This window comes from Pinus tabuliformis, chromosome J, assembly GCF_031772625.1.
Source record: "Pinus tabuliformis cultivar Carrire ecotype Pingquan chromosome J, CPIR1, whole genome shotgun sequence".
In the NCBI taxonomy this organism is placed as follows: domain Eukaryota; kingdom Viridiplantae; phylum Streptophyta; class Pinopsida; order Pinales; family Pinaceae; genus Pinus; species Pinus tabuliformis.
The window spans coordinates 1,465,621,524-1,465,693,612 of NC_142295.1; the positions used below are offsets into that span (position 1 = coordinate 1,465,621,524).

The 72,089-nt window shown below is 34.7% G+C and overlaps 2 pseudogenes; both read left to right on the top strand.

Moving 5' to 3' along the window:
• The first annotated feature begins 13,329 nt into the window (after positions 1-13,329).
• On the top strand, positions 13,330-15,398 carry LOC149232890 (UDP-glucuronate 4-epimerase 2 pseudogene; annotated as a pseudogene).
• A 15,837-nt stretch (positions 15,399-31,235) lies between these two features.
• On the top strand, positions 31,236-43,065 carry LOC149232891 (uncharacterized; annotated as a pseudogene).
• Positions 43,066-72,089: the final 29,024 nt, after the last annotated feature.

The following is a 72,089-nucleotide window of genomic DNA, read 5'->3' on the forward strand; positions in this document are numbered from 1 at the left end:
AGTAATGCACAAATGATTAAGTTAGTTTATAAGAATTATTAAATATTAAGTTTTAATAATTATTTGTAATCCTGCAACATTTTAAATGTTTTGAAATTTGTAAAAAAATTAAATAAATAAAAATTAATTAGTAATAATAATATTAGGTTAGTTTATGATCATTATTTAATATTAAGTTTTAATTATTAATTAATTATTAACTAATTTTTAATCATGCAAGATTTGTGCCACTACAAAATTTAATTAATTATGCGAAAAAAGAATTAGTTAGTTCATAAGCATTAATAATATTAGGTTATAATCAATATTTAGTTTTAATCATTCAATAAAAAACTAATAATATAATTTTCAAATATTTTAAATATTGTAAGAAATCTAAAGCTGAAAATCATTAACAAAATTATTAATTAAAACTAAATCTCCATCGTATTATTATTAAACTTGTTGGATCCTTTCATTCCCTCCCCAACCCTTTCCTCTATTTATTAATCCCGTTAGGTTCTGACTTATTCACTCATCTGATCCTGATGATGAACCATAGTGGTTGGTTTGAAACGTCAAATCCAAAAAAAGTAAATGCGATGACTCCCGAAGATATCACCAGACAAAATATAGATCGCAGAAGCCTCAAGTCTATAAAAGTGCCATAATATTAAGATAAACATGGGGTAATATGTATTCTATATCCTAATGCTTTCCAATCCAATGGATGGTGTTGATGTTGTATTAGTAGTGCAATGGTTAAATTCTTAGGGGATGATAGCCTTTAATTTTCAAAGATTTTTTCTTGAAATTTTTCTAGGAAGGGAAGGAAATTTAATTAAGGAGTATAATAGGGAGACCAGTGAAGATAATCAACTCTAATGGCATGAAAAATCTTTTGAATAAAGAACAATGAGGCGTAATTGCACAATTATGATCGCTAGAGGTTCAAAGATAAAAATTGTCCCTTTCTCCTTATCTCCAAAGAGTCTTGGACAATCATTCCAAAGTATTTGAGACTCCCAAAGGTCTCCCACCTATTTGTAATCATGATCATGATATTCACTTGATTCCACGAAGTGTTCCTCCAAACATTATACCTTATAAATATCCTTATGCCCAAAAGAGTGAAATTCAACGTATGGTTTCAAAAATGCAGCTAAAGGTAGGTATAATTCAACCTAGCCAAATTTCAATATCTTCTCTAATATTTTTGGTGCATAAGAAGGATGGATCATGGTGTATGTGTCTAGATTATAGAGAGCTCAATAAGATCACTATTAAAGATAGATTTCCCATTCATGTCATTGATGAATTGTTGGATGAATTACATGGAGCAATTTACTTCATCAAATGATCTGAAAATGAGATCTTATATTAATATTAAGGTATTACAGACTCATGTACATAGATTTTCCTATATTACTTAATGTAACGGATCGATAAGATTGTGAATAATATAGACAATGAACAGTTAGAGGAACATAATAGACAAACACACATAATACAACAATTTTAATATGAATTTCACGCAAAACTCTTGGGCTACATCTCCTGGGCTAGCCTTCAGTGGTGACCTCTCTATTATGTCTTCAAGAGCAGATTTTTACAAAATGTGAGCTCAAATTGAGTCTCAACACAACAGATACAAAAAAACAAGAGTTTTACTTGAATCCCTCAAGCCCCTTTGAGTACACAGACTCGTTCTCTCACTCTCTGTCACTATCTTCTCTATCTTAGCACTGCTTGTCCCTGTCTCTATCATTTAGTGGCTTTTAAGCCAATCGGCATTATCTCTTCGTTTCCTCTTCTAGGCTCTCTGGCCCCCAGCCTCTGTCGACTCAAATTTCCTTTGAGCATTAAACAATCACTGTTAAACATATTTGGGCATGGTTGCCACCTATTTTGTAACGAAATGGACCATTGGCGCCTTTGAAATCCCCAGAATAGTTGTTCTCTATTTACAAAGAGAAATACACATAAAACTGTGAAAATCTGCCGAAACGCCTCTTTCTAGACTTGAAACATTATTAACTCTGCCCTAGATTCTTATCGAGTCCGCCTTTAAATCGCTATCGCAAGTCGCTAGACATGGTTTCCATTGTATTTGTAGAATACATTAAAACAATGGAAATCCCGACGATTGTCTTTGTGGCAGACTTCAAATATTATAATATTGACTTCCTAAACCCTTGCGTGTCTGGTTTCATCGCATTGACGCTTTTTTCTTTGCATTTCGTTTATTTAACGAAAACGAGAAATACAAAGGAAAACCCTGTTTTCCAAAACGCAAATATATATATTTTCATCTATAAACCCCATTGGGTCTGGCTATACCGCATATCGCAGATTAGATTGGCTTCCGATCACCGATTGCATCGATCGACCTTATCAGCTATTGGCACATCGCATGGTCGCTGGCCTTATCGGCATCACCCCTTATACAATTGTGATGCGATATTGTGATATCGCAATTACATATCACTAATCCTGTGGTTTATTCCCTTTGTGTATTGGCGATGCAATATTGTGATGTAATGTGGGCCGTTGATCTGTGCACTTGATCAATGGTCCTAATAACTCGCACTGATCATTGTCGCAATTACCATAAGGCTGCCTCCAATAGTCTCCGGTTGCCATTGCCGATTACAATATGCCGATCAGATCTAGATCATTGATTGGCCAGATCCGATGGCTCCTATGCATCACTATATAAGCCTCTGATAACTCTGTTTTTGGCCATTTCTTCATGTATTTAAGGCCTGATAGTGTAATTCTGATTTTTCTAATGTTTTCCTTATGCGATAGTTTTTTTATTTTGAAGACTTAGAGGGTGTTTTGGATACATTTTGGATCACACCTTCCCACTAAAAAAGCTTTTGGACCACAAAAAGTTGGTTTTTAAGCATCGATCAAGGGAGGATACAACATCCTCACTTGTCCAATCTCTATTCATCATGCATTTCTTGGTTTTGAACCTTTGAGTCCGACTTTGATGTACTCAACATCGCCTCTGCGCGTAGTTCTCACCTTCCTATCCAAAACGGTATCTTCCTGCAACTCATTGAGATATTCAGGCAACAGATCATCAATAGAAGGAAACTGACTTTGTTGTTCGGGATCTTCAATCAATGAAGGTTCAAACAGTCTCAAGTTCTCTACATTAACTATTGAATAGATGTGCATGTAAGCTAGAAAATCAAGGCGAAAAGCGTTCTCACCAATTTTCTGATGTATCTTAAAAGTCCCATACTTTATTGGCTTCAGCTTCTTACCTTCACCTTGCATTTTGTCTTTGCTGATGTACAACGAGACTTGATCACTAGCTTGGAAGCTATGCTCAATTTGATGCTTATCATGCCTTGCCTTGTACTTGGCCTGGCTTCCTTCCAGCTATTCCTGTATTGCCTGGTGAGTTTCTTGGATCTGTTCAATGAACTTGTTGCTTTGTCCACATCACTATGTCCATCAACTACTTTGTCTTTACTAAAGACAAAATCCAAGGGAGACTTTGGTGTAAAACCAAAACAAGTCTCAAAAGGAGATCGCTGAGTAGAAGAGTGCTTGGAATGGTTGTAAGCATGTTGCACATAAGACAAATGTTCATCCCAAAGCTTGGGATGCTTGCTGCAATAGCCTCTGAGCAACTAGATCGCTATCATGTTGACCAATTCCTTTTGGCCATCTATTTGTGGATGAAATGTTGTGCTCTTCTTCAATCTGGTGTCCACCAGTTCCCACAGACTTGACCAAAAATTCCTGACAAATCGGGAATCTTGATCAAATACAATGGAAGTGGGTAACCCAAAATGAACCCATACATGATGAAAGAACAACTTTGCTATTTGTTCAACTGTACCTTGCTTGTTACAAGGTATTAGAATACACATTTTGCTGAACATGTCCACAATAACATATAAATAGTCATGACCTTTTCTAGATTTTTGCAATCCCCCAACAAAGTCCATGGAAACACTTTCCCAAGGATGAGAAGGAACTAGAAGTGGAGTGTACAAGCCTAATTTTCTATTACTGGTCTTACTTTTAGCACACATGATACACACTTTTATATATCTAGAAACTGTTTCATGCATTCTTGGCTAATAACAGAACCTTTGCAGCTGTGCAATTGTTTTACTTACCCCAAAATGACCTAATATTAAAGAAGTATGTGCTTGTTTGATTATGTTAACTCTTTTAGTTTCAGGAATGCATAACTTTCCCAAATGATATAAGAGTTTGTCCTTAACATGATAATCCAATTCTTCTAGTTGTTTTCCATGACTTAAAGTTGCATATACATCTTTAAAATATACATCTTGAGCATATTGTTCAATGTAGCTTTCATGCATTACTGAATTATGCTTAAGTATAGTAGATGCATTTATTATTGGTCTTGATAACATATCTGCAACCTTATTGTGTATGCCTTTCTTTCATATGAAACTGTTGTAAAAAACTTATCCACCTATATTATCTTGATTGCTGCAATTTAGTTTTTGAGTGCAAATATTGAAGTGGTTAATGATCTGTATGTATAATTATTTCTTTGCCTAATAGGTAATGTTTCCACTTTTTCACACTCTGCACTAATGCATACAATTCTTTATCATATGTGGGATAATTAACTACTGCAGAATTAAATGTCTCAGAATGATAGCATATGGGTTTAGCATGTTGCATCAACACTGCTCCCATGGCATAATCACTGGCACCTATTTCAATCTCAAATGGTCAATGAAGATTTGTCAGTGCTATTACTAGTGCTCTACTAATTTTTTATTTTAAGGTGTCGAAGGCTTTCTTTTGTTTTCCTCCCAACTGAAACACCTTGTTCAATCCTGTTAAAGCATGTAAGGGAGCTGCAATCAAGGAAAAGTTAGCAACAAACTTTCTCCAATATTGTGTTGTTCCTAGGAAGCTCCTAACTTCTGTAGCAGATTTGGGTTTATGCTAGTTCACAATGACTTTGACCTTATAGGGATCTATCTTCAATTCACCACCCCCTACAATATGACCCAAATAATTTAAAGATATTTTTCCGAATTCACATTTTGATAACTTTACATAGAGATTTTCTCCTTTAAAAAGATTTAAAGTTTGCTTTACATGCTTCAAATGTTCTTCTGATGTTTTACTGAAAACAAGAATGTCATATAAATGTAAAATTACAAAATCATCAATAAAAGGTCTGAGTAAATCATTCATAACTCTCATGAAAGTGGTAGGAGCATTAGTTAAGCCAAAAGGCATAACCAGCCACTCATACAACCCTTGCTTTGTTTTGAAAGTAGCCTTCCATGCATCTTGTTCTGCTACTCTAACCTGATGATAGCCACTACGCAAGTCTAACTTGGAAAAGTAAATTGCTTCTTTCAACTGATCTAATATATCGTCAATGTGAGGAAGAGGATAATGATTCTTGATTGTTATTTTATTTAGTGCTCTGTAATCAATGCACATCCTCCACGAACCATATTTCTTTCACACCAACACAATGGGAGATACACAGGGTCATGTGCTTGGTCTTATGAACCCTTCATCGAGCAGCTCCTATACCTGCTTCTTGACCTCTGCATTCTCTAAAGAAGATAACCTATACATTCTGATGTTAGGCAATGGAGCATATTTCTGCAAATGAATATCATGTACTATTTCCCTTTTGGGTGGCAGACCTTTAGGTTCTTGAAATAGTATATCATATTCTGAAACAACTTTATCTAAATCAACTTTCTGTTTAGCATCACAACCTTCAAACACATTGGTTTTATCAGGGGTCTTTTCCTTTACAACCATTAGTAAAAATTGCTTGCATGAATTTACAATCCTTTTCATCCACCCTAATTTTATGAGAGAGTAGTTATTTTTGAGTTTATGAGCCATTACAATATATTCTATTCCATATTTAGTGAGTTGATACTTATTTTCAGCTCTGTAGAAAATGGCTTTTCTATCATACAAGTAAGGACTTCTAAAACAATACCACATATATCCAAGGGAACTATATCTAACTCAACCTCATCTACAAATGTTGACCCAACAACAAACCTAAGTTTACATTGTCTAGTCACTTGTAGCTTTGCCTTATCATATTCTCAACCTAATGGATATGGCTTCTTGTGAGGTGCTGTTAGTAAGCCCAACTTCTTTAGAATTGTTTCAGAAATCAAGTTTACTTGTGATCCACTATCAAATAAAGTATCAATATTTTGGTGCTTGGAAATAACTCTAATATGAAAAATATCATGTCTTTTCCTCTCATTATCTTCATTTCCAATAGATTGTGCAGAATTACATGTAGATTTCTTATAATTTTTACCCTTTATACCTATGGTTGTGACTGTTGTTTCATCACCTAAGTCTGACCCCGAATCTTTCTGAATAGTAGCAACAGTCTTCTTCTTCTTACCACCGAACTTCTTGGGTCTTAGCTCTGGATGCAAAGACGAGCAGTTTTCATCATTGTGTCCATCCTTCTTGCAGTGAGTGCATGAAGTTTTATCTTTCTGTATAGCGTTTGCCTTCCTCTCCTTCCATTTCTGCTTCTTCTTTTCCTTGTTCTTTCTTGCGGAGGGTTTCGATGATCCCCCAATCTTTGGGTTCACATTCTTGCCTCTATCCTCTAGATGTGTAGCCTAAACTGATACATCATCTAGGCTAATGGGATTAAACATGAGAATGGTGTGCCTCAAATAACTATGCAGACCACCTATATACTTTAGCAAACTTTCAGGTGAGTTTAGAGAAATACCTAAAGTTAAAGCTCTTTTTCTAAATTCCTGGGTATAGCTTTGTAAACTTTAGCCCTTTAATTGGTGAAGAATTTGCCAACTCATCATTGCTTGCTACATATAAGGTAGTGGATAGAATTATTTTTTAATGGCATAAACGAATTCATTCCAGGTAGAAAGAATTTTACCATGTCTCTTTAGATCATCTTGTGTCTTGCCTTCCCACCACACTAGTGTAGTTCCTCCAAGGCGAAGGCTAGCCGGCTGAATCTTTCTCCTCTCTGAGTCAATATTCTACACCATGCAATATACATCAATGTGTCTAATCTAGTTATCCAGCTTTTTTGCATTTAATTCTCCATCATAGATTGGCAAATAAAATTTCACATCTAATTTAATCACAAATGTTTTCTTCTTTTTCTTTTCAGGGTTAGGAGATGAGGATGATGTAGGTGATGGTGGGGGAGTTGATGGAGGAAGCTTTTCCTTTTCCCTTTGCCCTCTGGGACATCTAGAGAAGGTTCCTTTGCTCCTTTGTCTTGTTTGGAGGTTGAGTTACTTTCACCTCGACCTTTCTTAAATTCTCGATACATCTCTTCCACCATGGCTGTCATGGTCATGAAACTTTCCATGAACTGAAATTCTGATTCCAATGGGGTTTGTTCTACCATCCTCCTCCTCTGATAGACTCTTCGAATTCCTGGATTAGCCTCAACAAGTTCTCCTTCTCCTAGTTTGAGCTTTGAACTAGTTAGCATTCAACAATCTAGCACAAGCTTGTCTAACCTTAGCAAACCTAATGCTCTTATACCACTTGATTTGGAAATGAGATATTATACTAAGACTAAGGTATTACATACTCATGTGCATATATTTTCCTATATTACTTAGTGCAACGGATCGATAAGATTGTGAATAATATAGACAATGAGAAGTTAGAGGAACATAGTAGACAAACACACATAACACAACACGTTTAATATGGAATTCACCGAAAGTCTTGGGCTATGTCTCCTGGTGGAGCCTTTAGTGGTGACCCCTCTATTATGTCTTCAAGAGCAGAGTTTTACAAAATGTGAGCTCAAATTGAGTCTCAACACAATAGATACAAAACAACAGGAGTTTTGCTTGAATCCCTCAAGCCTCTCTGAGTACACAGACTCGTTCTCTCACTCTCTGTCTCTGTCTTCTCTCCGTCTTAGCACTGCTTGTCCCTATCTCTGTCATTCAATGGCTTTTAAGCCAATCGATGCTATCTGATTGTTTCCTCTTCTGGGCTCTCTGGCTCCCGACCTTTATCCGCTCAAATTCCCTCTAAGCGTTAAACAATCACTGTTAAATGTCTTTGGGTATGGTGGCCACCTTTTTCCTAACAGAATGGACCATCGGTGCCTTTGAAATCCCTAGAATAGTCATTCTCTATTTACACAGATAAATACACATAAAATTGTGAAAATTTGCCAAAACGCCTCTTTCCAGACTTGAAACATTATTAACTCCACCCTAGATTCTTATCGGGTCCACCTTTAAATCGCTATCACAAGTCACTAGACATGGTTTCCATTGTATCTACAGAATACATTAAAACAATAAAAATTCTGATGATTGGCTTTGTGGTGGACTTCAAATATTATAATATAGACTTCCTAAACCCTTGCGGCTCCGGTTTGATCGCATCGACACTTTTTTTCTTTGCATCTCATTTATTTAACGAAAAGACGAAATACAAAGGAAATCCTTGTCTTCCGGAACTCAAAATATATATATTTTCATCTATAAACCCCATCGAGTCTGGCTATATCACATATCACATATTGGATTGGCTTCTGACTGCCGATTGCACCGATCTGCCTTATCGGCTATCGATGCATTGCATGGTCGCTGGCCTTATTGGTATCACCCCTTTATACAGTTGTGATGCAATATTGCGATATTGCAATCGCATACCGCTAATCCCACGCTTAAATCCCTTTGTGTATTGGCCATGCAATATTGCGATGTAATCTGGTCGCGCTAATATTTGTCACAATTACCATAAGGCCACCTCCGATAGCCTCCGCTTTCCACCACCGATTGCAATATTCCGATCGAGTCTCGACCGTTGATTGACCAGATGGACGGATCCTATGCATCACTCTCCAAGCCTTCGATAACTCTATTTTTGGCCATTTCTTCATGTTTTTCAGGCCTCATAGTGTAATTTTGCTTTTTGTAAGGTTTTTCCTTATGCAATAGTTTTTTTATTTTGAAGACTTAGAAGGTGTTTTAGATCCATTTTGGATCATCAAACTAGATCTTTGTTCTAGATATCATCAAACTAGAATGAAGATAAAAGACATTCCAAAAAAAAACATTCAAAACTCATGAAGGTCATTATGAATTTTTGGTCATGCCTTTTGGCATTACCAATGCACCTTCCACCTTACAGATTGAAGGCTAGCCCCTTCAATCGAGAGAGGGATCTCTCTAATAGTCTAATCACTAAATTTAGAAATTGATAGTACATTCATAGAGTGGTTGGATCTTCAATTGAGTTGTATTGGAGTAGGGTTTGGTTGGGCATGAGGGATATATTCCATTGGGGAATGTAGTCAACACACTGGGGTTTAAGGTGACTTACCAAGATATTGGTTGTATGATCAAGATTGACAAAGGCTAGTTAGATGACATATCCTAGACACTTCAAGTCATTGTTTTATATGAAAGAGGAAAGTAGAAAAACAATCCACTAGAGTAGGGCATATGAAATTAATCCTAAAGTAGCTTTAAAAGATAAGCGTGTAAATATTTTAATCTATGAGACATAGCATAAAAAATCAAGGTGAATTTCATAACATTTATTCTCATTCAAAGATCATAATATATTACATTCGAATGGTATTACAGAGAGCAAAACACTAAGACATGCAAAAAATACAAACTAAGATATACCATCACATGAATCATTGTGTCATTGATCAAAATATTTTGATCTTCGCAAACTTTAAATTAATGAAGCTTCCAAAACACGCATTCTATAAACTATATTTTCAACAAGGTCCAACCTTTTTTCCTCCTTTCTAATGTATAATATTGGGAAAATACATAAAAGGTAAGACCCACAAAGTATGGTATCCATAATGGAAAAATATGTACAATACATAAGAGTTTAATTAATAAAACATAATCAAAATCCCATCATTTAAACTATTTGGATCTCTATTTGGCACACAACATTGGTCAAGGAATCTTGTGAAAATATGGGGGCTCTCAATGAACCTCTGGCATCACGTGCGGTCCTGGCATGCTAAAAAATACCCCTAATTTTACTAGATAATGGAAAATACCTCTAAAAATTACATTATTTAACCCCCCACCAATACAAACCCAATACACCTTCCAAATTAAAAAAATCCTCATTTCCACTATATCTTATAGGTATCCTTTTTTTCATTTACATTTTTTATACCCCTTTATACTTTTTCATTAACTTTGGGCTCCATTTTTTATACCTCGCAATATAAAAACCCTTTACCCTCAAATATATGCTCAATATATTATGTTCTCTTTTCCTCATTATATATCTCCCAATACAAATGCACGTGGTATGGTATTGCTCCCACAAGGAAGACCCCATGGTGAAATTGTTGCATGTATCTCCTGTTATTCTTCTGGAATAAGGATGATTCATACATGTATTGTAGGATCTGGACTTGTTCACTCCCTTGTATGCTTGATATTTGGAACTGCAACTTGTATTCCCTATTATACAAAAACTGGCACATGAACCTGTAAACTCTGTTGAAACTATGCAACTGTGGTGTGTAATTGTTTGCTTATTTTAAGGCTCTTTATCCTCATGTTGACTCTTATCCTTTGCACTTCCTCTGCCACAAAAACCCTTTGACATATTACCATAACATATGAAAAATAAAATGAATATCAAAAAGATTAAAATGGATCAGGTCAAAATGTTGACGTATAATTAGGTTTTGTTCAACAAAATTAGGGTTTTCTATATTTCTCTGTCAACTCACTAGTAGAAAATGAGAAATTAGTGACTAGGCGACTAAAAAAGTTAGTCACCACAACTTTTCCAGCTGAAATACTACTAAAAATGAGCAATCGTAAGTGACCCAACTAAAAACAACTAGCATAAATGACTAATTTAGTTTGAGGTTAAAATATATGACTAGCTCATAAGTTAATACATCTAAAAATGACTAACGTGCGAATGACTAATTTAGTCTAGGAACAAAAATACAACTACCTAATAAGCGCTACAATAATACAAATCAATTCTTTATGTTAGTTATTTTAATTGTGTCACTTCAGCAATCTAAACATTCAAGTGATAGGGGATTCAAAGGTTATTATAGATTGGCTGAAAGGTTAGACTTCTTTAAACACTTCTTCATTCTCACATTATGTATAGGTGAACCAACTTTGCATTATTTATCTCTAATATTTTGTAATTTTAAAAATATTTTTTTAATTATTATTATTATTATTATTATTTAATGTATTTTCTTAAAATCTATTCATTGATTCTAATTCAATCTAGTTCCAATATGAAACATCATTTGAAGACTAGTTCTTAATTTATATTTTTTATTTTTCCTATCATAAATATTCCTTTACATTTTCATTTCAATTTGATTTCTTCATTCAAATCGAATATTCACATCATCACATTTGGAGTGTTGCATCTTGCTCTTCCCTAATAATACTTTCATGGAAATGCTAGAAGAAAAACTTGTGATTTATTTTGACTGAGTCAAAATGTTAAACATTACAACATATTACAACATCTCTACCAAACTGTGCTTGAGAGTGTCTCTCAAGTCAATAAGATGGACCCACAAGATTTTGAACTAATAACCTTTACTTAAGAAATATATTAACAATACACTCTACTAGTTACGATTCTATACCTCATAATCTAATATTAACATATTACAATAATCTCACCTTATTTTTTTTTTTTATATTTAATTTAGTCATGTTATATTAGTATTATATATCTTTAACACAAAATTATTTCAAATATGACTTTTCATCTTTCTTTTTCTTTTAAAAGATAGTAATTTTTTATGACCAATTATATTATATAGGTACAATCTATACATTCTCATTTTCCAACTAATATGAGGCAAAATTATATCTTTTCAATTATATCAATATGCAATTCTTTAATTTATTGCTTTCTCCAAATTTTAACTATATATTTATTTAATATGTATTAAATTTTCACATTCTTATTACATAATAAGTTGAAAAATATGGGCATAATTCAAAATTAAAATAATTAAAATAATATTTTAATTAAAAGTAAATTAATATTTTCGATTATTTTAAAATATAAATAATAACAAAATAATATTATAGTAAAAATACAAATGTTAATCAAAATCTAAATTTTAATAATCAAATACATTTCAAAATTTTACACCTAATTCATTTCCACATACTTTTATATCATCAATAATGACCCACATTCTTAGCACCATGTGAAAAACCTATATTAACCAAAACATAACATCCATTGCGACAATGTCCATGTCAAGTTACGAAATACTTATACCTAACTAATTAAAGTGATAATATCCAATTGACTAACATTCAAATACTATTTTCCCTCTTCTTTGCTATGTTATGTTGCTGCTAGTGACTTTGTCATGTTCTGTTGCCGCTAGTGATGTAGAGGATGGTGCGATCTAGCAGAAATCATCAACCGAGAAGAAGAAAGATGGTTTTGTCAATTTTCTATCATGGATTTCACTACATGTATCAACACCACTTTCAATTTCTCCTGTGATTATCATTATTAATACCCAATGAAGGGCCCTTGAAGGGCATCGACAATGTCTTGCAAATTTCTAAAAGGATATATACGATGGAGAGTCAAATTGATCAACCACTTCAAGTTGAAGGAGAAGAAAACAAACTGAATTAGTGTGCATCCCCTGCTTCTTCTTCTTCTTATTCTCAAGGACAACTAGGTCTCAGAGACAACTAGTCGAGGCCCTTGAGATGTTGGTATTCTCTGGTAAGCCTGAAGCACCTCAAAACCTTAATTTAGTCATTCTATATCCATCATTGTTTTTAAAGATTGAATTCAATCATAAATTTGAGCTTTTGTTTCATGGGTTTGAGCATGAAATGCACTTGAATTTGTCTATTTTGCATTTCTCGAGGTCTTGAATGGATTTTGTACAACTCGGTTGTGTTTCATGGGCATTTTTTGGGGGGACTTGAATGATATTTTCCAAGATGAAATACAATGTACCTCAGAAAATGATGTTTCCACAACCTAGATGAGAAAAATGGTGTTTCCTCAAGCTAGATTAGAAAAATTACATGTGGTCTGGACCACTTGCACTCGTGAATTGGCCCTTCAAGGGGATTGGAACCCTGATGATCAACTTGGTAAGCCATTTCCCTCAACACTGAATCACAACTTTATTGGCTAGATTTGAGACTTTAATAGGTATAGGGAGTGACAATACTTACAACTATAATGTGTTTCCTTAAATTTTCCTATGTATTTCAGATTTGAGTATCATAACCAATTGATATGCAACCCAAGTGACCCTTGTTGGGGACATTCTTCTAAATATACATGGCTCCAGTCACAATGGGGGACATTGATGATGAAACCCAGATTGACTTGCATACAATTTTTATGATGCTATGGGTAATCCTTCTATATGCCATTACCCCTAGGCCATCTAATTTCTCTACCAATTGTGTGGTCTGGCCATTCTCCTGGTTATGAAACATTTGAGTTATAGAACAATGTCAAAAAATTAAGATTAGAAGCCAAACCCTGTAGGGTTCCAAGTTATCCTAAATATATTGAATACTTAGAAAATACAGAATAATACTAAAGCACTGCTTCAAAGTGTTATATGGGTTGCATAACAACCTTAATCCATCAAGATATCGAGTAAACATCTCTCGGTAATATACATAATTTATTTTATACCTCCTTATTACATGTCTCACAGGGTCTAATGATCTCTCTTTATATTGTAATTTTTCCAACATTTCCAATTTAGATCCTATTTTGGTTGACCAAATAACAAAAGACATAATTGCAATAATGTTTTCACATGTTGGCTTAGTTCTTAGATGTAAGGTAGTATGTGTTTTTGTTGTTCTTTCTATTAGAAAATAGAGAGGTTCTAAATCAATGTTCCACCAAGACTCCGAGATAGGGGATGTGGGTGTGGGGAGATGCATATGGGGGTGTGTGGGAATACCCTCAAATTTTAAGGAAATTTAGGGGGGTGGAGGATTTCAGGGTATATAATTATTTGTAACACATATGCATACATAAAATTCAAGTTGATATTCAATAGTGAAGCATAGATATATTGATCCATACATAATTGAATTAAATAATGAAATACACTGATCCATATTGATCATTCATACTGGTACATACATTACCCATACTCATCATTCATCCATACACCACAAGATTCAATAATGAAATACATTGATCCATATTCATTATTCATCATTCTATAATTTACATTGATTTGAAAATTATATTTATCATTCATCATTTTAGAATGTAAATTGATTTAAAATTTAAATTCATCATTCATGAGTATGGAATGTAATTAGTACTAAGAAAAATAAACTATAGTACATACCAATTTTTTTGGAACCAAGTTAGTGATTACACTGGAAAACCATCTGAACCCAAAATCGGCCTGAATTGGACCAGAACAGGTTAAAAAATTTGAACAATATATATTCATGTGCATCCATATGAATCCAAACCATTTATACACAAAAAAACTAAAGTTCTCATTTATATAGCATGTAAGGATGCACACAACCAAAATATCACTGAGTGAAATCCATCTATGAACCGAAAATATATCAACAGATAGGACCTATATGGCCTTTAGGATCCAAAAGAAACATACCACAAAAAATACCTACATAGAATCAAAATCATTACCTATATTGGGATAATGATAGGTATTTGTTAAAGAAGTTTTTTGATGTGGTGCCCTTCTCTCATGTAATTCACTTGGTTGCACAGGCTAGGGTTATGTATGCCATGGAGAATCCCAACTCATATTACCACAACAAGATTATGTGAGTGGTTAATATGTTTGAGATCTGCAAGTCTGCAAACCCACAACTTGCTATTGTCTGGGCTCTTCAAGCTTGGTATATGGTTTGAATAATGAGAGCCCTTTTTCTAAACAATATGGAACAGATCAGCTTGCTAGTCTCTATGCAACTTCAAAGAAGGTAGGGGAAGTGATTTCTCACATTTATCATCATACCTATGGGATTTCCATCACATGTCTCTGGCTCTTAATTGTTTATAGACATTGGAGAAGGCCTGGTAGAATTCTTATTTTTCAAAAAGGATATACTTGAAGGAAAGACTATTGAAATATTCCAAGGTACAAACCAAGTTGATGTGGAAAGGAACTTCACATAAATTGATGAAATTTTCAATGGTTGTGTTGGTGATATTAGCACTATGGACAAGAGTACATGAAGTGGAGTAAAGAAGAAAGGCCCTTCCCAACTGAAGATTTACAACTCAGGTAAATGTCACCTATCTTAGTCCTATATCTTGTGAGTATGATGGAGGAATTGTTGAACGTGAATGATTTTGACTCATATGTATTGTTTCTCCCTAGTCTTAGTTCACAAGAGAAGGTGATGTAATGGCTCTTTGACATGTATAAAAACCCCTTGGCATCACACAAGACTCAATTCTACACCATCAAAGAAGCACCATGGATGCCTTTTGTCAATATGCATATTAGATTTTGAAAAAATACGTAAAGGAATTTTTTCTCACATCATCAAATATCATTACATTTCTAGACAACCAAATGCCCAATGCACAATTAATTGTAATGCTTCATTTCAAAATCCTGTTATCTTCCCACTATGTCTTTAGGGCTCCCTAGCAGTTGTTAACCCATTGACCAACCCTTCTAGTTAAATTTTTAGATGTTTCTCACACCTCTAATTTGAATCAACATCCCACCAAAATATGGTACATGGATTCTAAAGCACACCTTCACATGGGACACATAGTTGAGCCCTCAAAGGATCACTTAAACATGGCATCCTCTATTGGAACTTTGTTGTTCAAAGCCATTCACAAGAAGAGCCTAAACGAGCATTGTTTTAAGTGGGAATTTCTTTCACTATAGCTTGATACACCACCATTTTTATATCTTGGATTTGACCATCAATGAACATTTCACCATATCATGGTGTTGCAATGTAAAAGTAACTAGTAGGGTTTCTTGACTAAACCAAAATATCTTCTACGTCCTTGAGATGAATAAAGTTGGAGGCCAAACCATGGATGCATGCTTCCCATTTCTTATCAAGGGCTCCCACTATACCAGTGTCCATGATGGTGTAGACACTGGTATACTGATGTTTCTAATAACCCTTCTAAAACGAGTCAATTACTCCTTCAAGTTCTCCTTGAGAAATATCAACCATAAGGTCCAAATTTTACTCATTGTTTATGAAATTAAGGAAGAAGGAAACAATCTTCACAATTTAAATTACATTATCTCTTCATGGTTCCTTAAGTAACTTATGAAAGTGATATGTGCTGACCTCCAGTATGTCCCAAATCTTGTTTATCTTTTCACCATCTTCGTTTGATGTGCTCCATATTTTGTTGATATTCTTTCTCATTCTAGCATACTTGTGACAAAACTGAGTGTTCTCATCACATTGGGTTAACAACATAGATCAACTCTTGTTGTGTCATCTAGTTTCTTCTTACTCGTAGAGCTATTTCTTTATGGATTCCATGTTCTTAATATTTCCCAATTCTTCTTCCATGAATATTTTTCTCTTATTAGATTTGTAGATGTCTGAAATCTTCTCTTTAATGTTCCAAAATTTCTCTTGAGAATCATTATACTTCACTTTTTCTAACTTTATTATTTTCTTCTTAATCCTTCTCAGGTTGTTATTGAAATGGAATATTACATAATCATATAAGTGAACATTGAAGTGTTTCCATTCATTTTGAACCAAATCTATAAATTTGGAATCCTTAAGCCAATATGAATTGAACTTAAAGGGACCCAAGGGCTTTTCCTTTGCCCTCCCTATCCTAAGAAAAATTGGGACATGGTTAGATAATCCTCCTCCACTGACCCATGAACTGGATCTTACTACTTTAGCTAAATTGTTCTAAGCCAAAAGGAATCTATCAAGTGTTTTTGAGATGTCCCCAACTCCCATATGATTATTCCTCCAAGTAGGATTTATGATAAGTGGTTCTAAATCACAATGACTTGACTCCTCAATATTATATAATAAGTAATAATCTATGGGATCCATTCTCTTAGATTTCATGAACAATTCACCTTGTTTTAGAATTAAATTCATATCCCCTTCCATAATGACATTATCTCTCCTTGCAACAGGTTCATAAAACCATTTCTCCCAAAACTGTTTCTTCATCAAGAAAGGACTGTGAATATTGATCACATTAAAGTTTTTTCCTAGCTTGGATGAATATGGCTCAACACATATTGCTAAGGGTAGGAAGGAGATGCTTATGGACTGAAAAGTCTTACACCATCCCAACACCAAATCTTTGAATCTCCCCTTTGCACTGATTAACTCAAAATTCCATCTAGGAAACACTGCCATCATTGATCCCTTTTCCTTACTTGACTTAATTGTGGACTCTTGTATCAACAATATATCTGTATTACGTACATTAACTAATATCTTTAGGGATTTTCACTTATTGGTGCCCCCAAAGAGCCTAATATGTAGGAAACAAAAATCATTTTAGACACTTGGAAGGAGCTCTTTCTGCCCTAAGGGCCCCTTGAATGATCATCTACTTACATAAATGTACTTCCCTATCTGCTTGTATCTTGGCTTGATTGATGATCCATAAACAAGGGAATTATAGCCCACTCACTTCACCAACACAATAACTTCTGGAATTGACTTTTTGTTTTCTATCCTCAATTTTGTACAATGATCTCTTCCTCTTTGATTGCTATAAAGTCTCGTTTCTCTGTGCAATTCTAAATTTTGTTATTGGGAAAACTAGTGTCCATTCAGAGCTGCTAGTCCCACTAAGATGGGTAGCTATCTTAGAAACAAACAAACCAAAGTTACTTATCTTTTCCTTTATGAGAGATAGATGAGATAGAAGCAAACGGTAACAACCTCAGTCTTTCGCTAGTCTCCTTGCTTGTTTCCCCTCTCCTTTGATTGTGCTTTTGCCACTGCTTTCTCACTTGTCCCGCTTCAAAGAACACCTGTAGAGTCAAAGCAGCAAAATACCATGAAAACATAGAGATATATAACCATAAACAATATTGGATCAGATGTATATTAACCATATCAATGCATATACAAATACAAGATTTAGAGATATACAAACATATGGAGGAAAACTCAAATATCTTTATTGCTAGAAGTAGTAGAGGATAGGATTAGAACCAATCTGTCTGATCTAGCATCGTCCTCCCAGCATGAAAGCCCTCTTCACCTCATACAAAGCAATATCACCCAACAATACAATGTCTCAAAGAGAAACCGACAACATTTCCTTACAAAATACAAAATTCCAGCCTCTGGATCTCTAGGATGAGGGATCCATATATAGATGTTTGTAGGAGAGTGAGTCAGCTTCTGGTATTTTGATTAGTGTTATTTAACTGATAGTTCTTGGTTCCACTTAGATATTTCATGATCTCTTACTCATCCCTACGCGAATTCAGAGAGGCAAGTGTCATATGAGCAGTTTCTAGAAGATTCTTTGAGTTTCCACCTAGCAAACTGCCTTTGCCATTTGTCTTCTCTCACTCATCACACCCTACAGAAGCTATTTTAAGTATGCACCACACCCCCTGTGTGTAACAGGTGAGATGCATAGCACCCTCATCATGGAGCAGTCTGTATGGTCTAGTTTTAACCAGTTTTGAGCAGTTTTTCAGGGAGAACTTGTGGGAAATGATGTAATTAGCTGACCTTATTCCTCTAGGGTATGAAACAACACTTTTAGGGGTTTAGAAGCCCTTGGTTTATGGACATATGCGATTGGGGTTGCAGCGCCAAAATATGTCTATAACAGTTGCCCCCTAAAGCATGAGGTCATAAATCTTCTGATGTCGGGTGAAATGCTTTATCATGAGGATCCAAGGATTTTTGAACTGGAAGGTGACCTGTAATAAGATACAATATAATACATTATCTTCATAGTATTTTCATGATCTAGTTGAGGCGGGCATTCCAATGCTTAGCTTTATAAATTCATTTTCATGTACATAGGATAGACAATCGTCTGTGTGGTAGACTGATGATTCTGGTAGAGCCATCATCCCTTAGCTTGGATGATTATCTGTGCAGCAATGATGTACATTTGATGTTTTTATTTTCCTGAATATATCACAACCCGAATGGATGAAACTAGATCTGGGGTCTTGAAACTCATTCAATCTTCGCCCGAAGTACAAGTCGATCCATGCGAAAAGATGTGTCAATGTCGAACATCGAAAGACATCGCTTGATTACCAGCCAATGATGTAAGCTGTTAACAGGCACGAGAGGAATCACCGATAATGATAATGACCCTCAAGGTATTGCAGTACAATTCACATGGTGCGAATACATGAGTTGATGTCGAACACCACGCAAAATATTTCAGTAGAAGGCCATTGATGTAAACCTGTCGCCAGAAGTGAGGATCTTTCCATTGAGGCATGCAAGCTTCAAAGAACTGAAAGGGTTGTTCCTAAGTCAACTTTTTGGATAAGAGCTGATGTCGGCAAGAAGTGACCTGTCGTAGTAGGGCCTTAATGAATCCCACATCTATGACACGGAATGGAGAAAATTATTTTGTGGAGGCGAAAACGATCTGATGATATAAGGTTCAAGGTGGCGGTCATGAAAAATGGAGAGTGAAGGTATTGTAGCAGATGAGGCGTTAGCTGGGTTGGTGAATTCTCTGAGCGACTTCTCTTGAACATATCCGTGACACTGAAATGGATTGGTATCATTAACCCCAAAATGGATGGTACGACAGACCAATGGTGATATGACTGGTGAACAGAATAACCCAACCCGACTCAATCATGTTGATGGAGTCAAAGCATCATGTTCAATAGCGACCTGCTACCAATGAAGTTATTCAAGTTTTCTTCCCTTTTTCCGCAGTCATTGCTAACCAGTACCTCTTTATTTTTGTCAAGCTTAAGGAGGATAACATATGCTTGTTCTATAATTTTCCCTTCGGGCAAACCTGTTGGTATGTTTTAACGAGCCTAGCGACAGTAAAACTTTTCTTGTCTTCATGGACAAGTTTGTCGCTATTGTTTTAATGAGTTTAACAACAAAGATAACTCGGTCCTTTTCAATTTTAGAGAATCTAAAAGGAGGCGGAAAGGCAACTCCAGTAGTCATTTTTCGTAATATAATCCCTTAAGTCCGAAAAAGTACAAAATAATACACAAGGGATGAATTTTTTATTGTTTTAATGAGCTGAACAAGACAAGCGCTCGATATTTTTGTGTAATGATCCCTCAGGTCCAAAAAGATGAAAATATAGAGGAGGGATGGCACTTCCAATGACTTTAATGAGCTGGAGAGGCCAATTGCTCGGCAATCTTTTCATATTTTATGAGTCAGCTGAAAAGAGCTTTAAGGAGACTCATTTTTTGAGGAACGAGTGATGTTTTCAGATAGCCACTAGTTCCATGTAAGGTTTGGAACTTTTCAATGATGGCAGTGTAAAGAAGGTGGCTAATAGAATCACTCATTGTAGTTATTCCTCAAAAGGGTAAAAAATCAAATGGAGGCATATGATTGGCTAAAAAAGAGTGGAGGTGATGGTAAGAACACGACCAAGGCTCAAAAGCTGATAATTATGTGATCACAATGGTTATTTACCGAAGGTGGGTTCATTTTTTAATGAGCTTGAATTATGGGGGAACTTTTTCTCATTGCTAGGTTTATTTTTTAATGAGCTTTAACTTCCTGTAAAACTGCTCGTGATAATAGTCAGAGATGTTGATTTCACCATTAACACTATGTTCTTTTGATGGTCACATTGCCTGTTCAATTACTCCATCAAACTGATTAGAAATGTGAATACATGCTTGAAAAATGAGTTAATGTTGGGTCCCTATAATACTAGTGATTACCCCATTAATATTGTAGTTATGCCCCTTATTAATATTATTGTGCCCCTATTGCCCTCATATTGTTATTACTATGCCCCATAGAATCCCTCTATTGTTATTTTTGTGGCTTTATATTATTATTGTTAGGTCGACTGGGTTATAATGTGACTCCTTAGACTCCTATATATAGAAAGGAGGTTTTGTCATTTGAATCATCCAAGAATTGTTCATTTTTGTAAAGTAAAGGAGGTTTCCCCGTCGAAGAGGCTGAATTCTAAGGCATTGTTCTATCTTTTCTATCTTTTCTTGAGCTGGTTTCATAACATTTGGTATCAGAGCTTTGGATTCTAGGTTTCGCTGCTCCAAACAGGTCATCGTGGCATTGTTGCTATAGCCTTTTTTCTGCTATGTTTCAGAAGCTAAAAAACAAACCCATTTGAGAAGACATCGCGCTAAATCTCGGGTCTGAATTTCAGAGCTTTTTTCGCTATATTTGTAGAGATATGATTTAAGGAAGTTGGTCTTTTTGCAGACCCCAGAATTACATTCCAAACAGGTGACCTGGGGAAAATCATCATAACATTTTCCCTAAGCATTGGATTGAAATTTCGTAAGAAGGTGCAGAAAGAGGACAGACTGTAGTTTCTTGTATATATTTTTTAGCACTAAAGGACGAAACAGTGACTCGTGGCACTTCATACAATTTCGCTCTACTGAACTAGTCTATAATCAGGTCACTGTGGGAGATTTCGTATAACTCTTCCTTGGAGAATCCAAATTGGATCAGACTAGTGGCATTGGAAAGAGGACACAGAGAGCTACCATAGGTTGCAATTTCATAGGCAATATCGAGCTCCTACAAAGTGAAAAAAAAGTCTGTAGATTCTTTTAAATTTTTTGGTTACGAGTGGTTTGAAAATTTATTTTGAAGGAATTCAAAGGGATAGTAGAGCATTATTATTGGTAACTGATGCCCGAGGAAAGAAAATGAAAACACTTAGTAAGGAACCTGAAATCTCTAGCATGACTCATGTAGAAGAAGAAGAAATGTTGTATGTATATCAAAATTGCAAGAACAAGTGCAACAAGTGTCACTTGCACAAAAAGCAACAAAATCTAAGATGGATGGTTTTAGGAAAGATGTAGAAGCTAATATGGATGGTTTAAAGAAAGGTGTAGAAGCTAATATGGACTATTTAAGGAAAGGCGTAGAAGCTACGATGGATGGCATGGAAGCTAAGGTGAAAGGCACGGACGCTAAAATTGATGGCGTGGATGATAAGATGGAAGAATTGAAGATAAATATGAATAAGTTGCTACAAGAAATGGTCACTAATGGTGAAAGGGTACTAAAGGAAACTCATGATGAGAACAACAGAAATTTTAATCATAATTCCATATACTCTAATGTTAGATCAAAGACTCACCATATTCCAAAAATCGATATGAGGAAGTTTGATAGCAAGGATCCCACCACATGGATATTACAGATGGAGCAATTCTTCGATCTCAACAATGTGCAAAACACACAAAAGGTACGTATGGAAACTTTATATTTGGAACCAAATCAGTTTGTATGGTATAAATGGCTTTGCTCTCGTAAACAATTTATCACTTGGGCAATTTTTACGGAAGAATTGATAGCACATTATGAGGATACAAAAAGCAACACTTGTTTTAGCCAATTGATATGTCTCAAACAAAAGGGTTCAATAATGGAGCACATTGAGGAGTTCCAAAAATTGAACATAAGGGTAAAAGATATTCTAGAGGAGCATAGGATTGATGTGTTCATAGGGTCTTTAAAGGATAATATCCAACATGATGTTCGCCTTTGGGAACCTGATTCATTAGAGAAGGCATTCAGGTTAGAAAGAAAAATGGAAAGCAAAATTATGGCAACCAGGAAGCATACCACTCACAACTATAAAGATGGAAGTTTTGTTGCCCCTAGTCTTCCACAACCTATAAGGTTGACTCCACAACAATTGGAAGAAAAAAGAGCAAAAGGGCTTTTTTACAATTGTGATAGCAAATACACTAAAGGTCATAAGTGTGCTGAGAAGAAATTATTCTACATAGATTGTGAAGAGGAAGAAGAAAAGGAGAAAGAAAGGTCAAAAGAAGAGGATATATTCCAGGAACAAAGCCTAGATGAAGAACAAATAAATCTAACCATATCCTGTAATGCATTGGCGGGAATTACCACTCCTCAAACCATCAAGATAGAAGGACAAATCAAGAAGAAAAAGGTAATAGTGTTGATTTATTCAGGAAGCACCCACAATTTTATTCATTGTAAGGTAGCAAAAGAATTGAATTTCTTCCTATATCGAGCACCAGAGTGTCAAGTGATGATTGCAAATGGAGGAACAATAAATTGCTCTGGAAAGTGCCATAAAATCAAGCTATCCATGGGAGAATATGTTATTAACTAGCCCAATACTTTCCATTCCAATGGGAGGTGATGATGTTGTACTAGGAGTCCAATGGCTACAATCCTTGGGTACAATAGCTTTTAATTTTCAAGAACTTTTCCTCAAATTTTCTATGGAAGGAAAGGTAGTTGAATTAAGGGGTATTGCAGGGAAACCAGGAAAGATAATAAGCTCTAATGGTATGACAAAGCTTCTAAAAAAGGAGCAAAGAGGTGTAATTGCACAATTATGTTCGCTAGATGTTTCCACATCGAAATCATCTATTTCTCCAGATCTCCAAAAATACTTGGACAATCACTCCAAGATATTTGAGACTCCCAAATGTCTCTCATCTATGCGTGATCATGATCATGCTATTCATCTAATTCCAGGAAGTGTTCCTCCAAACATCAGGCCATACAGATATCCCTATGTCCAAAAGAGTGAAATTGAACGTATGGTTGTAGAAATTCTAGAGGCTGGTATAATTCAACCTAGTCAAAGTTCTTTCTCTGCTCTAGTAGCATTGGTGCACAAGAAGGATGGATCATGGCGGATGTGTTCGGATTATAGGGAGCTCAACAAGCTCACTATTAAAGATAAGTTCCCCAGTCCTATCATTGATGAATTACTAGATGAATTACATGGATCAATTTACTTCACCAAGTTGGATCTTCGTTCAGGATATCATCAAATCAGAATGAAGACTCAAGACATTCTGAAAATAGCATTTAGAACTCATGAGGGTCATTATGAATTTTTGGTCATGCCTTTTGGCCTTACCAATGCACCTTTAACATTTCAAGGTTTGATGAATTCAATTTTCAAACCATTCCTTAGAAAATTTTTGTTAGTATTTTTTGATGATATACTAATCTACAGCAAGTCTTGGAAGGATCATGTTGAACATGTTGACAGGGTGGTACAACTATTGGAGGAGAAACAATTATATGCAAAAGATCCAAATGTTTCTTTGGAGTCCAGGAGGTAGAATATCTGGGTCATATTGTATCTCATGAAGGAGTTAAGGTAGACCCTAGAAAAATTAAAGCCATCGAGGAATGGAAAATCCCCACATCCATAAAGAATCTACGAGGATTTCTCAGGTTGACAGGGTATTATTGCAAGTTTGTTAAGAATTATGGGAGAATAGCAGCACCTCTAACAACATTATTGAAGAAAGATGCATTTTCATGGACTCTGGAAGCAACAAAGGCCTTTGAACATCTTAAAGAGGCAATGTGCCAAGCACCGGTCTTAGCTACACCGGACTTCACAAAAACCTTTATTGTGGAATGTGATGCTTCAGGAAATATAATTGGTGCTGTTCTAATGCAAGATGAAAGACCCATTGCTTTTGAAAGTCATCCATTCAAGGGAAAGTTTTTAAGAAAAGCTATTTATGAGAAGGAAATGTTGGAAATACTCCATGCACTTAAGAAATGGCGACCCTACCTAATGGGAAGACACTTCAAGGTAAAAACAGATCATGGTAGCCTTAAATACTTTTTAGAACAAAGATTATCCTCTGAAGAGAAAAAAAAGTGGGTCACAAAGATGTTGAGTTATGACTTTGAAATCATCTACAAAAAAGGGAAGCAAAATGTGGTGGCAGATGCACTCTCAAGAAAGGATGAGGATGTGGAAGCATTGTTGTGCACCATTTCTATTATCCAACCAGATTGGATAAACGAAGCAAAGGAGGAACGGAAGAATGACGAAGAAGTGTGGGCACTTATTCGAAAGTTACAAAAAGATTCCAGTACGTCTGATACATTTAGCTGGAAAAATGATTCGTTATGGTACAAAGATCACTTATACCTCTGTAAGAATTCCCAGCTAAAACAAAAGATTCTTATGGAATTGCACACTTCTCCCTTAGGACAGCACTCAGGAAATTTAAAAACTTACCATAGGGTTAAGAAGGAATTTTTTTGGCATGGCCTTAAATCATATATTCAAAAGTTTGTGGCGGAATGTTTGGTTTTCCAACAAAATAAAGTTGAAACAATTAAGACACCGGGTCTATTAGAACCTTTATCCATTCCAAGCCAACGTTGGGAGGAGGTCCCAATGGATTTTATCACAATTTTACCCAAGTCTGAGGGAAAGAGAGTCATCATGGTGGTAGTTGACAGACTTACCAAGTATGCACACTTTTGTGCATTATCACATCCATTTAAAGCCAGTACAGTTTCTACTGCATTTATGGAAACAATTCAAAAGCTACATGGAAACCCAAACATTATTGTAAGTGACAAAGATCCCATTTTCACTGGAAATTTTTGGACAGAATTATTTTCTTGTCTTGGTACTCAGTTAGCTCATAGCTCATCTTATCATCCTCAATCTGATGGGCAAACTGAGATAGTAAACAAATGTTTGGAAGGATATATTCATTGCTTTGTATCTGATAAATAGACACAATGGGTCAAATGGTTGCCTCTGGCTGAATGGTGGTATAACACTTCCTTCCATACATCAACAAAAATGACCCCATTTATGGCACTTTATGGGTATCAACCTCCATCCATCACATCATATTTAAGAGAAAATTCTAAGGTTCAGGCAGTGGAACATCACATCGAACATCAACAACAAGTACTCCAACTCTTAAAGGATAACCTCGTATTGGCACAGAATAGAATGAAACAACAGGCAGATCAACATCGCAGTGAAAGAAGTTTTGATGTAGGTGATTGGGTATTCCTACGGCTACAACCATATAAGCAAATGTCCCTCAAGCAAGCTAAGAAGGATAATAAATTATCACCAAAGTATTATGGTCCGTAGAAGGTGTTGCAAAAGATTGGTACTATGGCATAGAAATTGGAGCTTCCTGCAGCTTCTCGATTGCACCCAGTTTTCCATGTTTCATGTTTAAAGAAGGCTATAGGTGACAAGCTCCCAGTTCAAACAATATTTCCAGAACTTGATGAGGAAGGAAAAATTGTATTAGAGCCGGAAGCAGTCACAGAAACAAGAACTCGACAGCTACGAAATCAATCAAATTTGGAGTATCTTATCAAGTGGAAGAACTTATCCGTTGAAGATTCCACATGGGAGGATGATAATTTTATGCAGAAGTAGCCAGAACTACTCAGGCATTGAGGACAACACTTTTTTAAAGGGGAGGGGCATGTTGGGTCCCTATAATACTAGTGATTACCCCATTACTATTGTGGTTATACCCCTTATTAATATTGTTGTGCCCCTATTGCCCCCATATTGCTATTACTGTGCCCCATATAATCCCTCTAATGTTATTTTTGTGGCTTTATATTATTATTGTTAGGTCGGCTGGGTTATATTGTGACTCCTTAGACTCCTATATATAGAAAGGAGGTTTTGTCATTTGAATCATCCAAGAATTGTTCATTTATGTAATGTAAAGGAGGTTGCCCCATCGAAGAGGCTGAATTCTAAGGCGTTGAACTATATTTTCTATCTTTTCTTGAGCTGGTTTCATAACAGTTAAACACCAATATTTTACTTGAATCATGTGGAGTCGCCATTTTGTTATCGGGAAAACTAGTGTCCATTCAGAGCTGATAGTCCCACTAATATGGGTAGCTATCTTAGAAACAAACAAACTACTTATGTTTTCCTTTATGAGAGATAGATGAGAGAGAAGCAAAGAGTACCAACCTTAGTCTTTTGCTAGTCTCCTTGCTTGTTTCCTCTCTCCTTTGATAGAGCTTTTGCCACTACTTTCTCACTTGTCCCACTTCAAAGAACACCTGTAGAGTCAAAGCAGTGAAATACCATCAAAGCATAGAGATATATAACCATAAACAATATAGGATCAGATGTATATTAACCATATCAATGCATACACAAATACAAGATTCAGAGATATACAAACATATGGAGGAAAACGCAAATAGCTTTATTGATATAAGTATAGAAGAGAGGATTACAACCAAGCTGTCTGATCCAGCATCATCCTCCCAGGATGAAAGCCCTCTTCACCTCATATAAAGCAAGATCACCCAACAATATAATGTCTCAAAGAGAAATCAACAGCACTTCCTTACAAAATACAAAATTCCAACCTCTGGATCTCTAGGATGAGGGATCCATATATATATATGTTTGTAGGAGAGTGAGTCATCTTCTAGGATTTTGATTAGTGTGATTTCACTGGTAGTTCTTTGTTCCACTTGGATATTTCATGATCTCTTATTCATCCCTGGGCGAATTCAGAGAGGCAAGTGTCATATGAACAATTTCTAGAAGATTCTTTGAGTTTCCACCTAGCAAATTGCCTTTTCCATTTGTCTACTCTCGCTCATCTCACTGTACAGAAGGTATTTTCAGTACACATCGCACCACCCATGTGTAACAGGTGAGATGCATCACACCCTTAGCATGGAGCAGTCTGTATGGTCTAGTTTTGACTAGTTCTGAGCAGCTTTTCAGGGAGAACTTCTGGGAAATGATGTAATCAACTGACCTTGTTACTTTAGGGTATGAAACAACACTTTTAGGGGTTTAGAAGCCCTTGGTTTATGGACATATGTGATTTGTGTTGCAGTGCCCAAATATTTCTATAACATTAACTTTTTGTTTTCTATCCTCAATTTTGTACAATGATCTCTTCCTCTTTGATTGCTATAAAGCCTCTTTTCTCTGTGCAATTATAAATGTGATTTTTTTGGTAACATGATTAGGATTGGTGAGGTGGACTCGTATATATGTGTGTGTGTGTGTGTGTGTGTCTGCGTGTGTGTTTGTGTGAGTGTGTGTGTGTTTGTGTGTGTGTATGTGTTTGTGTGTGTGTTTCAATGAAGTCGAAAAAGAATGAAGGCAACCACGCAAAAATTTACTCTCTGTTATCTATCCTCAATTTTGTATAGTGATATTTGCCTCTTTCATGGCTACGAGACCACTTTTCTCTATGTAGTTCTAAATGTGAACTACTTTTCAACACCAATCAGGTGCGGTGAGGCGACATGTTCTCTAGTGTAACCTGAATTTCCCTTGCAACTTGTGCTCTGGTGTATCGCTCTAGACGCTAACATGGGAGAAAAAATATTCATAGTAGATTTACTACTAGGCTAATTTATGTCTTACCATCTTGGCTCAACTATTGGAAGGGTTCTCTTAAGTGTTCATTATGTTCATTATTTCAAGGAAGACATGCATATACATTTGTACTAAGATATTTTTTCAGGAATGTTCTTGAAATGTAAATCAATCGACCAGATTTAGATCAAATAGGTCATTCCATATTTCAAAACCCTTGTCTTGAGAGCCAGAGGAACTTGCCACCTAACCTTGGAACTAAGACAAGAAACACAATAGAAATTCAAAGACACCAAAATATTAATAACTACTGATGCCAAGATCCTAGGTAATGTCTAGATCACATTAGATTCCATCGTTCCATATTATAAGAAAATAAGCATTTTTCCATCATTTCTAAATTCTCTTGAAGACAAAGAAACCCTTAAGAGTGAAATAAAATGCTTTTCAAATGATATCCTTTAGGAAAAATAGGCGATTGGTACCAAATATATCCTCAGAAAGAGAATTCAATGTCTAATCATAATTTTCCACAAGACATCCCCACTAATCGTTGCAACTTTGTACTTTGCAGCCAACACTAATATTTGGGTCCTCATTGTAAATCATGATTTTACTTGTTTTCACATAGAGAGAGCACAAGCTCGTTCACTTTTGGAACTTCACATTTGAATCATTCTCCTCAATTTCGTTCATGGCATTGGTGATAGCATGGTTTTTTTATATCTTCTCTACAATTTATTCTTAACTCTTCCATTAAGCCTTTGTGGGATTAACTCTAAATTGAATTAATCCATGGGACTTCAAATTCTCTACAAATATGGGTTGTAATAACTTTTTCTTCTTACATTTTTCTCATTTTTATTTCCATTGTGTGTGTGTGGTAGACATGCAAATATAAAAAATAACCCTTTTCTTCAATCCAAAAATACTTTCACCTTTTTAAATGTTGGCTTAGAATCTAGTATCATTGCTATTAGTCTACATTGAGTAATTGACAGGTTAAAATTTGGTATCAAGCCTCTGCTGCTACAAGTTGAAAGGAAGATTCGTACTAAATATAAATTGGTCTAATATATCTCTTAGAGATCATTTTTTTCCATAATTTGTTTCATTATTGCTAGACACTTGAAGTCTCTAGGCAAAAGTTGAAGTTTGAAAATTATCCATAAAAATAAAGTGGTTTTGGATATTTAAGAAATATGGAATTTTCACAAGTCTCACTTCATTTTTGTGACAACGCTAAATTGAACTTATTTGGAAACATTGTATCCCCTTGCAGAAAGATCTAGGAAGGTTTAAAACAAATTTAGGACATTTTTCCGAACAGCCAAGTAGAGCTGCTCATAATAGTGAAATTGATCAAATAGATCCTTCTACTAAGGCATGGCTTGGACATTTGCAAGATTTGTCTCTATCTCCTTTCCCTACATTTGAAGTAGAAACATTTCAAGGAATGCACTCTTTTCTTCAACTCTAGGTCTTGTGAGAGTCCAGGGCCTTGGAAGATAATATCCACAAACATTTGCAGCAATAGTAGGTGCATCTATTTCAAGAAATCCAGTACCAAATCCTCAGCTAGTCAAAGCAGGGTTAGCTAGTCCTTTCTCAACTACAAAGTTGGGAAAGTTTGGGTTATCTGAAAAAGAAAGAATAGTTAACCATGGGTCATTTAATGCATTTTATTCTTATTCCATAGAGCTTGCTACTGATTTGTCAGACAATACTTTATCCTTTGATGAAACAACTTCCATTGAGGAGAAAAACCATGCTTAGTCACAAATAAAGAAGGAAAATACAGAAACTTAAAATAACCATTTTCATAAGAAATTTTCTTTAAACCAAAATCCACAGCTTTCATATCCCACAAAATCATGGGCTGAATTAGTCAATTCATGTATTTTGACAAAAGCATAATGATAGTCCTTCTATAGCTTCAATCAAAACAATAAACTACTGGAAAACATGAACTTGACCTCAATGACTTCCAAAGATCAAGTTATAGGTTCCCACTTAAATCAATAATATGAATCTATTACACCCAAGTTGTATGTTGGCACATCAGCTATTGGGATTCCTAATGGGGATTGATCTAATGGGAAATATTAGAGTCCTCATATTTCAAATGCATGTACTCCTAATTTTGGCTTGAGTGGATATCCAATTAGTCCATTTATTTTAGAACCCATGATGCCCAACTTTTCTATGCCTAGTACATTAGCTCCCACATTTGACAATATTATTGCATCTACTAACATGAATTCAATATCTACTCCTGGAAGCTTGCCTAGAGGAACATCACAAGGCACCATAGACCTACAAAAGTTATATAGAATGAGTGAGAAAATAGGAGTTGGAATTTAGATGCCAATCATGGATTCAATAAGCTTGCCACAATTGCAAAGAATTGCAGAATATGTTGCATGAATTCCCACAACTTATATTGATGGCTTAGTCTTGATTTTCTCGAGTTATAGAAATCCTACTTGACTGCTTTGCCTTCTCAACAATAGTCACAATATGGTGTGCCATATTTGGGAAAAGGTGGAAATGCTAGTCTCAGATGTTATGCTAGTCCTTCCTTTGGCTTTGCCATGCCATATCCAGCTGGCCCAATTGGAAGTCTTATGCTTCCTAGTTCTCCTATGGCATCTACAACTTCACCTATTCAACATAATGAATGAAACCCTCATTATTCCTTGGGTTCAAAGATTTCATATGTGGGAGCTTGTCATTCCCTAAATCCATTAATATGTAGAAAGACAATTAATATTAACCATCATACTAAAATTTCATTGGTTCTTGATATTTAGCTTGAAATGGTTTAGAACTCTCCATGAATTCCCTAAATCCATTTATATGTAGAAATTCCATTACATTAACCACCATACTCTGATCTTGGTAGATTGGAGCTCTTGGCACAGGCACAAATGTGCTTAGCCAAGTCAGATGAGTTGCGACAAGATGCTAAAATAGAAGTGCAATTGCGTGCTAAAAGTGAGTGTGAGGAGCTGGAATCAAAAGTTGAATCTCGTGTGCAGCAGGCAGAGATAAACAAAATGGCTCTTCTAGAGGAAAAGAAACAACGAAGGGTTTTTTCCTAGGAGAGGATGACACATTCCCTTCTGCATCAGATGCTATAGGAAGATAAAGATAAAGAGTGTATAGAAACACTTAATGCAACAATATGTCAAAGAGTTGCAGTTGTAGAGTACAAGCGTTTATGTCTTTTAGAGGATGAAAAAACTTGTGCACATGCAATAGTTATGTAAGAAAGAAATGTTTCCAATTATATCTATATTTAGAGGGAAATGGAGATTAAAAATTTTAAGGGGAAGTTGGAAAATCGATTGTAAAGAGTATGTGCATGGTGTAGTTTATTTCAATTTTTTTTCCTTTTAGTTGCATGCAACTCATTTGTCTGATTTAACACTTACACAGGGAAAACACAAAAGACCATAACTTCTAAGGAAAATAGGAAGATGTGGAGGAATCAATCATATTAATCACCACAAAATATATAAGCATGGGGACTGTCTCTCAAGAAAGTTGGCCAGGTCATAGTCTAACTTATAAGGAAATTCATATTTTGATTTTAGAGATGTTGATAGACTAATGCAACACTATTTTTTGTTTTATGAACCTTACTGAGTTCTTATTTGGAGGAAGTTCCAAAAGTAAAGACATACAACATATGCTTTAGCATGGGAGTTTACTGCATGTGAAATCAATCATTCCTCTATTAATTCAGTTCCTTTTGAGCAACTTGCAACTCGCTTATAGTCAACTTCCACATTACATGTTGTGAAAACACTTCTAGCTCACATTGAGGGTCAGTTTTTGGTGTCACAAGCAAGACAATCTAATGTTGTGCAAATAGATCATTAGTCTAAACGGTTATCTCTAGGACACAAAAAAATGTCTTCAATTCGAAATATAGTTGAAAAGATGGTTGTTTATCAACTGTTTATTAATGTGACAACTAGAGGTCAAAAGGTTGAAGGAAAGGAACAATTAAGGTATCTAGTATGTGTCTTTTTGTGTGCCTATATGATTTTTGGTCATCCTGAGGTTGTCTTCAGTGGTATAGGAGATTGTGAAACTACACTTGCAGAAGTAAAAGCTAGGCTTATTCTAGAATTTGAATCCTTAATCACTATTATATTAGATGGGCCTTCTTCTAGCTCTTTGTCAAGACCTTCTCCAAATGCAACAACCGATGATTGGGGTTTTGAAGAACCTCAGACTTCAAGTCAACAATGGCTATTTTCAGCCTAGATGGTTGCATATGATGCTTCTTGGTGCTCTTACCTATATCAATGTGTTGTGGAAAGTCAAGGATGCACAATCCCTTGAAGAGGATTTAATTAGAGTGGCTTACCAGCTTGAAGTTTTAATGTTATAGAAGCGCAGCATATCATCAAGAGATGAGGATGATGCTAGTCATGACTCAAAGGCCATTCACAAGTAGGTATGAATTACTACTTTGTATTCACATGCACTCGGTATTCCCATGTTCATATCAATTGAGTGTATAGTTATAATTATTCATCTATCAGGATGTCACATGAGTGACTAAATGTGCATAGATTTTCAATCTTAATTTTTGTACTGTTGTGCTCTATTTTTAATGATTATTTTTGTCACCTCCAATGAGATAATATTGTTGGTGGATACATAAGGAAGATATCAACAAGCTTACTAGAAGGATTTGCAAGGTTTATTTATATATATCAATTGGTTTCCATGGATTTGGGATTGTAAAAGCCACCAAATACTATTAGTACACCTTAGTAACTCAAGGTTGTTGGGTTGCTATAAAAGTTAAACTTTTGGGAAAATACTGGACTTCTGAAACACACCTTTTCAGTTGGTCTTTTTGTCTTTTATCTGCCATTAATTAATCCTATTAAGATAGGTTAATATCTTTTCTTAGTATGTAATAGCTAATTAAATATCAATAGTTTTTTTTTTTGTTTTTTAAATTCTATAAACCCAATTTGATTATAAATTCTCATCATCACAATTTAATTATAAATTCTCATCATCACATGCTTTTATAGGTTCTAGAAGATCAAAAACTTCAACGAGAAAGGGTTCTTCATTTGAGTGGCATTTATGGAGAAGCAAGGATGAAAATGGCAATTTGAGATGCACGAGCTAAATTTATGGAATCAAAGGAGAATGAAGCTCTACTAATGTCACCTTTTTACCGTGCATCATTTTCACCACCTCATAGTCCCTCTAATGTCTAAATGATAATGGAAAGCCAAAGAAGGTTGTCAAGTCATTATTAAAAATACTTTAGAACTAGAAACTTCCTCAAGAACAAAGTCTAAGTTAACTAATAGATTGAGAGATGCACTTGAGGAACAATTGTTAAATGACGATGAAATTATTTGTTACTGATATTCTTCATGGTAGAGATAGATTGTTTGCGAATAGTCTCTGTCCAATAAATAAAGGTTCTAAAAAAATTAAGGTGAGGATAATTAGAATATGTTGAAAGGAAAGACTTGGTCTTATTTTGGATCAAGTAAGTAGATAATTTAGTTCCTTCACATATGTTTTGCATGCACAGGTTAAATAAACAATGGAGAAAGCTTTTTGGAATGGTGTTGAAGAATCTCATGCACTTGACCATCCTGATTATAGTTGGGTGGTTGGGCTTATGGAAGAAGTCAGGGATGATCTTCTTTAATTGATTCCTGAAAGTTGGAAACAAGAACTCCTTGAAAGCATAATACAATTTCTATTTCTGTAGAAAAGATAATGCTTTTGTGGCATTGTCTTGATGTGGATTTTAATTGACTTTCATATTTTCTTTGTTCATCTAGATATTGGATTCAGGAAGCCAAGACATTGAGTATCTTAGTAATATTACGGGTTATTCATTAGGTTTTGTATTGAATCTTTATATTCCAACAAATGGTAAAGACTCAAAATTAGCTCATGAAAATTTATTTCATGAATTATCTGAGATAGTGGCTAGAATGGAAAAAAATACAAACTGTTCCTTTGCACATGCATTAGTGAAGGGCCTTTTCTTTATTTTAGAACAAATACAGGTATTACTGTTGTATGTCATTGTTCCATATATAATATTTGAAATTAATAACAAATGCTTTCATGTCATGCCTTTTTTTGCGTACGTACAAATTGGAAATAGGGTATGAATGGCATGCCTTGTTGTGGTGTTTTGTGGTGGCCTAGGTGCAGGTGATATTGACAAATGCTCTAATCCCAATACAATTTCCTCTAATTCTGGCCGAATCGCTTCATCTTCCTCAACTGGAGTATCAATCATCTATTTCTAGACTGACTGTTTTATAAATTTTCCTTTATTGGCCACTATCACCAATCCTTTTCCATTAATCAGCCAAACACTTGTTATCGAGAAAAATTTCATAATAGAGGACCCTTTTAGCACTATCAGTGTTGTAAGTTGATAGGAATTACAATATATACTATCAGTAGTTTAAAATTCCCATAATGCAATTATACATGAAAATACACTATCGGAAGGTTATTCCATGAGAAATGGAACAACACTATTGGTGCTTCGCCATCGGCCTTTCCCCGATGTGATAATACTGTAGTATTATCAACGATCGCAATTGGTAGGTTCAACGCTCCCTTTACACATAACAATGTGATGCGATAATGCTTCGCGGAGCCGATAGAATATAAGTCCTCCTCTATAATATTTCGGATCTGGTTGTATTGCAATATCGGATTTCGATGGTTCAATAAGCCTGGTTCCTCTCCACTGAAGCGATGCGATATGATAGTGCTTATGTACCTAATATGGATATAAGCCACGCTTTATAAGATTTCAAGTCCGGAAATCAAATTCAGACTATGTTTTTCGTTGTTTCTTAGTGTAAACAGGAATTTAGCTTGTGGGACTAAAATGATGCATAAATTAGAAACAGAGAATGTCGATACGAAGGAAAAAAATTCAAACCAACTATTACTAGAGTATTAACTGGAAAACCAAGCTAAACCACTGTTATAAAACCTTACAAGTAAGCGATGTGAGAAAACCAAAGATATGCATAAATACTAGATTCAATAGACAAACAGGTGTTCAGATGCATAGAAAGGATTTCAGAGGTCACAATGCCTCTAGGATCGACCAATACACATAGATATCCTCTTCTTTCCTAAATAAATATGAGATAAAACCACTCGATCAAAATTCCTTTTCAATAGCGTGAAAGTTACGTAAATACTGATTCGTCTTAACAACCAAATCCTAATACAGAGGCTGAAATTTATTAATCCTATCTGTTTTACGAGGTATTCTCCTCAAGAATATCTACTACGCTAACTAATCCTATTTTCTCTGCAAGGTATTCTCCTCAAGAATCTCCACTATATTGAACTAATTAAGACTTATTACATCATGATCTAACCCTATATTCTAGCTCTACACTTAACTAGAGAGACATGGAAATTGCTAGCTAAAGGATTCCACTCCTTTGCTTGTAGATTTTTTTATATTTTTGGAATAAGTTTGAAGTCTTTTCCCTCCAAGTCTCATGCTCCTACATCAGACTCCTGAGGAAAAAATTCTTCATGGGCTCCTATCCATGAGCCCTTCTATAGAACTGCCCAACTTCTATAGCATGTTTTCTATTACCCAAGTAGCTTCACTAATTGGTTGATCCTTCCATTTGACCAAATACTAAAAGTACTCCTATCGTCTGGTTTTCTTCAACAATTTCTTATCCAAAATCATTTCTGGTTGCAATTCCTTTGCTGTAGGTAACTATTTTACCCAGTCAATTTCTTGTGTCTCTTGGTCTTCTTTTGTATCTTTTGCAGTTTCACCTTCATACTTGTACAGATCAACAACATTGAAAATTGGAGATATTCCAACATCAAGGGGTAATTCAATTTCATATGCATTTGCATAAAATTTTCTTAATACTTGCATGGTCCAATTTTCTTGAACTTCAATTTGTTATACTCCCTCTTTGGAAATCCTTCCTTCCTTAGGTGTGCTAAAACCAAATCTCCAACTTCAAAGTTCACCTCTCTTTTTTTCATGCTTACTCTAGTTTTGTACTTGATGTTGCTATCTTATTGCTGTTATTTCACTTGTTCATGTATTTCTTGCATTTCTGAAGCAAAATCTTCTCCCTCTGCACTTCTCATCTCATCGTTTTCCAAGTTTCTTAACGCAGATACTCCTCTTGGATGCATTCCATAAACTATATGGAATGGACTCGGCCCTGTACTCCTGTTAAGTGAGTGATTATATGCATATTCACCCTGTGCCAATACATGATCCCATTGCTTTTATTTTCTATAGTAAGACTCCTTAAAAGATTACCTAAACTCCTGTTAACAACTTCAGTCTATCCATCAGTCTGTGGATGATAGGTAGAACTGAAACTTAGTTTAGCTCCCGTCTTTTTCCATAATGTCCTCCAGAAATGTCCAACAAATTTGGAATCCTTGTTTGAGACAATACTCTTAAGCAAACCATGTTGTCTTACAATCTCCTTGAAAAACAAATTAGCAATGTGAGTAGCATCACTAGTTTTATAACATGGAATAAAATGTGCCATTTTTGAAATCCTATCCACTACAAAGAAAATTGAATCATTTCCTCTTTGAGTCTTTGGTAAGACCAAAACAAAATCCATACTTACCATATCCCAAGGCCTATCTAGAATTGGTAATGGAACATACAAACCTGTGTTTTGGTTTCTTCCCCTTTCATATTGACAGACTTTGTAGTTTTCCACATACTTTTCCTCTTCAGATCTTATTTTCAGCCAGAAATAAAATCTGTTCAAATGTTCATAAGTCTTATCTATACTAAAATGTCCTGGAAGTCCACCACTATGTTTTTCTTTGATTAAGTTCTCCCTCATAGAACAATTTGGTATGCATAGTTGATTTCTCTTAAATAACAGTGCATGTTGTAAGAAATAATCCAACCATTTATTCCTATCCATCAAAATGGGATTCCTACAAGCTTCAAATGCCTTGTTAAAATCTAAATAGGTCTCATACAATTATTTAGGAAATTCAAAACCCAACACTTGAATTTGACTCTCAAAAAGTAATGTATTTTTCCTACTTAGAGCATCTACAACTTTGTTTGATTGGCCATTTATATGCTTCAAGAAAAAAATGAAAGCCCTGAGATACTCTACCCATTTGGCTTGTTTCTGGTTAAGCTTTGGCTACTGCATAATATACTACAATGCATGGTTATCTGAAAAAATTATGAACTGTTTTGACATTAGATAATGTCTCCACTTCTTCAATGACTGCACAACTGCATAAAACTCTTTATCATAAGAAGAATACTTCTTCTTTGAATCATTCAACTTTTCACTAAAATAAGCTATAGGTCTATCTTCCTAACTTAAAACACCTCCAATAGCTTCTCCACTGGCATCACATTTCACTTGGAAAGGTTTACTAAAATCACGTAGAACCAAAATAGGTTTTTCAGTGATCTTCTTCTTCAATAGTTGAAAATTCTTTTCTACTTCAACATTCGATCTAAATGGTTGTTTATCCTTCTTGATAGTCTTAACAATAGGAGAATTGATCTTACTAAAATTCTTTATGAATTTCCTATAAAAACTAGCAAGACCATGGAAACTTCTTACCTAAAAGATACTTTTAGGCGAGGGCCACTCCATGATTGCCTTGATCTTCTTTGGATCCATCTTCAATCCTTCAGCAGAAATAACAAAACCCAAATACACTAATTCCTCTTTCATGAATGAACATTTCTTCAAATTCAGCGATAATTTCTCTTGTTGTAACCTTTGTAAGACATAATTCAGATGTATCATGTGCTCCTCCTTAGATGTGTTGTAAATTAATATATCATCCAGATATACTATTACAAATTTACTAATAAAGTATTTAAGAACTTCATTCATGAGTCTCATAAATGTACTTGGTGCATTTGAAACCCAAAAGGCATTACTCTCCATTCATACAATCCTTCATTTGTCTTAAAAGTAGTTTTCCACTCATCCCCTTCTCTTATCCTTATCTGATGATACCCACTCTTGAGATCTAGTTTTGTAAAATACTTTGCTCCACTCAAACAATCCATCAAATATTCAATTCTAGGTAAAGGAAATATATACATGATTGTGATTTTACTGATGGCTCTTGAATCAATACACATTCTCTAGCCTCCATATTTCTTTGGACTCAACACTGTTGGTACTACACAAGGACTCAAACTTTCTTTGATCAGTCTTTTGTCAAGCAATTCCTGAACCTGCTTTCTAACCTCTTCATTTTTTGTGGCAGTCATTCTATAAGTTTCTTTGTTTGGTAGATTTGCTCCAGGAATCAAATATATATGATGGCTAATTCTTCTAATGTGTGGTAACTCATTAGGCAAATCATCAATAATGATACCACAATAATTGTCCAACATTTCTTGAATTTCAATGGGTAAATCAGAAACGTTAGTATAAGTCATTATTACCTTGGGCTTGCAAATTACAGCAAAATTTACCTCATTCTCTTCAATTTGCTATAAGTATTCCTTTCCTCCTAGCAATAGAGTTTTTGGATCAGTCTTCTTTCTTGATGCATCCTCTTCTTCCATAGGTAGTAATTCGTGATTTATACCATATTTACCAAACTTGTAGGTGTTTCTTTTCCCATCATTCATATCTCCTCTATCAAATTGCCAAGGTATTCCAAGAAATATGTGACACACATCCATGGGAATCACATCAAATACAATTTTATCATTATATTTTCCCAACTGCAACTCCACTTCACACTGTTCATTCACTAACAACTGATGTCCCTTTTATAACCATGACACCTTGTAAGGTGTTGGATGTCTCATTGTCTTCAGCTTCAATTTCTCCACCACTTCTGTAGAGACAAAATTATCAGTCTTGTCACTATCAATGATCATCTAACAGCATTTCCCTTGAACCTTACACACTGTTCTGAACAAAGTCTTTCTTTGTGATGGTTCAACTATCTCCTTTGCTAGCTTGAGAAAAACTTTATTGACTACCAAGGATTCTCCTCTCTTTGGTACATTTTCTTCTTCTGTCACTGCTGCTACTTCTTCCTCAACTTGAGCAACAATTGCATTCCTCTGACTTGTTCCTGCATTCTCTGGGCACTCAAAAGATTTGTATCCCAGTTTGTTACACCTATAACATCTTACTCCGCTTCCTCTTCCTCTTCCTCCTCTTCCTCTAGAGAAACTCCCTCTGCCACTTGCATCACCTCCTGTGGTTGCATGTTGGGTTGAGCTGCTGCTAGCTCCATATTTAGGTGTCGTAGATCTTCCTCTACCACCTTGACTTCCTTTTCCTCGAAAATTACCTCTTCCTCTGGTATACTATTTCCTTATGAGTTTTTCTTCAGCTTTCAGTACCATCTGATAAGCTTCTTCTATTGTTTTAGGAGACAATATATTTATCTCATATTGAATGTCCATCCTAAGACCATTCACATATCTAGCCACCTTCTCATCTATATCCTGAGTTTGTCCAGCTCTTATACTTAGCTTATAGAATTCCTCTATATATTCTCTCACTATCATAGACCTCTGTCTAAGATTATGCATCTGTCTAAACAAGGTTTGTTGATAATTACTTGGTAGAAACTTATCTCTTAGCTTTGCTACCATCCTATTCCAATTTCTGATTGGTTGCTTACTAAGACTCTTTCTTTCTACCTACACTCCATCCCACCAAAGTGTTGCATGTCCTTTTAGCTTGGTGACAGCAAACTTTACTTTTTTCTCATCATTTGTTTCTTCATAATCAAAGAATTTCTCAATGCCATTAATCCAGTCTACCAATTCTTTTGGATTCAATCCTCATTCATATATTGAAACCTCAGTTTTTGACCTAGTTGTGGATCTTAACACTGATTGGAAGAATCTCATCTCAGGAGTAACTGCTACGGTTTCCTCCTCTTCCTCAGTTTCAACCTCAGGCTTACTAATATCCCCATCATCTATATTTCTCCCTGCTATTAATTCCTCTAATCTAGCCTGCATCTCGTGCATAGCTTCCCTCACCTCAACATTTGAAATTGGTCAACCTCTTCTACAATGTCCTCATCCTCTTCCAACTTTGAAAGCCATATTAGATTTCCCTCTCTCGCTTCTAAGATTCAATTCAATGTCAATAGGTTGCTCTGATAGCACTAATGGTGGCCTAGGTGTAGGTGATATTGACAAACACTCTAATCCTGATATAATTTCCTCTAATTCTAGCCGAATCCCTTCATCTTCTTCAACTGGAGTATCAGTCATCTATTTCTAGACTTACTGTTTTATAAATTTCCCTTTTTTGGCCACTATCACCAATCCTTTTCCATTAATCAGCCCAACCCTTGTTATCGGGAACAATTTCATAACAGAGGCCCTTTTTAGCACTATCATTGTTGTAATTCCATAAGAATTACAATATATACTATCGGCGGTTTAAAATTCCCATAATGCCATTATACATGAAAATACACTATCAGCGGGTTATTCCATGAGAAATGGAACAACACTATCAATGCTTTGCCATCATCCTTTCCCCAATGCAATAATATTGTAGCATTATCGGTAATCGCAATTGGCAGGATCAACGCTCCCTTTACATATAACAATGCGATGCGATAACGCTTCGCCGACCTGATAGAATATAAGTCCATCTCTATAATATTTCGAATTCAGTTGTATCGTAATATTGGATTTCAGTGGTTCAATAAGCCTGGTTCCTCTCCACTGAAGGGATGCGATAGTGCTTACGAACCCGATATGGATATAAGCTGCGGTTTATAAGATTTCAAGTCCAGATTTCAAATTCAGACTATGTTTTTTGTTGTTTCTTAGTGTAAACAAGAATTTATCTTGCAGGACTAAAACAATGCATAAATTGGAAACAAAACATGCCGATATGAAGGAAAAATACTCAAACCGACTCTTATCATAGTATTAACTAGAAAACCAAGCCGAACCATTGTTATAAAAACTTACAAGTAAGTAATGCGAGAAAACCAAAAATATGCATAAATACTAGATTTAATAGACAAACATGTGTTCAGATGCATAGAAAGGGTTTCAGAGCTCACAATGCCTCCGGATCGACCAATACACAGAGATATCCTCTTCTTTCCTTAAGCAATATGAGATGAAAGCACTTGGTCAAAATCCCTTTCCAATAGTGTGAAAGTTACGTAAATACTGGTTCATCTTAACAACCAAATCCTAATACAGAGGCTGAGATTTATTAATCCTATCTATTCTACGAGGTATTCTCCTCGAAAATCTCCACTACAGTGAACTAATTAACACTTATTACATTATGATCTAACCGTATATTCTAGCTCTATGCGTAACTAGAAAAAACATGGAAATTGATGGCTAAAGGATCCCACTTGTTTGCTTGTAGATTTTTTTGTAATTTTGGAATAAGTTTGAAGTCTTTTCCCTCCATGTCTCATGCTCCTGCATTATTTTGAAATATGGATGTGCTAGGGTAAACATAATTATGAGTTTTTTTCTTTATGTTTAACAACAAAAGTAGAGGAAAAAGAAACACTATGAGTAACCACATATAAACTTTCTTGTTTAAGATTTTCCTATAACTAAAAGAAACTATAATGATTATCTGGAAATTAATGAGTTTCTTTTGTGGAACCTGATTAAATTTCTCTATCATATAGAGAGGCATCCCACTGTATGATCTCCCATGCTTCCCTAGAGTAATATGAGCCCACAAAGGAAATGAGTAATTTTGAGAGCTAACTCATTTGATTTCACTATATGATGTGATTGAAGATGAACCAGTCTATATCAATGCTAAAAAATATCATGGAATTTTGTAACATCGAAAATATCGAGCCAAAGCGAAATTAGAAAATAAGCTCATCAAAGTAAGGAAGGTAAGGAACAATTGTGTTTATGATTATTTCTCAAATACCTAACATGTTTGTTCAAAATAGTGTTGCATTAGAGCATTTTAGGGCCTCTCACTCCTGGTTTCTCCCAGGACCACTCCTAGGACCACACACACACACACATTCTAATAATCATATGTATAGAATGCTCCTAGGCTGGAATCCTTCCATAGATTTTCTGGGGAATGACCAGTCCTTGGTGTTAGAATCTCTGCTCCTTCGCAACATTCGTTCAAATGAACTTTCTCTCATCCTCTTTTGGCTAGGAAAAATGTATTGATTTCATCTTCTGAAGTAAGCATGTCAACATATTTGGTTATTGATATACTAGCATGTTTTCTGTCTTTTAATGTATTGTTTCTCATACTATGATGTCTTCTTCATCCTTATCTCCATGAATCTCGTCATCTTCATGCAATGTGAAGAGCAAGGGGATGTGGTGGTCGCTTCCTAAATACAAAATCATTGGAGACAAAAATGGTTAATGCTGATGATGGTAAACTAATAGACATACACCATGCACAATCTGTTAGTTCATCAAGCACTGAAGCTTTCCAGTCTGAAAATGGAAATATGAATTCTTCAGAGGTACATGGTAATTTAGGGTTGTTAGGATCAAAAGTTACAAGCATGTTAGAATCATGCCCTGATGGAACAGGTTACAACTATACTCAAGGGAATGGAGGGTATCTTTACCACAATGCTAGTTCATATTTCCATTTATTGGGTTTCATTCCTCTTTCATATGGAAGTGGTGAAGTAGAGAGTGGGAAAGGTATGGGATATAGCATCAAATGGGTTGCAACAGATAACTGCTATGATCCAATGAAAGTTTGACATCAGTTTGGTTGGGCTCTCATTTGTTTCAGTGTCATGTTTCATATAATTATAACACTGGAGTATGGGAGAAATTTACTTCAGTTCAAGGAAAGTGAAACTTATGGTACTAGGAGGGGAGGAAGCTGAACTAAAGCTTGCAGATTTATTTTTGTTTTCCAATGTTATCATATCAGAAAGCAACCTGTTTCAGGTTTCTTTTGGGATGATGATGTTTGATGTAAAAATATCTTGGCAGCTTTGGTCAGATCCTTATGCATTTGAGAGCCTGATTATGGAAGTAACTAGATGGAAGACCTGCTACACTTAAGCGTGTTTCTGATACAATGTTGACTGTCAGTAGTACTGTGATTTAGTGTTCCAGTGTTTGGTCAATAAATTGACCTACACCATCTGGTATTTCTAAGAGGAAAATCATTCTTGGTTGGTTACCATTAGACAATTGATCATGTCATGATTTAAATTAGAAAGTATTTTATTCAGGAAAGTATGATTAACACTATGATGTTTGGACGGGTTTCTATCTGCACATATTCTAAGACTACAATGGCATACACAATTACCATAGTGAGGGCATGGTAATCAAAGAACTAGACATGCAACATAAGAGTAGTTCTCTTTTTCAAAAACTATCTCATAGCATGATCAGTACAATGAAGACTTAAGTATTTGGTGTAATGGTCGTATATAAGCTTGACATAACTACTCTTTTTTGGAGTCAAACCCCTTTCCTACATTTCATTAAACCATTCATTTTCTTCTTCTAGTTGTCCTCCTTTATACAACCCTTCAATCAGTGTAGTATAAGTTGCAACATTCAATACTATACCTTTTCTAATAATGTCATCATGGATTTTGTTTAGTTGTTCAACATTTCCCTTGAGGAAGTTGATCTCCACAACTGTAAAGAAAATCGTTGATGTAGGAGCTAATCCTTAGTCTAAGATTTGAAAGATAAGATTATTCACTTCCTCTACCATTCCAAGCTTAGAAAGTATGCTAATGAATGAATTGTAGCTAGCCATGTCAAGGAGAAGACCATGTTCTAGCATCTGATTGTGTAGCTCATTAACATGTCCAATGCTTCCCTTTTGCAAATGAGTTTCAATTAAAACTGTATAAATTTCAAAGCTTGGTTTCAATCTCCTTTGATGAATTTGTTGTAGGAGGCAGTTGGCATCCTTCAAATTACCTATCTTGCAAAGACCTTTGATAAGTGCATTGTAAGTTTTAATTTGAGGCCTCCTTGTGAAATGAGATCATTCACAAGATCAAGAGCCTCTGACACTCTACCTTCCTTGCAGTATCCATCAATAAGTAAATCATAGGTACAAAAGTTAGGAACACTGCAATATTTTATGGATGGCTTGTATAATTTTGGGGGCTTCTGGTAGCTTTCCCCTATAACAAAAAGTTTCAACAACATAATTCCAAGTATTAGTAGGAAAAAATCCCCTTTCTTGAAATTCTTTAAAGATTTCCATCACTAATTCTAGTTTCTCCATATGCTCTAAAGCTTTCAAAAGCATATTCAAACAATGAACATCACTTGCAAAGACTTGTAATATGTTAGTGACTTCTATCATCATCTAATGTTTTTCACAAGTCCTGTTCAGCATGTTAAGGACTATCGGTATTGAATAACCTAAATATGTAGAAATTAATGCCCTAAAAATGCCCAAAATTAAGGTTTGATCCTAGTAGGAAATAATAGAACGATCCACTACAGTCTGTGCATTACTGTACAACTTAACCCTTATCAATATATGAATCAGAGTTAAGTGCTAAATATGTTGTTTTTCTAACTAGCTAAAGAATTGCAATGCCAATCCAACATTATCTTGTATTTCAAGAAATACTTGAATTACAACACATGGAATCAATTTAGATGATAATTCCTCCAGCATATCCCAACGATGTTCCATTAACAAATTATAGATAGTAGCAAGATTACTATAATTAACTTCTTGAGTGTAAACACATTGTTTTTGTTCTTCACAAATTTTAGTGTCGAGCTTCCACGAGAATTCCTGTGCTGAAATATATCTCTTTCCAATAGCATGATCACTAAAAATCATTAGCCCTGCGATCAAAAGATTTTTTCTGTATGGCATGAAACCCTTTCCACATCCCTACACTATTTCAAATTTCAAGCCTTCTTAGTAGGGGCACTCTTGCAAGTTCTAGGGCTTTAAAGATCATATAAGGTTTAAAACTCATTATTTTAACAACTCTATATAGCCAACAAGACCTCAATTCATTGTTGATTTCAAGGGAGTATGAGGCCTTCCATACCAGGGTCCCATTTGTTCTTGGGTTTTCCTAACCCATATGTCATGTTGAAAGGATAAGGTTGGGTGCCCTATTGGGGGCTCTAGAAGAACTAATGACCTCAGACATCACTAATAAAATGGCCAACATATGAGCAATACTATTCCCATCATTTTTTCTCCTGGTACAGTGATGTGTTTCCAATTAGCTATGGTTGGATTTTTGTTCGTGGCTTGGTTTTATATATAAATTTCTTCTCACCTGGCATGAGACCAGTTCCATGGACAATCTGTTAGTGTCGGTATCTTCATCCCTCCATCAGTGATCAAAATTCTCTTGTTGCATTGCATTTTAGGTGTCTCATCTAATTAGCTACATTCCATTATGGTCATGGATCATTTGATGGCAGCGGCATATTATCAATTTTCCCTCATGGTCTTTACCTACTGGCCTATTTTTGCAAAATCAGGTCATGTACAGTGATTTTCTGTCTTTACATCTGCAAAAGTCATTTTTAGGGTTTTGGGTCTCATTAGGGCTAGGGTTTGTCATCAAAGACTTGTAAAAGCTCAATAATGGTCAGTAGGAACATGAGGAGATGAAATAAAGTTTTAGGATAAAAAATTTTAATAATGACACGCTTAGTGATTGATTTTTCCTCAAAACCTTGTTTTGAGGAAAAACAACGTTTTTATGTTTTATGTATAATATTTCATGTAATTTTATTTCTTCCTATATGTAATAAGTTTTAAAATTCAGCCCTAGTCACCTTGTCAAGCTCCTGCACTTCAACTCCTGCAAAAGAGACAAGAAATTCAAAGCATTAGTCCATCAAAAGTCAAAAACCAAGTCAAACTGCCAAAGCAGAGTTTTTAAAAGCCAAAGTGAAAGAAAATATTAGAAAAGTGGGTTTTGTGTAAATGAAAAATCAAAGTCACTTGTATATAAAGTTTCCCTTGTGTTATAAACTTCATTTGTGTGCCAAAGAGAGAGTGAACAAGCCAAATCACATTTTTAAGGTGAAGAAGAGAAATCGCAGCAAAAACTGGGCCAACCTTCCTAGTGCGACACACCTAGTCGACGTGGCGCACAGAGCGCAAAAACACATTAATGTTTGAATGGGCATGGCACACTAGACTGACGTGGCGCACCTGTGTCTGGGCACGGCGAACCTACCCTCCAAGCCAGAATTTCATCCAATTGACCTCATCTAGCCTCCAAACCTTGCAAACTTCATTTAAAAAGTAAGTGAAAACATCCTAAAGTGCCATTGCAAGAGTTTTCATCCTCCTTGATGGTGTTTAGATAGGCGAAAATTCAAACCCTAGTTTGTTGCACAGTCCATTGAAAAAATTGTCTAGGGTTTTGAAAGTTGTAATTTTTTTTGTTGCTCCCATGCAATCATTTTTACACTCCTCCACTACATTTCACTCATTTCATTTCCCTTACCCCTCTCTCATTCACACTCATCCTACCCCCTTATCCCTAAAACCCTAACAACAAATTTCCACTATTCTTAAACTCTAATTTGTATACCCAAACCCTATCACTTCCCTAAAACCCTACCACCAGCATCAAAAATCCCTCATTCATTGCCCCCCTTGTCAATCCCATTCATTAAATAGAAAACACCTATTCTTGATATAAAATCTCTTCATACTCATCATTTCACACCAGATAGTGGCAAATATGGAAACAAATTCAGCCTATGAAAGGGATGAGGAAACTATGAGTGATTCCTCCCAAGAAATTCATGCACCAAGAAAACCACACAAGGGATGAAAACACATCCAAGAGGATCCCAATACACTTACAGAGCTATTGGATTTCCCTCTTGCTGTAGCATGTTTCAAACATCAGTCTTGCTACCAGTTTTCTGAGATGGTGGAAGGAGTCAAATATCACCATGAGCATACTAGATTATTTGTCCTCCATCTTCACAATGGCCAGGTCAATTTAGCAGGTGTTACTTTCACTTTGACACCTGAAACTATAGCTAAAGCAACAGGTATTCCGAATATGGGTGAACAGTGGATCAAAGGACAACTAGTGGACAAAGAGCATTATGAGCCTTATATCAAGGCTCGCTATCAAAAGAAAATCAATAGGGTCTTCCCTTTCAGATACCTACAAGACACTTATGCTCCACTCATGAAGCTCATTATCAAACACTTCAGTTGTGAAGGTAGAATGTCTTTCTTGTACACTTATCATGTCAGATTATTGATGCATTTCACTAGAGTGACGATGATGAACATCCCTTATTTTATATGTAGAAACATTGAGAAAATGACCACATTGGTGCAAAGGAAACCTCCTCATCAGTAGTACAACAACATCTATCACTTTTCATTGATCGAGATTGTGGTTTTGCATCAACTGAGCTTGCTGAATGTTTCATACGATGATTTCATTTCACATGAGGTTTTCATAATCCCTCAAGTGACCCCATTAGTATTTCATGAGGTAGGAGGGCCTTCACATCAGCAAGAGGTGCATGAGACACAAACCACCAATGTTCCAGTATTTGTCACCTACCAAAAGGGCACAAGGAGATTATTTGTGGTAGCCAAACGAGTATTATCTCCACCTGGGGTGGAAGGGGTCTCATCTTCTTCATCAGATCATAGTCAAATGCTATCTTCACCTTGGGTGAAAGGGGCTTTTCCTTCTTCTTTAGCAAATCAGGACAAAGGTAAACAATGATTGCATGATGAGGGGCCTTCTAAAGGTCAAGAGAGAGATCCCATTTTGATTCAGGATGAGGACAATGATTTGGGCTCTGAAAGCTCAAAACTCAAGGAGATCATGAAGGAACAAGAAGCTGACATCCATGACTTATCTCTTAACCTTGAAAGAGCTAAGTGGATCATAAACTACCTTGAGCGAAGGAACAAGCAGTTGGAAGACCAACAGACTATCATGGAGCTGCAAAACATAAAAGAAAACTGGCAAACACCAAATAGGAGGAAAATCAAATTGACACCACTTGAGCAAAAGATTGAAGCTAATCGGGAATCTTGGCTTGAGAGGGCAAACATGCACTTTGTTAGGCCCGTATACTACTAGTGTAACCCCTTATTGTTATTAGTACAACCCACTTATTATATTGATGTACCCACGTAGTGCCCATATTGTTACTATTGTACCCCACAAAAAAACACTATTGTTATTATTGTGCCCTTACATTATTATTGTTATGTCGGCTCTGATTATGTTATGACCCCTTAGACTCCTATATATAGAAAGGAGGTCTTTTCATTTGTATCATCCAAGAATTGTTCATTTATGTAATGTAAAGGAGGTTGCCCCCTCGAAGAGGCTGAATTTTAAGGCGTTGATCTATCTTTTCTATCTTTTTCTTGAGCTGGTTTCATAACATTTGGTATCATAGATTTGGATTCTATGGTTTCGCTGCTCCAAATAGGTCATCGTGGCATTTTTGCTATAACATTTTTTGTGTGACATTTCAAAAGCTAAAAAAAACCCATTTGAGAAGAAATCGCACTGAATCTTGGGTCCGAATTTCAGAGCTTTTCGCACTATATTTGTGGAGATATGATCTGAGGAATTTGGTCTTTTTGCAGGCTCCTGAATTACATTCCAAACAGGTGACCTGGGGAAAATCGTCATAACTTTCTCTCTGAGCATCAGATTGAAATTTCATAAGAAGGTATAGAAATAGGACAGACTGTAGTTTTTTCTATATAATTTTCAGAGCCAAAGGTCGAAACGGTGACTCATGGCACGTCATACAAGTTTTCTCTACTGAACTAGTCTATAATCAGGTCACTGTGGGAGATTTCGTATAAATCTTTCTTGGAGAATCCAATTTGGATCAGACTTGTGGCATTGAAAAGAATCCGCAGAGGGCTACTACAGGTCACAATTTCAGAACTAAAAGATTTGAAAGTACACAGTTACAGTCGTTTCAAGATCGAGCTCCTAAAATCAAGAAAAAACAAGATGAGGAAGTTTGATGGCAAGGATCTGGTAAATTGGATACTTCAGATGGAGAAATATTTTGATCTACATGGTGTACCATTGTTACAAAAGGTATGGATTGCATCTTCATATTTAGAACCGGATCAATTTTTATGGTATGAAGGGCTTTGTTCTCATAAACAACTTGTTGCGTGGTCAATTTTCACAGAGGAAATGTTAGCACATTTTGAGGATACAAAGAGCAACACCCTCTTTAGAGCAACACCACAACAATTGGAAAGAGTAAAAGGGTTTTGTAACATAGTGGAAAGAAAAATTATGGAAACCAGGAAGCATACCCCTCACAACTATAAAGATGGAAGTGTTGTTTCTCCTAGCCTTCCACAACCTACAGGGGTTACACCACAACAATTGGAAGAAAAAAGAGAACAAGGGCTTTGTTACAATTGTGATAGCAAATGCAATAAAGGTCATACGTGTGCTGAGAAGAAATTATTTTACATAGAATATGAAAAGGAGGAAGAAAAGGATTAAGAAACATTAATAGAAGAGGATATACACCAGGACCCCACCCCAGAGAAAGAAGAAATGAATCAGACCATATCTTGTAAAGCATTCGCAAGAATTACCACTCCTCAAACTCTCAAGAAAGGACATATCAAGAAGAAAAAGCTGCAAGAAGTGAAAGATCACATCAAGAAAGAAGAAATGAATCCGACCATATCTTGTAAAGGATTGGAAGAAATTACCACTCCTCAAACTCTAGAGATAGAAGGGCATATCAAGAAAAAAAAGTTCAAGCAGTGAAAGATCACATCGAGCATCAACAAGAAGTTCCCCAACTTTTAAAGGATAACGCCACTTCGGTGCAAAATCAAATGAAACAACAGGTAGATCAACATCGTAGTGAAAAATGTTTTGATGTAGGTGATTGGGTATTTTTACTGCTACATCTCAAGCAAGCTATTTATGAGAAGGAAATGTTGGCAATACTACATGCACTTAAAAAATGGTGACCTTGCCGAATGGGAAGACTCTTAAAGGATGGGGATGTGGAAGCATTGTTTTGTGCTATTTCTATTATCCAACTAGATTGGACAAATGAAGCAAGGGATGAATGGAAGAAGGACGAAGAAGTATGGCCACTTATTCAAAAGTTGCAAACGATCCCAATTCAAACAATATTGCTAGAAATTGAAGAGGAAGGAAAAATCATATTGGAACCTGGAGCAGTCACAGAAACAAGAACCCGACAGCTATGAAAGCGATCAATTTCAGAGTATCTCATCAAGTGGAAGAACTTACCTATTGAAGATTCCACATAGGAGGACAAAGAATTTTATACAGAAGCATCAAGAACTACTCAAGCGTTGAGGACAACACTTTTTGAAGGAGAGGGGCATATTAGGCCCCTATAATACTAGTGTAACCCCTTATTGTTATTAGTACAACCCACTTATTATATTGATGTACCCACGTAGTGCCCATATTGTTACTATTGTACCCCACAAAAACCCACTATTGTTATTATTGTGCCCTTACATTCTTATTGTTATGTCGGCTCTGATTATGTTATGACCCCTTAGACTCCTATATATAGAAAGGAGGTCTTCTCATTTGTACCATCCAAGAATTTTTCATTTATGTAATGTAAAGGAGGTTGCCCCCTCGAAGAGGCTGAATTTTAAGGCGTTGATCTATCTTTTCTATCTTTTTCTTGAGCTGGTTTCATAACACACTTGGATAAGCTGCTTGAGAAAGCAAATAAGGAGGAAAATATGTTGAGGCACATGGCCTATCACTATTTGGCAAGAAACAAGATTTGCAAACTGAGAATAAGGAGCTTAAAGGCCATGTTGAGGAAAACTTCGAGGAGGAAGAAAAAAAGGTTTTTCTGCCTGGTGCATAGTGCCACCCGACGCTCGCTTTTTCTAGGGACCTCCTATGGAGGAAAACTCTAAATTTTTGGATTCCTCATGAAAATTTATGAATACCCAGAAATTATTAGAAATTTTTTTCAAGTTTTGGGCCTCCAAAAGGGTCAAAAACACCTCAAAAATGCCCTCTCTGCCCCTTTTTGGCCACACAGGAAGCAGTGTGGGAAAACTCACTTTTGGAGGGGAAAATGGACACCAAACTTAAAAATTCCACTCGTTATGGAATGTAGACAGAGTGACCTTTCCAGAAAGCCATCTTGGAGAAAATTTGGTGTATGGGAAGGCTTCCAAAATCAGCTGCAAAAAGGCGCTATGCACAGGGAAAGTGGCGCGGCGCATAGGATGGAAAATTACCATTTTTGCCAAAAAACTCTGTTTTTCGCCTAACTTTTTCTCAGTTTTACTTTTTTCTCTCTCTTTGTCAAAATCATGATGTAATTTGATGTAAATTGATGGAATTTGATGTAAAAATGTTGAAAATTCACTCATGGAGGTAGATACATCATGTATAGGTGGTTTTGAACTGAATGAATCAGTTTCCTAGGTTTTAGAGGCAAGTTGTTCCACTGCCTACTTTTCAGTTCTTAGTTTAGATATTGTTGAAACAACTCCTAAACTCATGAACTCAACCCCTAAAGGCTAGCATGATTTTTTTGTTCCCTATATCTAGTACTTTTTCAGTCATTTGAAAGGGTTGGACTCTTGTGAATGCTTTGAGCATTATTGTACATTGATCTCTGGAGTTTGGCAAAGGAATAGACCAGGGTTTGCAACATTTTGTGGGATTCTTGTGGTAAGTTGATTTGGTATTGTTTTTTCCTTCTGTAATTCAAGTTTGCATGTTTTTATGTATGCCCTTATCTCTCTCTTTTCAACTGAACTAAATGAATCAAGGTTAAAGGTAGAAATCATTGATGCTGTAGTGCTCTACCTAGGGTTTGTTTAGTTTCCCATGTTTTCAAGAGTTTGAAGAGGATTCCTGAGACTTTAATGCCCTCTCAAACTCCTATCCAATCTTAAGAGTCTCCATTTCACTCAATTCAAAGTGCTAAAACACTTGCCTACCTCACCCCACAGAAACCTCTGAAAGAATGAGTCCATTCCCCGGACCCAAATTTGCCTTTCACATTTGAGCCAGGAAACCAACGTTAAATCCAATCAAACTCCTCTGAGCATATACCTAGCCTAAAATTAGTCTTTATATTAGTCATATCAAGCCTCTTTTGCTATATTTTCATGAGATTGAAAAGGAGGGATCCCTCTCCCGACCTGGTAGGGCTAGCTACCAGGTTAAGCGTGGTTTGATGTTACCCTAGATCTTGCCTTTCTCAGCCTAAGGTAGATTTAGGCCATAACACAATCAATTCCAAAATTTATCCTTAAAATTATAGAAGTATGTGTGCACGCATTTTTGCAACAATTTTCTGGATATTTAATCTGATTGTTTCAAAGAGATTCCTATCTTTGATTGATGTGTTGGGCACATCCAAAACATTTATCGTATTTGCCAATATTATTGGGGTTGTATTTCGTTTTGTCCTTACTTTTGTTCCTGAGATGAAAGGTTTGAGCTTCAAGGAGGTCGATAAATTATGACAAGGGAAAGCATATAGTGATAGTATAGGCAATGAAGGTTCTTTTAACAAACCCCTTCTTGATGATCATCATACATTCTGAAGTATAGAATTAGATACTAAAATCTCTCGTGAAAGAGGGAATTCAAATCAATTGCTGCAAATATGTGCATGACATTTTTGAGGTATTATAGGAGAATGTTCAACTTAAATGGGATATCACCAATCATATGGCAAGTTTTTCATTGTGGCATATCGACATATTTTGCATAGTGGTAGTGTCATAATTTGCACTATTTCTTGATAAGATATTGTTATTTTTTTTTGAAATTCCATTGGATATGTTGTATAACGGATGCTTCTACTTGTTTCATTCATCAACATCCCCTTTGAAAATATTTTGCATTTTTACCACTCCCCAAATATAGGAATTTTAATTTAGCACTACATTTGTGTATGAAAATGATATATATTTGATGCTTTCCTTGATTTGTGATATACATCATTCATATTTATTGAAGTTATGTCATTTGTAGATTAGGTTATGCACAAACCAATGGGATTTTTTAGGTTACTTTCCTAACACTTCTTGTGGTCCAAACGCTTTAGGTACCAGTAGTTGCATACTGTTGTTTTTTAGGATGATTGTCTTTCACTAGAAATACTAATATATAGTAAAGAAATGCATCGACAAGTTGAGTTTGGAGTCATTACACATTGGTGGTACAAGGAGGGTGAAGAAACACGCTCTTCCTTCATTGTTCGGATGGTCGAGTGGGCATGATGGGTGCTAATGTGGAACAATGAGATTATGGACACTAAACTATGGTTACCTCCCTAGGATGGAGACATGAGACCACCTTGTCGTTTCCGTTCCCATAAAGATGGTTTCCCATATATAGATTAATTCTACAGCCCACCATGTGGCACAAATGATACTGTGCTCTTTATTATGTAAGATGATAAAATGAGTATGGTATCTTAAAAACACCTTATTATGATGTAGTTTCTTTGCAATCTGTTTGTTTTGAAATTCATTTGCTAACATTTTACACAATTTTTTATGTATTTTGTTTGAAATTTATACCATCATATAGATTTCATGAATAAAGGATTGCTTATTGTTGTTGAATAGATGGTTATGCAAGAACTACCTCCAAATTTGATTGTGAAGGATTTTCTAGACAAAATAACTTATGGAAGTTCAATTTTTACATTTGATGGTTTGCCAATACAAGAGGAGTTGAGGCCAAGAGTGAATCAGAAAATCATTAGTGATCCTTGTTAGAAGTTGAAAATGGGAGATAGTTGAATTTACTCTGTCAATAACACATACGTTTTTGATTGAATACAAGAAAGAATAAGTCAAATGTTTTGGCAAGGCAGATGAATGGCAGGATGAAACAAGCCATATGCTAGGAAAGAATTCACAAGTTGCAGCTATGAAATCACTTATGTAGCATTGGCCAATTGTTTTTGGAGTGAATTAGAAAGAATTATTGTGACCAAAATATTTACCTTGTTGAATTCAAATGAACAACAAGGTTCAATGTCACTACACCAATATGATTGTTATGAGTTCAAGTTGTCACTCATGGAAATTGAAACCACGTGGGAAGGATAACAATAATTCCTCAAAACCACCAGCATAAACCCAATTGAAAACTTTCTTTGTGGAGCTTATAATTAATATCATGATGAACACAATTTTTTTGTAGAAAATTCATTCTACTCTTTGAATAATTTTAAGCACATTATTTTAACAAGGCTAGGAGATAGGTATAGATAACCAGGAAAGGAAGTTTTGGGATTGTCTGGGCTATTTTGATTCTCATCTTTCTATTTCACTTATTTAGAGAAAATTATATATTAAAATACGAACTCAATTCAAATCAAATTAGAATAATGAAGCCTAATTATGAAGATGTTTCTCTCTCCACAACCTTGCAATGATGTTATTTTTTTTTAATTATACTTGAATTTCACTAATAATAACTTGGATTTATATATTACTTTTAACACCAAATTGACATCATGGTAAACATACAAATATCCCATTAAGTATGACCTATAGATGGTTCAAAGAATCTCAGCTTTAGCCCATGCACGTGGCAAAGTAATTTTTGAGGTGTGAATTTTTATTAGAGGCACTATTTGTTTGTTTGTTTTAGTTAGAAAGAAAGTTTGCTCTTGGTTTTATGTGACTTTCAATTTATCATTTGTAGCATGTTGAGAAATGGAAAATAATAATGTGTGACATTTATCTTATAGAAATTGATGTTGAATGAAAGGATATAGAGCTTAACCAAGCTAAAATTTACTTTTGGTAAAGACATAAGAACATCTTAAAAAGCTACCTACGAATACACCATATACAAAGTTCGAACACAAGTAATAGATGGACTTTTCTTTTGTAGATATGTTATTCTTTTCTACACAAGATATCATAGCAAGAAAAATATTGATATTATATGAATTGTTCGATGACTTCATTAAGGTCAATTTTTCTCATGTCCTACTTGATTGCTACCTTCTCATGATAGGAAGACTTTAAATATGAATTAATATGTTCTTGAAGCAAATCAAATTCAAAGTTTATAGATATAAAAGATTTAAAAAAAAAATGTCAATACCTTCATTTGATTGTCACTTGACTCTGATGTGGTCAAGTTCTAGGATATGGGATTGGAAAAAGGATGGGGAGACAATGCAGAGCATGTCTTGGATGATTCATTTATTGTTGAAGATCCTTCAGGCACCCGAGCCATCAACTTTGAAAATGTTTCCAGTAGGGATTCCCTGGTTTTTAATGTTGTGATTCTTTCACCTCATGGTAATTTTGGGCAAGAAAACATTTTAGGAATGTTAGACAAGACACTGGTGGACAAGTAAACAAATTTCTTATAATTGCAATGTTAATTCCAGGATATCTTCTCTTTATTCTTTGATTATATTTTGAATGTTTCTTTTGATTTTGTTTTGTCTTTTAACTATGAAATTGAAAATACTTGGTATCATGTCCATTTAAAGAACATCCAAATCTTTAAGATGAGTTTATTATTACACGATATTAATTGAAATCCTTTTAGTTGTTTTGTATTAAAATATTATCATGATTATTAAAAACAATTACTTTCATGTAGTAATTTGAGCACATGTTGTCTATATACTTGAACAGATTCACATGTTAGAGAATGAAATTTTGTTTTGAATAAAACCTCAAGGGTTAAACATCACACTGATTATTTGTTTCAACAAGTTATCTACAACTTGAAATTTTTAACATGTAACTTAGTTGGCATGATTGTGCCTAATATTTCTCTGAAGGTTGAATATAAATAAGTTACTAAGGTGTTATTTTCTTTTCATATGGCTACATAATGGCCACTATTAACAACTGAAGAAAACTTGTTCGAGTTTATTTCTTTTACGGGGGAAAATGGCATTGACATTGTTGATGTTCAGGTATATGTTGCATAAATCATTTGTAGTCTACTTTAGTTTATATTAAAGTATTCATCGTCTTTCATGTCTTATACTCTGCATTGTATCTTCTTTCTTTTTCAGGAGAGGAACTCAATATTGATGGTAAGATGCAGGAATTAAATAAAGACGAGAACAATAACACTAGAGCGGCAAATGAAAAATGAGAGAGAGAAGATAACCAATCTAGTGATACCCTTAGAGCCAATATCTTACATAAGATACACACATAGAGATTGATGGTCGAATCTTTAGTGTTGGTGAATTCACTTGAAATGCCTTGGCAATACGATGATAATGTTTTGAAATGATGAAACAATATTTCATGTGTAAATTATAGTCCAACCAATATTAAGTTGGGAACTCATATTTTAATACTTGACAGTTTATATAATAAAATATGTGTTCTCAGAATTTATGCTTCTATGATTCATGATAAGTTGTTTATATCTTCTGGAAAAATCACATTGACAAGAAAGAGTCAATGTGTTTCGAACCTAAATCAAGATTCATCATCAAGACCAGGATGAGGGAAATATTAACTGACAAAAATTTATAGATCTTAGAGATGAAACAGTAAATTCCAATAGTTAGATAAAATAAGTGAATGCTAGATGATCAATGTCAAATCAAATAATTTTTATTTTATTTTAGTCTATTTTATTTTAAATTTAAAATTAGATTCTAACAAATTTTATATTATAATATATATATATATATATAGAGAGAGAGAGAGAGAGAGAGAGATATATATATATATATATAATAAGATTAATAAACTCATTAATTAATTTAATTAGGTTCTAATTTTATTTAATAACAAATTAAAAATAATAAATAAATGAATAAGATATTATGTGAAATATAAAATAAATAAGTAAGAACCCAAAATAAATAACTAAATAAAATAATAATAAAAAAACTATATATATATATATATATATATATATATATATATATATATATATAATCAAGACATGAAAATATATTTATATATATCAAATAAATAAAGGAATAACTAGACAAAATGTTAGAAAAAAAATAAAATTAAAATAAATAAATAAAATCAATATATAAAAATATATTTATAAAAAAATAATAAAAAACTAACTAATTAACAAGGGAGATAACGAAGAGAAGGGATCCACGAGTTGTTTAACTTCCATCCATCATCCCTATTAAGAGTTTTTTTCCTCTTTTCAATTTCAATGGCTTCTCTTCATTTTTGATGACGGAAATAATCAACCCTCGCGAGGACTTTAGAATCCTCTAAGCGAATATGATGCTTCGTTAATTCATCATGTTCGGCTAGAGAAGATGAGTGGGTCCTAAATGCTTAAGGTCCACAGTGTGCTCCTAAATCCTTTGTGAAATGGAATGACCAGTCTCACTTATGTAGGGGGTTCCACATTAAAATGGGATTAAATAAACACCTTTCATGCATTTGGGATCAATAGGGTCTTTGAAAGATCTTAAAGATCTTAAAGACCTTCCATCCATTTGGGATCAATAGGTTCTTTGATGTTCTCATTTCAAGAAAGGGTGATGGTTCTTTCTCCCACCAAGTGTTTTGTAAGAAAACCCATAGTGAGTAGTATCTTCATGCTAATTCTTATCACTTTCCAGCCCAAAAACTAGGTGTTCTCAATACTCTAGCTACTAGGGGTATTTGGATTTTGGATGAAAATCATATGATGGATGAGAAAAGCCATCTCTTCAATGTCTTCAAGAAGAATGGTTATATCAAGTTGCAAGGTTTCTGAGCCTTTTTAAAAGCTATTCGAGGACCTAATTCTAAAAAAGAGGTTAGGGTGGACTCTAATGTACACCTTCCCTTTATCCAAGGGACAACTGACAAAATTGCTAGAATTCTTAAAAAGAAAAATATTGGCTCCACCTTTAGAGCTTTTAAAACCTTTCATAGCTATTTATGATATGTCAAAGACCCTATTGATCCCAAATACTTGAAAGGTGTTTATTTAATCCCATCTTCATGTGGAACCCCCTACATAGGTTAGACTGATCATTCCATTTCACAAATGTTTCAGGAGCATGTAGTGGACCTTAAGCATTGTAGGACCCGCTCATCTACTCTAGCCAAACATGTTGAATTAATGAAGCACCATATTTTCTTAGAAGCTTATAAGGTCCTCGTGAGGGTTGATTATTTCCATCACCGAAAATTAAGAGAAGCCATTGAAATTGAAAACAGGAAAAAACTCTTAATAGAGACGATGGATGGAAGTTACACAACTCTTGGATCCCTTCTCGTTGTTCTCTCCCTTGTTAATTAGTTAGTTTTTTTTTGTTATAAATATATTTTTATATCTTGATTTTATTTATTATTATTATTATTATTATTTTATCTAGTTATTCCTTTATTTATTTGATATATATATATATATATATATATATATATATATATATATATATATATCTATATATTCTTATGTCTTGATTTTATTTAATTTATATATATTTATTTAATTTTTTTTAATTATTTTTTTTGGTTCTTACTTATTTTATTTATTTGTTATTTTTAAATATGTCACTAACAAAAATTTGAATCTAACTAAATTAATTAATGAGTTTTATATATATATATATATATATATTCAAATAAATTATAATATAAAATTTGTTAGAATTTGATTCTAATTTTAAAATAAAAAAGACTAAACTAAAATAAAATTATTTGATTTGACTTTGATCCTATAACGTTCACTTATTTTATTTAACAGTTGGAATTTACCATTTCATCTCTGAGATCTATAAATTTATGTCAGTTAATCTTTCCCTCATCCTTGTCCTAATGATGAACCTTGATTTAGGTTCGAAGCGTGTCGATGCTTTGTTCTCAATGTGATTTTTCCGGAAGATCTGAACAAAATAAAATATGTGGTTGAAATTATTTTTATTTTCACTTGATATTATTTAGTCTTGTAATTGACATATGTAACTTTGTGTTATCATATTACATGAACATGCACATTGTACGATATTTATTTATTTGTCATTTTAATTAATTTAGTCACAAAATTATACTAATTAATTTATGTTGGTTAATAATGAACACATTAAAATAATCTAAAACTACTAAATTAGTAGTTTATATTGATTAATATTGAACAAAAATAAAATGAATATATGACTAAATTAGTCATTTATAATGATTATAAATGAAATTAATAGGAATGATTAAATTAGTCGTTTATATAATGAATATGAAACTACCAAAAAAGGATAAATGACTACTGCAGATGATAAATTTGTGATTACAAATGATGACTAAATTTTACATATATACGACTATTAATAGCTAATTTAAAGTATCTTATAACACAACCAAAATTTAGTCATATTTCTTTTATCATTAATTCGCTGCAAATGATAGCTAAAATTTTCATATATATGACTATTGGTGGCTAATTTACAGTATCTTATATCACGACCAACATTTTGGTCATATTTCTATGGTCATTAATTAGTTTTCTCGGGTAATCATATAGTAATATATTTTGTTATATATTTTATCATTAATTGCGAAAATTAATGACTAAATCAATGACTAGATTAATGACCAAATTTATGACTAAATATACTACTAGATGATAAAATTGAGACAGCTAATTATTACTAAGCTAAAAACCACTAAAATTTGGTCACAATATAATATATTGTAAACTAGCTACTATTGGTCACTGACTGAAAAATGGTCATCTATATGCAAATTTTAGTTGTTTTTTTAGTAACTAATTGGCCATTTTGTACTAGTGATGAGGTAGTTGATCCTTCCTCCATAGATTTTGCAACCTCAGCAAGGAGGTATAACTTATTTTGGCTTCTTGTCATCCTTCTGGTATCTTTCCGTATGTTTTTCTTCAGCCTTATGGTTTCTTTCCCCTTTCTGCCTGCATACTATATTTTCCTCTATATGATGGCCTTGTTTATGCTCTTTTAAACTTGCATAGTCTCTTTGTTAGGTCCCTATAATACTAGTGATTCCCCCATTACTATTGTCATGGTATCCCTTACTTTTATTATTGTTCCCCTATAGTCCCCATATTGTTATTAGTGTGCCCCATAAAAACCCATTATTTTTATTGTTATGCACTTAAGTTATTACTGTTATGTCAGCTTTGATTATATTGTGACCCCTTAGATTCCTATATATAGAAAATAGGTTTAGTCATTTGTATCATCCAAGAATTGTTCATTTGTGTAATGTAAAGGAGATTTCCCCCTCGAAGAGGCTGATTTTGAAGGCGTTCATCTATATTTTCTTCTATTTTGTGAGCTTGTCGCATAACATTTGATATCAGAGCTTTGGATTCTAGGGCTTCACTCCTCCAAATAGGTCATCGTGGAACTTTCACTATAACTTTTGTTCTGTGACATTTCAAATGGTACACAAAAAACCCATTTGAGCCAAAATCGCTATGAAGCTCACGTCTGAATTTCAGAGCTTTTCTCACTATGTTTGAAGAGATATGATCCAAGTAATTTAGGGTTTTTTCAAGATCCTGAATTATATCTCAAACAAGTGACCAAGGGAAAATCATCATAACTTTTGTTCTGAGCATTAGATTGAATTTTTGTTAGAAGTTTCAGAAACATAACAAGCTGCAGTCTTATGTGTATTAGTTTTAGGTACTAAGGTTGAAACAATGGCACGTGGCACTTTGTACAAGTTCGATCTACTGAACCAGTCTATAATCAGGGCACTGTGGGAGATTTGGCATCACGCTTCCTCGGAGAATCCAATATTGATCAAACTTGCGGGGTTAGAAAGAGCACTCGGAGGGATACTACATGATTCCATTTCAAATCTTGGAGATCTACAATTACAGATATACAACAGATTCAATATCGAGCTCTTACAAGGTGAAAAAAGGTGTGTAATTTTTTTTTAAAATTTGCATAAGATTGGTTTGAAAAAGTAGTTTGAAGGAATTCAAAGGGCATAGTGAAGCATTATTAGCATTAATTGATGCCCCGAAGAAATAAAATGGAAACACCTAGTAATCAACCTGAAAGCTCTAGCATGACTCATGAAGAAGTGGAAGAAATACAACATGATATTTCAAAATTACAAGACCAACTGCAACAAAATTCACTCTCACAAAATGTAACAGAAGCTAAGATGGATGGTTTAAAAAAAGGTGTGGAAGATAAAATAGTAGGTTTAAAGAAATGCATGGAAGATAAGATGAATTCGTGGAAGCTAATATGGATGGTTTGGAAGCTAAGATGAATGACGGGGAAGATAATATGGAAGGAAAGATGGACGATTTGAAGACAGATTTGACGAAGTTGCTAAAAGAAATGTTTATGAACTGAGAAAAGGTAGTAAAGGAAACTCATGATGAGAATAAAATAAATGTCAATCATGATTTCATAGACTCTAACATTGGATTGAAGACCCACCATGTTCCAAAGATCAATATGGGGAAGTTTGATGGCAAGCATATCGGAACATGGATACTGCAGATGGACCAATTTTTGATCTCCATAATGTGCAAAACACAAAAAAGGTATGTATTGCAACTTTATATTTGGAACCAAATCAGCTTGTATGGTATTGATGGCTTTTCTCTCATAAACAAATTGTCACTTTGGCAATTTTTATGGAATAAATGATAGCACATTATGAGGATACAAAAAGCAACACCTTTTTTAGCCAATTGATAAATCTCAAACAAAAGGGTTCAATGATGTAGCACATTGAGGACTTCCAAAAATTGAACATAAGGGTAAAATATATTGCAGAGGAGCATAAGATTGATGTGTTTGTAGGAACTTTAAAGGATAACATCCAACATGAGGTTCGCCTTTGGGAACCTTATTCATTGGAGAAGGCATTCAGGTTGGCAAGAAAAATGGAAAGCAAAATTATGGCAACCAGGAAGCCTACCACTCACAACTATAAATATGGAAGTGTTTTTCCCCTAACCTTCCACAACCTACAAGGTTGATACCACAACAATTGGAGGAAAGAAGAGAAAAGGGGCTTTTTTACAGTTGTGATAGAAATACACTAAAGGTCATAAGCATCCTGAGAAGAAATTATTCTACATAGATTGTGAAGAGGATGAAGAAAAGGAACAAGAAACGTCAAAAGAAGAGGATATACACCAGGAACAAACCCTAGATAAAGAAGAAATGAATCCAACCATATCTTGTAATGCGTTGGCTGGAATCACCACTCCTCAAACTATCAAGATAGAAGGATGTATGATCAAGAAGAAAAAGGTAATAGTGTTGATTGATTCAGGCAGCACCCATAATTTTACTCCTTGTAAGATAGCCAAGGAATTGAATTGCTTCCTATATCCAGCACTAGAGTGTCAAGTGATGGTTGCAAGTGGAGGAACCATAAATTTCTCTGGAAAGTGTCATACTATCAAGTTATCCATGGGAGAATACGTATTGAATCGCCCAATGCTTTCCATTCCAATGGGTGGTGTTGATGTTGTATTAGGAGTCCAATGGCTACAATCCTTGGGTACAATATCTTTTAATTTTCAAGAAATTTTCATGAAATTTTGTGTGGAAGGAAACGAAGTTGAATTAAGGGGTATTGCAGGGAAACCAGGAAAGATAATTAGCTCTAATGGTATGGTGAAGCTTCTAAAGAAGGAACAAGGAGGCATAATTTCACAATTATGTTCACTAGAGGTTCCCACATCACAAACATCTATTTCTCCACATCTCCAAAAAGTCTTGGACAATCATTCCAAGGTATTTGAGACTCCGAAAGGCCTCCCACCTATTCGTGATCATGATTATGCTATTCATTTGATTCCAGGAAGTGTTCCACCAAACATCAGGCCGTACAGATATCCCTATGCCCTAAAGAGTGAAATTGAACGTATGGTTGCAGAAATGCTCGAGGCGAGTGTAATTAAACTTAGTCAAATTTTTTCTTTGCTCCAGTAGTATTGGTGCACAAGAAGGATGGATCACGGCGCATGTGTCCAGATTATAGGGAGCTCAACAAGCTCATTATTAAAGATAAATTTCCCATTCCTTTCATTGATGAATTATTGGATAAATTGCATGGATCAATTTACTTCAACATGTTGGATCTTTGTTTAGGATATCATCAAATCATAATGAAGACTAAGGACATTTCAAAAATAAAATTTAGAACTCATGAGGGTAATTATGAATTTTTTGTCATGCCTTTTGGCCTTACCAATTCACCTTCTACATTTCAAGGTTTGATGAATTCCATTTTCAAACCCTTCCTTAGAAATTTTTTGTTAGTATTTTTTGATGATATACTAATCTACAACAGGTCATGGAAGGATCATGTTCAACATGTTGATAGGGTGCTCAAACTATTGGAGGAGAAACAATTATATGCAAATAGCTCCAAATGTTTCTTTGGAGTACAAGAGGTGGAATATATGGGTCATATTGTATCACATGAATGTGTTAAGATATACCCTAGCAAAATTAAAGCCATTAAGGAATGGAAAATCCCCACATCCATAAAGCTTCTACGAGGATTTCTCGAGTTGACAAGGTATTATCGTAAGTTTGTTAAGAATTAAGGGAGAATAGCAACATCTCTAACAACATTATTGAAGAAAGATGCATTTTCATGGACTCTAGAAGCAATAGAGGCCTTCGAACATCCTAAAGGGGCAATGTGCTAAGTACCGGTCTTAGCTACACTGAACTTCACAAAAACCTTTATTGTGGAATGTGATGCTTCAAGAAATGGAATTGGTGTTGTTTTAATGTAAGATGAAAGACACATTGCTTGCAAAAGTCATCAAATCAGAGGAAAGTATTTACACAAAGCTATTTAAGAGAAGGAGATGTTGACAATACTACATGCACTTAAGAAATGACGACCCTACCTAATGGGAAAAGATTTCAAGGTAAAAATAGATCATGATACTCTTGAAAAAATTTTAGAACAAAGACTATCCTCTGAACAATAGCAAAAATGGGTCACAAAGATGTTGGGTTATGACTTTGAAATCATCTACAAAAAAGGGAAGGAAAATGTTGTGGCAGATGCACTCTCAAGAAAGGATGAGGATGTGGAAGCATTGATGTGTGCCATTTCTATTATCCAACCAGATTGGATAAACGAAGCAAGGGATTAATGGAAGAATGATGAAGAAGTGTGGGCACTCATTCAAAAGATACAACAAGATCCCAGTACATCTGATACATTTAGCTGGAAAAATGATGCGTTATGGTACAAAGATTATACATATGTAAGAATTCCCAACTAAAAAAAAATATTCTTATGGAATTGCACACTTCTCCCTTACGAGGGAACTCAGGATTTTTAAAAACTTACCACAGGGTTAAAAAGGAATTTTTTTGGGATAGCCTTAAACCAAATATTCAAAAGTTTGTGGTGGAATGTTTGGTCTTCCAACAAAATAAAGTTGAAACAATTAAGACCCCAGGTCTATTACAACCTTTATCCATTCCAAGCTAACATTGGGAGGAGGTTTCAATGGATTTTATCACAGGGTTACCCAAGTCTGAAGGAAAGAGTGTCATCATGGTGGTAGTTGCCAAACATACCAAGTATGCACACTTTTGTGCATTGTCACATCCATTTATAGCCAGTATAATTTCTACTACATTTATGGAAACAATTCAAAATTGACATGGAAACTGAAATATTATTGTAAGCAACAGAGATCCCATTTTCAATGGAAAGTTTTGGACATAAATATTTTCTTGTCTCGGTACTCAGTTAGCTCATAGATCATCTTATCATCCTCAATTTGATGGGAAAACTGAGATAGTAAACAAATGTTTGGAAGGATATCTTTATTGCTTTGTATCTGATAAATAGAAACAATGGTTCAAATGGTTGCCTCTGGCTGAATGGTGGTATAACACTTCCTTCCATACTACAGGAAAAATGACCCCATTTATGGCACTTTATGGATATCATCCACCATCCATCACATCATATATAAGAGGCAATTCTAAGATTTAAGTAGTGGAACATCACATTGAACATCAACAACAAGTTCTCCAACTCTTAAACGATAACCTCACATTGTCACAGAATAGAATGAAACAATAGGCATATAAACATCGTAGTGAAAGAATATTTGATGTAGGTGACTGGGTATTCCTACAACTACAAACATATAAACAAATGTCCCTCAAGCAAGCTAAGAAGGACAATAAATTATCACCAAAGTATTGTGGTACGTACAAGGTGTTGCAAAAGATTAGTACTATGGAATACAAACTGGAGCTTCTTGTAGCTTCCTAAGTGCACCTAGTTTTCCATGTTTCATGTTTAAAGAATGTTATAGGTGACAAGCTCCTTGTTCAAACAATATTTCTAGGACTTGACGAGGAAGGAAAAATCAAATTGGAACTTGAAGGAATCATAGAAACAAGAACTTGACATCTATGGAATTGATCAATTTCGGAGTATCTCATCAAGTGGAAGAACTTATCCATTGAAGATTCCACATGGGAGGATGAGAAATTTATACAAAAGCATCCAAAACTACTCAAGAGTTTAGGACAAGGCTTTTCTAAAGGAGAGGAGCATGTTAGATCTCTATAATACTAGTGATTCCCCCATCACTATTGTGATTGTAGACCTTATTGTTATTATTGTGCCCCTATTGTCCCCATATTGTTATTAGTGTGCCCCATAGAAACCCACTATTGTTATTGTCATGCCCTTATGTTATTATTGTTATTTCGGCTTTGATTATATTGTGACCCCTTAGACTCCAATATATAGAAAGTAGGTTTAGTCATTTGTATCATCTAAGAATTGTTCATTTGTGTAACCTAAATGAGTTTTCCCCCTCAAAGAGGTTGATTTTGAAGGTTTTCATCTATCGTTTCTTCTATTTTGTGAGCTAGTTGTATAACACTCTTCATATTCATCAAGGACCATTGTCTCCATCTTATGGTTGATTTTTTCCTTTAAACCTAGTCTTATTTTGTTTGTAGGGCGAGTGTGAGGTTTTTTGCAACAAACCCTAGGTTTTGTTTCTACTTCTTCATCCCATGTTTCCATTTTTTGTTTCCCTTTATCAGTTTTTGTTTTTTTTCTTTGCCTCCACTTCTTCTTGCATTAGCTTCTATTATCTTCTTCTCCTCCTTTCATAGATCCTAACCTCTAATTACTTTACAAGGTTTTCAAAATGTTCTTCAATAGGGATAAGGCTAAGCTCTCCCTTTGTTTCATGGGCTTTTCACAACTCTTATTGTATAGTATAAGCCACACATTTTTTTTTTTCTTTCATATCTTTATTTATAGAAATGATATTGTTATCACCATGTATGTTCTTAGTCTCCTATGGAGATATAATGGACAATGTATTGATCATGACTTCTCTGAACTATTCTTCATCTATGAGTTCATATATATATATATATATATATATATATATATATATATATATATATATATATATATATTTGCAAGTTTCTTTCATGAGCTTGTTACAAAATATACATTTGTAGACTTCTCCCTGTAAATGTTATATTCACTTTGAACTTAAGAGGTTCTTCTTACTCCTATGTTTATTATATGCATAAAACATGTATAGTTGGAATACCCTCCTATCCAAATAATGATTATACGTGCCTTAGATTCCTTATAGGGATTACATTAATAAGAATAAATTGTTCTGTATGATTAGGTGGAACGCGTCTCTCTAAGGTTATGCAACTCCATACGATATTTTTGTCTTTATGTTTTTAAATATGTGATATGGCTTGAATTAATCCTATGTACTATGGTTATGCGATTATCACAAACCCCACCATTAATTTCAATGCTACCTGTCCTACTCCATCTTGGGAAATTAACCCTACAATCAACTCAAGCCACACGTACCTCCTTCACATGGAGTGCATGTGACCACCATGGCAGTGCTTGAATGGATGGGATGAGGAGATGGCAATGAATGGCTAACGTTAACCTACACAACTCTAACCCCTTCTGATCCCTAGTCATTTGGTTAGTGTGCCCCTTTTCATTGTCTCCTGCATTTGGTGGCATTGCAAAATCAGTCATTGTCAATGCTCATAATCTAGCCTTTTGTTAATGCACAAAGGTCATTAAGGTAGGAAAAATCCACAAGCCTCCAAAATTTGTTCCTCCCAGCATGTTTACAGGTAATTTTTTTTTCTATTTTTGATTTATTTCCCTTCTCCCAACTATGGTATCTCTATGGAGCATTTACCCAAATATTTGCTCATAATTTTCATGTATTCTCCAAAATCGATGAGGGTATGCTTGTATTTTGTCTTCAGGTGTGATGCCCAATTTGAGGGACCCTTCCTTTAATGTCATTTCACAATAGCCTCGAGGTAATATTTTGTTGGTAGTTGTATTTCATGAATTTTGTTTCTATTTATTTTTCCACAGATCTGTGCTCATCTCCAATTGGAACCGACTACACTCTTGTTTCCCTTTTTCCTATACAAGGAGCACCAGAACACAGGACCCTCAATTTAGTGGCCCCAATATCTAAAGGAAAATGCAAGGCATGTTTCAAGTAGATTGGGGGGGTTTTTTGTTTTCCTTTAGTTTTGGTAGGGCACAACATGTCACTAGGTTACTAGGTTACAATCCTGCAACTAGAAATTCTTATGCATCATCCATCCTTTATTTATTTTTGGTTGACCCTAGTGCTCACAATTATGTTTTTTCTTTACAAGGGTATTTCTCTTGGTAGGAATATGTGGGAGCGCACACCACCTTACACAAGAAAGTGTTCCATGACTAGGTAAGGGTTTATTTTCTCCCATTTTTTTCATTTTTTTATTTGGTGCAACAATTTTATTCTGTAAGATTTACGCTCTAGCTATATGATACTCATTTCCTAACTCCTCTATCTTGTAGGTGTGTGCTGCCCCTTACAACAATATCTTTCATGTTCAGTCAGAATGACATTGTCATACTGATGTGCAGTCCCTATGGATTCCAAGTAGGTTCAATTTCCCTCTCTAGGGTTCGAATCATTACAACGTCCCAATGAGATTCCAGAGCAGTGGGTGTTAGGGTGCACAACTAAAAAACTCACATCTCTTACGAGCTGTATAGATGTTAAATTTACTGAATTATGGAAGTTCTATAGTTACCTCATTCATTTATCCTATTATTTCTAGTCCAACCTTAGTTATACTCTACTCTTATGTTGTTTTCCAGGCCCATAATTATGGCATCCCTACATTAATATGGGCACAAACCCTCTATTGTTGTACTTTCCAACATACTTTTCACACAACGAAGACCTGTATGTCCATCTGTGTTAGGAATAGTTCATTCTTTTAGTCTTAATAAAACATAAGTTTTACTTAGTGACTTTGTTTTATTATGGTCTACTCCAAGTGGTTTTCTTGTTATTTTTCCTGGTTCAACATTGATGTAATCAACAACTATATCATTTATATATCATATATATATATATATATATATATATATATATATATATATATATATATATATATATATATATATATCCTACTCTCTATGCCATATTAGTTCAATTGTTGCTTCAATATTTGTATCACTGTCAGTTATAGTGGTTGAGTTACCACCGCAGTATTTGTATGATGGTAAATTATATTTGTTGAGTTACTACTTTAGTATCTATATATATGTTTTCTTCTATGATTAGGAAAATGAAGGAATTATTAATTTTCTATCAATACCATTGTATATTCGTCATGTGATTTTCCTTTGAGTACTTCTTGGTTTTTCCTTTCTACTAGTCATTTCTATTTTTGTAGAGGTAGATGAAATAGTCATTTCTACTTGGCATTCTTATATCCCATTTAACTACTGGTTTATTTTCAGAAAGAACATCTGTTATCTTATTTAAAATGAGAAATACTACTGTGAGTAGCTTTAGAATCTCAAGTAGTAGTATAATTTGTTAAGAAATTAGTTAATGAGTAAAGGTCTAAACTAGTTGCCTATGGATTTTTTTTTTTTTTAGTTATACACTCCACTATTAGCACTTAACGACTTTGAAATTATGTCTCAGTGAGACTAAAATTTCCACCGCGCTAAAAAAATTTCTCTGAGAACTTTATACCTCAGATTCTGATAACTATTTTATGGTTGTCCCTCTCAGATTCCTTAGTTGTTTCCAATCGTATTTTTTTTCTTCCTATACACTTGTCTAATGGTGACCTCTTATACATGTACTGACCTCTTAGGCATATCTACCATTAAAAAAAAATCATAACCCTGTAGATACTGAGTACTACACTCAATGCATTCGATTTCAGTCATAACATAATACTTATACATAATTCCTCTCACTCTCTGAGTTTATCGTACATAGTCAACTAATTGTAAAATCCACCTTTTTTGTTAATAAAAATTGAAAACACTAATAATGGTTTACATGCATTGTAGAAATTGATTCAGATTCCACACAGCTAAATTTAAGATAAAAAAGTACGTGCACTTCAATAGAGAAGTAAAGTCTATCTTTAGGCATATTCACATTTCAAATCACAAAGTACCTGCATCTCTACAATAGATTCAATTTTTGAGAACATAAATTTATATTATTAATAATTTTGGAGTACAACATCTACCTATGGTTGTTCATATTAAGAAAATAAAATAATAGATAATCTAACCAGAATCACCATTAAGGGAGCACTTGGGAATTTCGCACGTTTTACACCCAACCTTGAACTGAGATCCTCCAATTGACCCCCAAGCCCATGATGTTCTTACCAAGGTATCAAAAACCCCTATTGATCCCTTCCATATATATTTTATACTTTTTCTTCAATAATTGATTTTTCCTTCAGTGACATCCTGCTTTTGTGGCTTTCAACAACACTAGCCTAGGCTTTTCCTTTAAAGCCCACTTTTCTCTCTTGCAGTGCTTTATTCTTATCCAGGATTAGCATATTTCCCCAACTAAGTCATTTAATGGATTTTCTCTTCTATCCGTAAAATCTTATCTAAAGTATTTATCTTGGAAGAGTTATCTCAATCTCATTTAGTAATGAGATTTTTGTTGTTATTTCTTTGGCAAGAATCTCGTACTCAAATGTCTTATTCCCAAGTACTTTCACTTCAATTATTTATTAGTTAACAAATTTATTTATTTACATAATCATTTCAATTTACTTCATGTATTTTCCACCATTAACACTAACATAACTCAGTCTGAAGAAAGAAAAAAAACATTACAACAATGAAGGGGTATTACATTCTTCCCCACTTTTAAATCACACCATTCCTGATGTTTATTTCCCAGTTATTTCCCTTGAGAACAATGCTAGATAATTCTTTTACGTATCATCTTCCCTCTCCCATGTGGCTTCTTTAGGAGTAAAATTCTTCCATTTCACTTTAACCCGAATGACGAGCCGATTCGTGAGCCAAATCTCTTTCAAGTCTAGGATAGAGAGAGGTTCTTCCAAAAAGTCTCATTCAGATTCCACCTGTAGCATTTTCCAATCAAATATGTGAGAGTTATCATGTACATATTTCTTAAGTAAAGATACATGAAAATCATTATGAACATTTGTTTTTGGCAAGTAAGCACCCACGGGGGATTTGAACCAATGACCTATTGCAAGGAGTGCCTTAACAGTGCACACATTCACCATCAATCCAAAGCCACGTGGGAAAAATCATTATGAACATTAATATGGATGGGTAATGCTAATTGATAATATATGGGTCCAATTCTGTCCAGAATTTCGAATGGCCCACAAAATTGTGGTTCTAATTTTTGATAGGTTCCCATTATTAAGGTACTTTTCCTTAGTTTCACCCTCAAATAAACATGATCCCAAATTTTTAAGTCCTTGTGTGTTCGTTTTTTTGTTCTTTTGTTTGTTCGTTTTCTTCATTTTCTTTTTCTTCTTTTCTACATAGCTTTTCTATCTCCCTTCTGTGGTTTTAATGTTCTATTGAATCCTCTAAACTATTTTCTCCATTTCCTTCAAGGAATTTACCCCTATTATCATTCTATCCTACGAATGAAAAGAAACTATTTCCCATTTCCATTCAGGGATAAGTAGTGGGTTCAACAACCTGGAAAGTTGTTGATGTTTGACTTTTACCTGTTGTCACTCTAAAAATTTTGATAAACATTCGACCACCTCTTTCTTCATACATGGCCAAAAGAAATTATTTCTTAATGTTGTAATCATCTTTTGGTACCCAGTATGTTTAGCATCTAGTTTCTTATGATATTTATCTAGTACTATTTGGTTCCGGGCGTTCACATTAGGAACATACAATTGTTTTCTATAAATCATCAACTTTTCAAAATTTTCTGCATAACCAGGAAAGTTACTCTGCTATAATTTTTGTTGAATTTCGAAGTATTTAAGGTCACAGGTTATTGAATTTTTAATTTTCTCTATCAAATTTGTACTAACACTGATAATAAGAACTTCCATTAGAGTGTACACATGCCTCCTCAAAGCATATTCTATCTTGTTTTCTTTCCCTTTTATGTGTCTAATGTCGAATTCAAACTTACTAAGAAACACCATTGACCTAGCTTGCTTGGGACTAAGATATGGTTTGTTGAAAAGATAATTTAGGCTAATATGATTGGTGATAGTATGAATTCTTCCCTAACATATAATGCCTCCACATATTTAAGCACGTATTACAATGTCTAGCACTAAATCATATAAAACATAATTTTTTTCATGTGTTTTAAGCTTTCTAGACTCATAAGCTATCACTGAATTGTCTTTCATTAAAGGCCCCCCTAGCCCATCCAGACAAGCATCGATGCAAACTGTAAATTCTTTATTTGGATCTACAAGTTTTAAGTTGGTAGCCATTATGAGT